The 72,089-nt window shown below is 44.6% G+C and overlaps 11 non-coding genes across 11 annotated transcripts; all 11 read right to left on the bottom strand.

Annotated features, from left to right (window-relative positions):
• Window positions 1-28,367: 28,367 nt before the first annotated feature.
• LOC144808161 (U7 small nuclear RNA) lies at window positions 28,368-28,422 on the bottom strand. The gene has a single exon (XR_013606687.1). It is a non-coding gene; the product is annotated as a U7 small nuclear RNA (small nuclear RNA).
• A 2,968-nt stretch (window positions 28,423-31,390) lies between these two features.
• Window positions 31,391-31,445, bottom strand: LOC144808160 (U7 small nuclear RNA). The gene has a single exon (XR_013606686.1). It is a non-coding gene; the product is annotated as a U7 small nuclear RNA (small nuclear RNA).
• Window positions 31,446-37,700: 6,255 nt separating this feature from the next.
• Window positions 37,701-37,757, bottom strand: LOC144808165 (U7 small nuclear RNA). The gene has a single exon (XR_013606691.1). It is a non-coding gene; the product is annotated as a U7 small nuclear RNA (small nuclear RNA).
• Window positions 37,758-40,733: 2,976 nt separating this feature from the next.
• Window positions 40,734-40,788, bottom strand: LOC144808159 (U7 small nuclear RNA). Its single transcript, XR_013606685.1, has one exon. It is a non-coding gene; the product is annotated as a U7 small nuclear RNA (small nuclear RNA).
• Window positions 40,789-44,240: 3,452 nt separating this feature from the next.
• On the bottom strand, window positions 44,241-44,295 carry LOC144808143 (U7 small nuclear RNA). The gene has a single exon (XR_013606671.1). It is a non-coding gene; the product is annotated as a U7 small nuclear RNA (small nuclear RNA).
• Window positions 44,296-47,265: 2,970 nt separating this feature from the next.
• LOC144808171 (U7 small nuclear RNA) lies at window positions 47,266-47,320 on the bottom strand. Its single transcript, XR_013606697.1, has one exon. It is a non-coding gene; the product is annotated as a U7 small nuclear RNA (small nuclear RNA).
• Window positions 47,321-50,290: 2,970 nt separating this feature from the next.
• On the bottom strand, window positions 50,291-50,345 carry LOC144808170 (U7 small nuclear RNA). The gene has a single exon (XR_013606696.1). It is a non-coding gene; the product is annotated as a U7 small nuclear RNA (small nuclear RNA).
• A 2,970-nt stretch (window positions 50,346-53,315) lies between these two features.
• LOC144808157 (U7 small nuclear RNA) lies at window positions 53,316-53,370 on the bottom strand. The gene has a single exon (XR_013606683.1). It is a non-coding gene; the product is annotated as a U7 small nuclear RNA (small nuclear RNA).
• A 7,943-nt stretch (window positions 53,371-61,313) lies between these two features.
• On the bottom strand, window positions 61,314-61,368 carry LOC144808133 (U7 small nuclear RNA). Its single transcript, XR_013606661.1, has one exon. It is a non-coding gene; the product is annotated as a U7 small nuclear RNA (small nuclear RNA).
• A 2,970-nt stretch (window positions 61,369-64,338) lies between these two features.
• Window positions 64,339-64,393, bottom strand: LOC144808156 (U7 small nuclear RNA). Its single transcript, XR_013606682.1, has one exon. It is a non-coding gene; the product is annotated as a U7 small nuclear RNA (small nuclear RNA).
• A 5,409-nt stretch (window positions 64,394-69,802) lies between these two features.
• Window positions 69,803-69,857, bottom strand: LOC144808155 (U7 small nuclear RNA). Its single transcript, XR_013606681.1, has one exon. It is a non-coding gene; the product is annotated as a U7 small nuclear RNA (small nuclear RNA).
• Window positions 69,858-72,089: the final 2,232 nt, after the last annotated feature.

Raw genomic sequence — 72,089 nt, 5'->3', positions numbered from 1 at the left:
CGTCTATGACTGTCCTTCCGACGATCCTTAAACGTGTTCAGGATGAACATGGACCTGAGGCAGCTGTTGAGTTGGGTATGCGCCTATGTGGCTCCTTTGATGTGGTTTCCGATCTCATACTTGCGAATGTCAAGCGAGATGAGGTGAACTTTCAGGTGTCCAATGCTTTGCAAGCGGTTCCCGATGTCGACAAACCCCGACAGTTAGCAAGAATTATTGTGGCTGCTTATAAGACCGTGGGCCGCAATAGCGTGGGTCTCAAGCCATTTTCTACTAAAGAGAAAAAACAACCCCAAGGGCAGAAGTCTGAAACTGACGAACAGCCCAAGACCAAAAAACAAAATTGGCCAAATAAACAAAAACAGGGTAAACAACAGCAACAGAAACAGGAGTCTCGTCCTGCATCTCCATTGCCTGCGCCCACAGAACGTATTTATGACTTGCGCGATCGCGTGACGATAAAATCACCTGATCGTTTTCAGGTTTCTGATCAACGCTCTCTCGTTCTTTTCAGGACTCATCGGCCTCATCGACCGGTGATGGAGGTGGCGGCAGAGATCGGGGTGGCCAGCAAGGACGTGACCAGCCCCGTCCGAAAGACGGTAAAGGCAAGCAGGACGATTCTACCCCGAAAATACCCCCGTTTCAGAAAAATAAAGTCGCCGCTTTAACAGCGAGATATGCCACAGATAGTGTGAACGCAGCTTCGGAATCAGACATGGGCTCTGACCTTGCTGGACAGCGCGGCGGAGATTACCATAGTGGGAGAGGCCCTGCGTCCTCTACTGAAGGTCACAGCGACTGACCGTTATGTTGTTGTGGAGACAGCTGACACTAGAGTAGCTCCCCTGATAGACTTTATGAAATAGTCCTGTTTATTGAAGGTGACATACAACGTACCATAAAAGGGGGTTTTTGGGAAAATCTTATGACTACCTATGACATTTTGTTAGCGGAGGCTGACTGGCCCCCACCTTTTATGCTCGCGGCTCCGAGAGGGGAGGAGGCAATCCTCCCTAGTTTCATGCACACTGTCTCGAAGGAGCATGCGCTGAATTTTGCAGAAGAGTGGGCTAAAACCCTTGCGCCAGCTCTGTACCGTACACACTGTGGTTGGGATACATTTTTCCCACACCACGAGATTCCTTTACGGTCTATGCCACAGCCTCAACCTCAATATCCCATTAGACGCGAAGCTAAGGCTTCCGTTGCGGAAATCCTTGAACAATTGGAATATCAAGGAGTAATTGAAACATGTGTGTCACCGATGAATAACCCTCTTTTTACTGTGACCAAGCCTGACAGATCGTATCGTTTGGTATTGGATTACCGGCATTTAAACTCGCATTGCCGTACCTGTGCAGTACAGAATACTCACGGCTCTGCCTTAGTGGATAGTCTTGTGCGTAAGCAGTTTAAAACCAGGCTTGATATATCCAACGTTTATTATGGCCACCATTTGGATGGTCTAAGTTCCCAATGGACCAGTTTTACGTGCGGCGGCGAACAAAAACAGTTCAAATGTTTACCAATGGGCTATAAGAATAGTCCAGGCGTATTTGCTGCCCGCATTGTCTCTCTCTTGGAGAGAGTAGACCCGGATGCGTGTTCGTATGTGGATGACCTTTATCTCACAGACGACGAACTTTGGGCGCATCTGTGTCGCGTTGACCGCATAATTTGTAGCTTTGCAGACTTCGGCTACAAATTCAACTTTGCAAAGTCTCACATTGCAGAGTACACAGTGTTGTTCCTGGGCTACGAGCTCAACAATGAAGGACGAGGATTGACTCCTCACTTCTTGGAGAAATGTGCACAGCTGCACGCTCCGACAACTCTGAAAAAATTACAGTCTTTGCTGGGATTTTTGAATTTCGGGCAAACATACATTCCTGAATATGCCCAGCGTATCAAGCCTGTGTATGCTTTGATACAACCTACTTTTACCAAATCGTGCTGGCTGCCAGAACACTCAGCTATTCTGCAATCTTTGCAGGCTGATCTGCTCGAATCTAAATTTTTACTGACTCGTGATAACCACACCAACCTGGTGATAAGAATCATCCCTGGGGCGGTGGGTATCACTTACCTTACTTTTAACGAGGGAGACACAGTACCTATTGCCTACAAGTTACACTTGTACACTTTGGCTGAAATGCGATTTTCCACTGTGGAGAAAGTTTTGACATCGGTGCAGATGGCGATTCTTAAGGAACTTGCTCTGTCACAGGGAAAACGCATGTTGGTTGTTACCCTGTTTCCTGCATTAGAAGCAGTTACGAAAGCCAGTGTACCTACTTCTAAAGCTTTGCACCCTCGGTGGATACAATGGGCAGCATCATTGACATCTCCGGATGTCACCTTTATTTTTGATGCCTCCTTACAGTCGCAGTAGTTTTTGCAATATGAATTCGTTCATCCTGCTCCTTTAGCTATGCGGCCTTTGGAGGATTTTCATTGCATCAAATACACTGATGGTTCAGCGCAAGTTGCGCAAGGGTCTAAACACGCATACCTTTCTGCTTGCGCCATTTTTGTGGTAGGTGCCATGGTGAACAATGAGTTCAAGTCCAGAGTCGTGCACACGCAGACTCTAGGGGACTGCACCGCACAATTGGCAGAGCTTCGTGCTCTGATGCTTGCATTGGAGTACGCTGATCCTAGTGTGACGACTCTTATTGTGAGTGATTCTTACTATTGTGTCCAGTCTTACAATGAGAACTTGTTCTTTTGGATTCAGAATGATTTTCGTGATTCCAAGGGTAGCACAATAAAACATGAAATGATCTGGGTCCGAGTGGCTGTTTGTAATTCATACTCTTGGTCATCAGCGCGTGGGAGTTCACACTGTTGGCAATTCGTTTGCCGATGAGGCAGCAAAATCAGCAGTATCGACATATTTAGTTGCATCAGTTACACGGTCCAAAAGTAAGATTGATGATGATATCTTGGCAGCTGTTGCTGCGACTGAGAAGGGAGGTAAATATCCTAAGGGGTTCGCTTCGAAGTATTCATACCACTTAAGTCCCGATAAGGTTCCTTATGTGAAAATACCTGACGTTGGGGAAAGATTGTTGAAAAACACGTGCAGCTCTCGATTACCAACTATATCGAGAGCAACAACCTACTTCATGACACACAGTCGGGGTTTCGTGCTAATTACAGTACAGAGACAGCCCTTCTGGAGGTCACTGAAGCTATCAGGGAGACGCTCGATCTTGGAGGTAAGGCTGTACTAGTCATGCTGGATCTGTCGGCGGCTTTCGACACCGTCCCGCATGACGGTCTCCTTTTAAGACTCCAGGAGATCGGGTTTCGCGGGACGGTGCTGGACTGGTTTAGATCTTTCTTATCTGACCGCCGACAGGTGATCTGGGCACCACCGTTCTCCGCTGAAATGCCGTCGCTAGGGGTGGGGGTTCCTCAAGGATCCATTCTGAGCCCCATCCTTTTTAATATCTACATGGCCCCTCTGGCGGCGGTGGCGGAGGCTTATGGTGCCCAGGTCATATCCTACGCTGATGACACCCAGCTCCTGTTTACTTGCAGGAAGGGAGAGGCATTTGATGGGGCTAGAATCAGGGACTGCCTTGACTCCGTTTTTTCATGGTTTCAACAACACAGCCTTAAATGCAACTCAGACAAGTCTGAGTTGCTTTTTTTTGGCTGTGCTCCGGATCCATGTTGGAAATCTTGGTGGCCTCGAGACATGTTTCCTCCAGACGCGGTGTCAACGCAGGCCAAAAATCTGGGTGTGATCTGTGACGTTGATCTGTCATTTAGATCCCAGATCAATGTATTATCAGGGAAATGTTTTAGCATCCTGCGGATGCTTAGGAAATTTTTGCCGCTGCTGTCACTGCAATATAAGAAAATTGTGGTGCAGGCATTAGTTGGATCACGTTTCGACTATGCTAATGCACTCTATGCGGGCCTGCCGAAGTATTTGGTGGCAAGATTGCAGATAGTCCAAAATTCTGCTGCAAGGGCAATTTTTGGCCTTCCACGCAGAGCTAGAGCCTCTGGCTTACTTAAAGAGTTACATTGGCTACCGATTTGCAAAAGAGTCATTTTTAAAACTTTGACTCTGGCATTTAAAGCCCTGCATTCTGTAGGCCCTTTGTACATTAGGAAGAGACTGGCCTTTTATGTCCCAAAGAGGGTGTTGCGTTCAGCTTCATCTGCCACGATTGTGGTCCCTTCCTTTAAACGCGCTCGGATGGGTGGTCGTTCCTTCCGCTATCTAGCGGCCCTCCATTGGAATGGGCTTCCGATTTCTTTGCGGAAAGCCAACAGTCTCCTGATGTTTAGAAAAGACCTAAAGACGTGGCTCTTTTCTGCGTGATCATCACGACTTTCTGAGTTGCGGGCTGGATTGACTGGTCTCTGATCTCTTTGCTAAAGCGCCGGGACACCCGTTTGGGTAGCCGTGCGCTATAAAAGAGTGGGTACATAACAAGAGTGGGTACATAACATAAGATTGATTCCCAACGCGAATCGCAGACATACATTGCTCTCAGCTGCCCATGAAGGAGGTGCGTCTGCGCATGCAGGCGTTTCAGCCTCTGTGGCTCAGTTACAACAGCGTTTTTGGTGGCCGGGACTGTACAAACAGACCCGTGATTATGTCCTTCAATGTGACATTTGCCAGCTGAATAAGCCTTCAACTGCTGCGCGTCCGCCCCAGACGCAGTTGTTCATTTCTAACAAACCACTTGGGTGTGTTTATTTAGATCTCTGCGGTCCTTCTTCTTCTGATACTGCGTATACGTTTATCTTAGTAGCAGTTGATTCATGCACACGCTTTGTGTGGGTATGGCCTCACCGCAGCGCTGATTCACATGTCATAAGGGATTTGCGTGTCTTTGTAGGGATTTTTGCCTGTGGTACCTTCCAATCGGATCAGGGTCCTGCTTTCGCCTCTAAGGCGTATACGGATGCCATGGCTTCGTTAGGGGTCCAAGTCAAGTTTTCGTCTCCATACAGACCTGAGGGCAATAGTGTTGTGGAACAAATGAACCGTGACTTAAAGCAATCATTGACAGCTCGAGTTATAGGCACTGGCAGGAACTGGCTGGCCCACCTCAATGGCGTGCAGCGTGCGCTTAATAATCTCCCTAGAAGGTCTCTGGGTGGGCGGACCCCATGCGAAATGCTCTTTGGTATCAAGATGTATGTACCGGACGTTCACGGTCTTGACTCGGCGGCTGTTGCTGCCTCCTCTCGACGTAGATGAACATTGCAATGTTTTACAGACTCTACAAGAGACGAGAAATAGTCTTGCAAAGGAACATTTGCCCTCCACCTCGGATGATGCGTTGCAGATCCCGGTTGTTGGCTGGCTACCCCAAGTTGGAGAATTGGTTCAGGAGAAGATCGAAAATAAGAAAGAATGTATTCCCTCTTATCAAGCTCCAGTTCCAGTGCTTGGTGTGAAGGGCACAAGAACAGTCATTTTACCACCACTTCCAGGTCGTAAGGAAAACAGGTATATCTCCATTGACAATGTCAAGATACACAGAGTGGCCGATTCTTCTTAGTATGACACCGGCAGTCTCATGTCCTTCGATTGTGAGAAATTCGGTGTTGGCCACGGCTTCGAATCCTGAGCCTGAGGTTGCCCTCGAGAGGCCTGCAATTTCTAGTCCTTTATTGAGTACATTGCCTGGTACTCAACTTGATGAAACTGACTACACTTACCCTACTGACTTATCAATGCCTGATTTACAAACTCGCTTGGCCACAGAATCCAGATTTTCATTTGACACTGTTTCACACACATCAAGAGAGCCTTCACGGATTACTGTTTATGCAGGATTATTTATAAAAAAAAAATGTAATCCCCCCTTGCGCATATATTTGGCTGGTGCTTTTTTCGATTTACCTTTTTATGTCAATTGGTTTTGTGTTTTATTTTTTCCGTATCGCCAATGGACACTATGTCGAAGAGAGAACATGCATTCGACATCTCAATGGAACATTGGCACCCATTCCTCCTCGCATACTGCACACAGATTGAAGAGAGACTTGGCTTTTGTTAACATCACTGCTTGGCCTGTCCAGGATGGGATTGTATGGGATGCTGTTAAATTTCAAATCCATGGCCCCACTGAAGGTATAAATGTCCCTAATGTACTTAGAGTTAACATGGGGGATGTAGTTAAACAAAACATACGTTCTGATGATTGGGATGTTCAGGCCGTAGAAGCGTTGTTTTCTGATTTGAAATATTATGCTGCCTTCGATGCTGAGGATTTGTATTTAGAATCTGCAAATTACTGTGATTTATTTTGTTACCAACATTTTGGCAATCACTACCTACATAAAACTAATACCAGGAGGAGCACTGTAAATTATACACAATGGGAACATTGTCCGGCTCCTATACAAGGCAGTTCTGTTTCGTTTTTGAAAAAGTACACTTATTTTACTGATTTTAATCAGTCCAATCCCAAAGCATTTTATTTTAAAATGACTGAAAAGTCCATGTCCAAAGTTAGACTTATCGATACAAAATTATTGTACTCGAAGTCCTTTCTAGACCAGCTAGCTGTTGGAGGCTACGAGTTCTGGAAGGAAATGGTTGACCTTAAATCTGTTTGGGGTTCTAAAAGTTGGCAGGTACAAGGCACTTAGGCTTTGCAGCGTGCATGTCTCATCATGAATCATATGTTGTTTTTAAATTCTACAATTTCGCAAACAACATGCTTTGGATTGGCTACCTCTAAAAAATGTAATGCACCTTCTTTCCCTGATTTAGAAGAATATTCAGGTTGGGGTAATACTACTAAATTTTTGATCAGAGAGTTGCAAACTCTGTAGGTGAATTCTTCCTTTAACATATCCAGTTTGGATCCCAATGGCTGGTTGCTCTGGCACAGAAGTGCTGACTCGTGCCAACATCGTTTTCTGGGTTTGGCTGAAGGCTTTACACAGGTCAGGGTCGATCCCCGTTTTGAGATTGACCATTCTGTAACTACCTATTCAGTAGGCAAATGATGTCAGAATTGGCCCAAACATTCTACCTTGGCTTCAGTTAAACTGCATTTATCTAAGCTGACTGACGATGTGGATCTGAATGATTTCATAAAAGGCCCAGCTAAAGGTAGATCTAAAAGATGGATATATGCTGTTTATAACGAATTCTGGAAGACAACCCAGATTGTGGCAGCTACCTGCCTTAGGGCTATAGATCAGGCTAATTTAGAAAAAGTGCTTGCAGTGGTAGATAATAGCATTAACACGCGTTCTTCCCGCATTTACACATTCGATAAAATCGGGGCATATTATCAAGGGGGTTTATCTCCGCTTTTTTGCCTTTAAAAGCCAAGAAAACGGAGATAAAATGATCTCCCTATTACCTAGCTGTCGCTACCACCAGTTAGCGACAGCTTGTAGGAGATAGCGACCATCTTGGGCCCCACTTTGCATGTCAGAGAAATTTATCACTAATGACATGCAAAGTGGGCGTGCCAAGATGTTAGCGACTGGAAAAAGTCGCTAACATCGCTATCTCCTATTACCAACTTTTGGAGATATTCGCGCCCTGAGCAGTTCTTAGCCATGTTATCCAATGGGAGGTGGATAACATGGCTAAGAGCATTAGCTCGGTAATGCCTGAATATCGCTGACTTTTCAGCGATATTCATGCATTGCGGCCGATTTTTATCGCATTTGCGATAAACCTTGGTAATACCAAGGTTTATCTGCGATAAAAATCGCCGCAGGTCGGCGATACATTTTTGTCTCTAACCAAGCAATAGCGATAATTATCGCTATTGCTTGGTAATATGCCCCATTGTGTCATCTGTTGTTGATATTGTGCAAGATGAAGGGGCATATTACCAACAACTAGCGATAATTTTTGTCTCTAACTTGTTTAGAGACAAAAATTATCGCCGCACATCGGCGATTTTTATCGCAGATAAACCTTGCTATTAGCAAGGTTTATCGCAAATGCGATAAAAAACGGCCGCAATGCATGAATATCGCTGAAAAGTCAGCGATATTCAGGCATTATCGAGCAAATGCTCTTAGCCATGTTATCCACCTCCCATTGGATAACATGGTGAAGAACTGCTCAGGGCAGGTGTTAGCTTTTGGAGATATTCGCGCTTAGCGCGAATATCTCCAAAAGTTGGTAATAGGAGATAGCGATGTTAGCGACTGTTTCCAGTCGCTAACATCTTGGCACGCCCACTTTGCATGTCATTAGTGATAAATATCACTGACATGCAAAGCGGGGCCCAAGATGGTCGCTATCTCCTATTAGCTGTCACTAACTGGTGTTAGCGACAGCTTGGTAATAGGGAGATAATTTTATCTCCACTTTCTTGGCTTTTAAAGCCAAAAAAGCGGAGATAAACCCCTTGATAATATACCCCGTAATGTCAGTATTATACCATCAATCAATCAATCAAAGCATTTGTATAGCGTGCTACTCACCCGGAGGGTCTCAAGGCGCTTGGGGGGGGTCCACTACTGCTCGAACAGCCAGGTCTTGAGTTGCTTCCTGAAGGAGAGGTGGTCTTGGGTCAGGCGGAGGTGGATGGGGAGGGATTTCCACGTCTTGGCCGCCAGGTAGGAGAAGGATCTTCCTCCCGTTTTGGCTCTTCGGATGCGGGGGACGGCGGCGAGGGCGTGGTTGGTCGATCGAAGCTGGCGGGTAGGAGTGTAAAAGGTCAGGTGGTCGTTGAGGTATCTGGGGCCTAGGTTGTGTAGAGATTTGTGTGCGTGGGTGAGGAGTCGGAACGTGATTCTCTTGCTGACGGGAGCCAGAGTAGGTCTCTTAGGTGTCCGGCGATGTGGCTCTGTCAGGGGATGTCCAGGATGAGTCTTGCTGAGGCGTTCTTGATCCGCTGAAGTCTCTTCTGGAGCTTGGCGGTGGATCCGGCGTAGAGGGCGTTGCCGTAGTCCAGTCGGCTGGTGACGAGGGCCTGGGTGACCATCTTCCTGGTCTCGGTGGGGAACCACCGGAAGATCTTACGTAGCATGCGCAAGATGTTGAAGCAGGACGAGGAGACGGCGTTGACTTGTCTGGTCATGGAGAGGGAGGAGTCCAGGATGAAGCCCAGGTTGCGTGCGTGGTCTGTCGGTTTGGGTGCGCTGCCCAGGGCGGGGGGCCACCAGGAGTCGTCCCAGGCGGAGGGCGAGGAGCCCAGGATGAGAACTTCCGTCTTGTCTGAGTTCAGTTTCAGGCGGCTGGTCATCATCCATTCGGCTACGTCTGTCATCCCTTCGTGTAGGTTGGCTCTGGCGGTGGCTGGGTCATTGGTGAGGGAGAGGATTAGCTGAGTGTCGTCGGCGTAGGAGATGATGTTGAGGTTGTGTTGGCGTGCGATGGCTGCGAGGGGGCTCATGTAGATTTTGAAGAGGATGGGGCTGAGCGATGATCCCTGTGGTACGCCGCAGATGACTTCGGTGGCTTCTGATCTGAACGGTGGAAGGTGGACTCTCTGAGTCCTTCCGGCGAGGAAGGAGATGATCCACTCCAGTGCCTTCTCCTGGATTCCGACGTTGCTAAGGCGCTGCACTAGGGTGCGATGGCAGACAGTGTCGAATGCCGCGGAGAGGTCCAGGAGGATGAGGGCCGCAGTCTCCCCGTTGTCGAGCAGGGCTCGGATGTCATCGGTGGCTGCGATGAGGGCGGTCTTGGTGCTGTGGTTGGCCCGGAATCCAGACTGCGAGAGGTCGAGGGATCCATTCGTTTGGAGGAAGGCGGCCAGCTGCTTGTTGACGGTCTTCTCGATGACTTTGGCCGGAAACGGGAGGAGCGAGATGGGGCGGTAGTTTTTGAGTTTGGTGGGGTCCGCTGATGGTTTCTTCAGTAGAGCGCTGAGTTCGGCGTGCTTCCAGCTCTCCGGGAAGGTGGCGGTGTCGAAGGAGGTGTTGATGATGTCCCGCAGGTGGGGAGCGATGACAGCGTCCGCCTTGTTGAAGACGTGGTGAGGGCAGGGGTCGGTTGGAGATCCGCAGTGGATGGAGTTCATCGTACGGATGGTGTCGTTGGTGGTGATCGGGGACCAGGCGCGGATGCAGGTGGTGGAGGACGTTGGTGCGGTCGTGGGGAGCGTTGGTTGCATGCTGAAGCTGTTGTGTATGTCTGCGATCATGTTGTGGAAGTAGGAGGCGAGGGAGTTGCAGAGGTCTTGTGATGGGGTGATGTTGATGTTTCCGGCATTGGGGTTGGAGAGCTCTTTAAAGATGTTGAAGAGTTCCTTGCTGTTGTGTGCGTTGTTGTCCAGTCGTTCCTTGGATGTAGTTTTCTTGGTGGCGTGGATCAGTTGATGGTGTTTTCGAGTGGCGAGCTTGAGGGTGGTCATGTTGTCTGGTGTTGGGTCTCTGCGCCAGGCTCTTTCGAGGGCTCAGTAGTTCTTCTTGGAGCTCTTGAGTTCGTCGGTGAACCATGGTGCTTTCTTACTGCCGGGTCTGCTAGGCGGGGTCCTCAGTGGTGCAAGGTCGTCTGCGCAGGTGCTGATCCACTTCGTGAGATTGTCGGCGGCCTGGCTGGGGTTCGCTGAGCTGGTGGGAGGGTGCTGGCTCAGGGATGCGGCGAGCTGGTCGGAGTGATCTTGTTCCAGCTCCTGCGTGGAACCTGTTGCTGGTGATGGTGGATCGTGGTTCTTCTGAAGCTGTTGTGGATGCAGCTGTGGTCCGTCCAGTGGAGTCCGGTGGCGTGGCTGAAGACGATGTCCTTGCTGGATGAGAAGATGGGGTCGAGTGTGTGTCCGGCGTAGTGGGTGGGAGTGGTCACCAGCTGCTTGAGACCGAGGTTGGCGAGGTTGTCCAGCAGGGTGGTGGTGTTGCGGTCGTTGTTGTTCTCCAGGTGGAAGTTGAGGTCCCCGAGGAGGATGTAGTCAGTGGAGGGGAGTGCGTGCGGGCAGATGAAGTCGGCGATGTCTTCGCTGAATTGTGTGCGTGGTCCCGGGGGTCTGTAGATGAGGGTGCCTCTGAGGGTGGTCTTGGGGTCGGTGTGGATCTGGAAGTGCAGGTGTTCGGCGGTTGTGAGGGTGTCGTCGGTGTTGGTCGTGATGCGGATGGTGTTCCTGTGGACGATGGCGATGCCTCCTCCGGTCTGATTGCCGCGGTCCCTCTGGGTGATCTTGTATCCGACCGGGATGGCGATGGCGATGTCGGGCGCTGAGGAGGCGTTCATCCAGGTTTCCGTGAGGAAGGCGACGTCTGGAGATGTGGTGTCGAGGAGGTTCCAGAGTTCGACGGCGTGTCTGTGGACGGAGCGAGTGTTGAGCAGGATGCACTTCAGGTGGTTGCTGCTGGTGCTCGGCCTGGTGGGTGATCGTGTAGTGCAGGTCCGGATGCAGGTGAACTTGCAGGAGTGGCAGCAGAAGGGTCCGTGGGTGCGTCTCGGGGTGGCTCTGTAGCATCCCGGGATCCGACCGGTGTTGAGTGCGTTGAGTTCAGTGGAGTCGTAGGTCCGGCGGGCGGGCTGGCGTCTGCGGGGGCCAGGGGTCCGGGTGCTGGGCACGGTCCTGGCGTGGACGGGCGCAGACGGGCATACCTTTGGCACGCCTTCGGCGCACAATTGGCGCGCCCGCTCGCCATTTATGGCGAAGTGCGAGGGAGGGAGGAGCAGCTGGGAGGCGGGAGCGGGGAGGGCACAGAAAGAAAAGGGGGCGTGTCTGAACTCTCGGCGGCGGGAAGCGGGGAGCGGGGCGGGGGGCACAGGGGGCAACAACGGGAGAATACAGCACAGGGGGGCACACAGAAAGGCCAAAAAGTGTCAAAAATACCTAAATAGGCAACGAGGCAGCAGGAAAAGAACTCGGCACATACAGACTGCAGGGGACCACGCCGAGCGACGGCAGGGGGCGTGGTCAGCAGGCAGCAGGCAGGCTCAGTGAGGCAGGCGGGGAGCACACGCTACAGCTGGTGGACGTGCGGCGCGGGGGTGTCCTAAGGCTAGGTCACACTCACCTGCGCCGCACGGTCGCCATTTATGGCCATGTGCGAGGGAGGGAGGAGCAGCTGGGAGGCGGGAGCGGGGAGGGCACAGAAATAAAAGGGGGCGTGTCTGAACTCTCGGCGGCGGGAAGCGGGGGGCGGGGCGGGGGGCGGGGCGGGGGGCACAGGGGGCAACAACGGGAGAATACAGCACAGGGGGGCACACAGAAAGGCGAAAAAGGGGCAAAAATACCTAAATAGGCAACGAGGCAGCAGGAAAAGAACTCGGCACACACAGACTGCAGGGGACCACGCCGAGCGACGGCAGGGGGCATGGTCAGCAGGCACCAGGCAGGCTCAGTGAGGCAGGCGGGGAGCACACGCTACAGCTGGTGGCCGTGCGGCGCGGGGGTGTCCTAAGGCTAGGTCGTGATACGGATGGTGTTCTTGTGGATGATGGCGATGCCTCCTCCTGTCTGGTTGACGCGGTCCCTCCGGGTGATCTTGTACTGTCCGGGATCGCGATGGCGATGTCGGGCGCTGAGGAGGCGTTCATCCAGGTTTCCGCGAGGAAGGCGACGTCTGGGGATGTGGAGTCGAGGAGGTTCCAGAGTTCCACAGCGTGTCTGTGGACGGAGCGGGTGTTGAGCAGGATGCACTTCAGGTGGTTGCTGCTGGTGCTTGGCTTGGCGGGTGCGGTGCAGGTCCGGATGCAGGAGAACTTGCAGGATTGGCAGGTGAAGGGTCCGTGGGTGTGTCCAGGGGTGGCTCGGTGGCAGCCGGGGGTCAGGCCGTTGTTGAGTGCGTTGAGGGTGGCTGCGTCGTAGGTCCGGCGGGTGGGCTGGCCTCTGCGGGGGCCAGGGGTTCTGGCACTGGGCGCGGTCCAGGCGTGGACGGGCGCAGACGGGCTTACCTTTGGCGTGCAATCGGCACGCCCACTGCGCGTCAATGCTGCGCGTACGCATACACTCTGCCGTAAGGAGAGTGGGGGGGCGGGGCAAGGGAGGAGCAGCTGGGAGGCGGGAGCGGGGTGGTGAGTGGGGGGCGCGTGCGGAGATGCTGGATGGAGCGGGGGTTGGGCCGCGGGGGAGGGGCGGCAGGGAGCGGGGTGGGGCAGGGAACAACGAGGACAATGGGACAAAACTTACCGGACAACACAAAATAAACGAGAAAACGGCAGCAGAACAAACAGCTGACACGAGAAAACCAAGCAGGCACAGGGACAGACAGGGACAGGGGCCAAACCTAGACAGGGGCAGTCTTGACTCGGCAGCGGCGGCGGCAGCGGGAGGGGATCGGGCACACTCGGGGTGGCCATGCGGCAAGAGGAGCGACCGGACCGACCAGGTCAGGTCAGGTCACCATGGTCAAAATCAGTTGTGTTCTGTTATGCAGTTTGCTTGGACACTGCAGACGCTCAAGGCCGGTAAAGTGCCATGGCATTACATGAATACCTCTTCTCTATTTGCCCCGTTTAATTTGACTGATAAGCAACGTTTACTTTCAATGAAGGATGCATCTTTTTCCATGTTACACATTGAACGATTAGAGTCCTTACCATTTTCTGTGGCAGAGGCCACTACTGCAACGTGGCTTATCCACAGATTAATAACTCTACCGTTTGCTCTATTCGAGTTTAAAAATTGTATGAAGTATTTTGCCATTGGTAGATACAAGCCTCTTGGTAGCTCCTATCTCCATGAAGCCTGGTCGCTTCCTTTTACATATAGATGCCTTAGGGAGGGCAAGGAAGTTTATCTGAAAGGAGAAGAATGCACTGAAACACCGGATCACTCATTAATGTGTAGACATATCCAATTACACGGCTCCTATAATCAAGAAGAACCTAATTTAGCCTATGTTTTGAAAGGTACCCCCGTGCCTGCTATCGTTCCCACATTCACATTGCTGGAAAATGGGAGTTATTTACTATTGAACAATGAGGATTGCTGTGGGTTAATAAAAGGCATTGCTTATGTTGTTACCGTCAGTGAGCGTGTGGTTTGCTGTAAAAATGTGATGTATCCACCCACGCATGGGAAGCTGGATGTTTCCATCTGGCCGAGGATTCCGACCTTGAAAGCAGAGTTCAATACGATGAGTCGCATAAGAGCTCTATTGTCCCAAAAAGAAGTTGCCCTCACATCTGCTCGTGAAACATTTGTCCTTCACGTAGCTAACACCCGCACAGAGGTGCATGCTTTATTAAATGCATCCTTCACAATGGGGCTGGCGCACTTTTTTAAAGTAGTTAGCAGAGGTCTTGAGACTCCATTTCAAAATATATTTGGGGTCACTCCTGCTTTCTTCCATTACATTTTTTCCAGCCTATTTGGTGGATTTCCCGTTTTACTGGCGCTGGCTGCAGGCATTCTTTTGCTATTTTGTTTCATTCGAAATGGATGCACATCCTGTGTTCCAAGATGAGCTGTCGCGGCAGGCACTATTTCGCAACAGGATGCTTGAATACTATAGAGCGCTGCCGCTCCCAACCTTAAGTGCAGCTTATGGATTATCGTTTCGATTTTCCTATTTTATATGTGTCCAGCCTGTCTTTCATTGCCTGAGTTGCGATTTCGACTGGGCCCTGGATTTGTGTCTCTGCAATGTGATGTCTTCTGATGTGGATTATAATCAGCTCATGAGCCCCTTAGTTGCTCATGAATTGCTTTGTTCTGATGGAGATATTATGGCCTTTGCAGCGAGGCATGGAATACTGGGTCGTTGGAATGTATTCGCAGCGGCACAAGAATTCTTGATGCACAGCTTTATCGAGAACCCACCGAGTTGTCCTCTGATGGTGCTAGAGGCTCCAGTAATTGAAGAGCATGTGTGTTCTTTCCTGCTATTGAATTGAATGGCTGAATTATTTTCGGATGAGAACAGTGACTTCCTTTTGGAAGCTGTTGCTGCTTATTTTGCATATTCAATGTTAGGCTGAGGTCTGTCAATACCTTTATTGACATTGAACATTTTTTGTTATTTTTATTTGGGACTGTGAAAATTTTTTTTTTTACGCCCCAGGCCTATTGACTTTGTTTAAGGCGAACACTAATCTATCATGATTATGAGATTTTGGGGGCATATTACCAACCAATAGAGATAATTTTTGTCTCTAACTTATTTAGAGACAAAAATTATCGCCGCAAATCGGTGATTTTTATCGCAGATAAACCTTGCTATTAGCAAGGTTTATCGCAAATGCGATAAAAAACGGCCGCAATGCATGAATATCGCTGAAAAGTCAGCGATATTCATGCATTATCGAGCAAATGCTCTTAGCCATGTTATCCACCTCCCATTGGATAACATGGCTAAGAACTGCTCCTGGGCAAGTGTTAGCTTTTGGAGATATTCGCGCTTAGCGCGAATATCTCCAAAAGTTGGTAATAGGAGATAGCGATGTTAGCGACTGTTTTCAGTCGCTAACATCTTGGCACGCCCACTTTGCATGTCATTAGTGATAAATATCACTGACATGCAAAGCGGGGCCCAAGATGGTCACTATCTCCTATTAGCTGTCGCTAACTGGTGTTAGCGACAGCTTGGTAATAGGGAGATAATTTTATCTCCGCTTTCTTGGCTTTTAAAGCCAAAAAAGCGGAGATAAAGCCCCTTGATAATATGCCCCTTGGTTTTTTGGGTGACAATTTTTTTTATTTTTTCACTTACTCAAATTTAAAGTAACTATCGTTCTTGAGCTCTGCATTTCAAAAATGTGCCCCTTATCTTATCTTATCCGTGCTCTGATCAAGGGAGGTTGTCATATAGATATGCTTTGCCTACACACTGTGTTAAGTTAGCATGAGCTTATTAGGAGTTTAAACGCCGTTTTACCTTTCTGCTGCTTCTACACACGGCACATACTTGTTATTTTAGCTTTGACCTTTGCAGAATGTTTTGCTTCACGCGAGAATAATATGTTGTTGCTCTGATGTCAGCTTTGCTTGGTGAGCTGTGTCTGTACAGTGAGTCCCGAGGCCTTCAAGGATATCTCAACACAGTGGTTGTTGTGTGGTATGATCTTTGCACGTTCTAGACATAACATACATGCAGCTGCGGCCAAATCCGGCTTTAGGCGCGTTTTATATTGCACTGAACAGAGCATACTTAAACACTTGATGATGCTTTGCATGCAGAGAGCTGGTGGAAGATGATGTAATCCCTTACCACTAGGATCAGAGGTATGGGGCCGCCCTGCTAACACCCAAAGAGACCTTCTTAGATATAATATAATATACTAGCAAGTGAGGGTGAGATTTAGGTGTCTTTTAGCCATCTTTCCTCTAGCATTTTAACATGCTTTCTCCCTTTGTATTCTATGGACTAGTATATATGCTGATTACTTTGGGGCATATTATCAAGGGGCTTTATCTCCGCTTTTTTGGCTTTAAAAGCCAAGAAAGCGGAGATAAAATTATCTCCCTATTACCAAGCTGTCGCTAACACCAGTTAGCGACAGCTAATAGGAGATAGTGACCATCTTGGGCCCCGCTTTGCATGTCAGTGATATTTATCACTAATGACATGCAAAGTGGGCGTGCCAAGATGTTAGCGACTGAAAACAGTCGCTAACATCGCTATCTCCTATTACCAACTTTTGGAGATATTCACGCTAAGCGCGAATATCTCCAAAAGCTAACACTTGCCCTGAGCAGTTCTTAGCCATGTTATCCAATGGGAGGTGGATACATGGCTAAGAGCATTTGCTCGATAATGCATGAATATCGCTGACTTTTCAGCGATATTCATGCATTGCGGCCGTTTTTTATCGCATTTGCGATAAACCTTGCTAATAGCAAGGTTTATCTGCGATAAAAATCGCCGATTTGCGGCGATAATTTTTGTCTCTAAATAAGTTAGAGACAAAAATTATCTCTATTGGTTGGTAATATGCCCCTTTGTTTCTTATAATATGTTTGCTTGTATTAGCTAAGATACTGCGCTTGAGAACACTGCATTAGAAAATAAACATTTCAAATGTGCACGCGTCCTCATTTACTCCTTGTTCTGGATTGATATGATTGTATAACGAAAGAGTGTTCATGTGTTCCACGTTACCTGAGGTGTTCTAAGTCCATGTTCTGGTTTGTCTAAACATTGGGAGGGTGTAAGAACCAATGAGACACTGTTGCTAGTCTGGTAGGGGATTTTGGGTACTAAGGTGAGTTTTGGCACACCCTAACTCACTGAGGTTCCAAGTCTCTATGCACAGTTCTGTGTGAGAACAGAGGGGCATATTACCAAGCAATAGCGATAATTATCGCTAAGCTTGGTTAGCGGCTATAATTATATCGCCGCGCTCCAATGATTTTTACCGCTGAGATACCTTGATATTATCAAGGTTTATCTCAAAAGCGGTAAAAATCATGCGAAATGCATGAATATTGCTGAAAAATCAGCGATATTCATGCATTATCGTGATAATGCTCTTAGCCATGTTACCCACCTTCTATTGGATAACATGGCTCAGAACTGCTCTGGGCAGGCGTTAGCTTTTGGAGATAATCGCGCTTAGCGCGATTATTTCCAAAAGTAGGTAATAGGAGATAGCGATTTTAGCGACTGTTTCCAGTCGCTAACATCTTGGCACGCCCACTTTGCATGTCATTAGCGATAATTATCGCTGACATGCAAAGTGGGCCCCAAGATGATCGCTATCTCCTAATAGCTATTGCTAACTGGTGTTAGCGACAGCTAGGTAATCCATACTAATATAACAAAGAGTCAGCCTAAACCTTTGAGGCGGGTAATCTCAGGAACCACAGCAGCAATCACAACACCCAATACAGCGTTGGAAAGGGCAGTTGCAGCAGAAGGACATAGGCTACGCAGGCGCCCACTATATACATTCAAAAGGTAAAAGAACCGTGCCAACAAAGTAGTCCCTTGTGGGCGTGTCTGCGTTGTGCAGTGGGCGTGTGCTGGGGGCATGACAAACGCTGGGGGCGTGTGGTACGTTCCGCCTTTCGGGCTGGACTGTTCCCATGAGGCACACGGTCAAGGCTGATTTGCATATGGCCATGTCTGAACTGGGGTGGTGTGGAGTGCAAAAAAAGATGGATTTAGGCCCAGATCTCTGTACTGGGGTGAATGTATGACATTGTTCTGCATTCTGTCCATCAACTGTTGTTTTTGCATTTGTCACCCCGAGTGGGATGGGTATGCTCAGACGTGAGTCCCATGCTCTCCAGACCACTGGAGTCAAGCTATTCTGGCTGAAGACTGCTGATAGCCAGAAACTGGTCCTAGGATGGTTGATTCTGGTCCAAGAAAGACATGGCTTGGCAGTTCGTGCTGGACTGTTCCCATGAGGCACAGGGTCAAGGCTGATTTATATAGGGCCATGTCTGAACTGGGGTGGTGTGGAATGCAAAAAAATGATGGATTTAGGCCCAGATCTCTGTACTGGGGTGAATGTATGACATTGATCTGCGTTCTGTCCATGTCTCATATCGTGTGTGTGCTGTGCGCGGGATTACGGGAAAAAAAAGCAATCGTTGTGCCAAATATTTCATTGTGTTTTCTTCCCAGGTTCTGTACATTCCAGCTCCGGGTGTCCACCCTGCTCCCTTTAAATACCCCTGCATCCCATAATCATAACCCACCCTTACTCCTTAAAATACCCCAACACACTTAAACACTAACCCATCTTAACCCTATAAATATACCCTGTACCCCAAAACCCAAACCTATCCCTAAACCCTAAAAACACGCCTGTACCCCAAGACCCAAACCTAGCCCTGAACCCTATAAATACCCCTGTACCTCAAAACCCAAAGCTACCCCTGAACCCTAAAAATACCCCTGTACCCCAAAACCCAAACCTAGCCTTGAACCATAAAATACCCCTGTACCCCAAAACCCAAAACGAGCCCTGAACCCTAAAAATACCCCTGTACCCCAAAACCCAAACCTAGCCCTGAACCCTTAAAATACCTCTGTACCCCAAAACCCAAACCTACCCCTGAACCCTAAAAAAAACCTATACGCCAAAACCCAAACCTAGCCTTGAACCCTAAAAATACCCCTGTACCCCAAAACCCATACCTATCCCTAAACCCTAAAACTACCCCTGTACCCATAACCAAAACTATATCTGAACTCTTAAAATACCCAAACACCCCAAAACATATACCTTAGTACCCCCAAACATATACCCCTATACCCATACTTACCTTATCCAAACATTAAAAAAAATGCTTTTACCATTCATGCATTTACAACGAATTTCTTTGTAAATGTATTCGTGGTAAAAGCATATAAAATGTAATGCCATGCGTTATAATGGCATTGCGGAGTCATGGTACTTTTGTAATGAAAGTATGCGGAGTGATGGTATGCGGAAAGAAAGTTGCCGAATAATGGGTGTTTACCCTCCCCGGTAAGTACATTGGTGGCACGGCAGCCCACATCTCCAGCAACGTACTCATATCTTTTCACCACAGATTTGAAAAATGCACAGGTCTCTCTCATTGATGGCCAGCACCGACATACACTTTTAGGCACACCTCCCGCCACAAGTTCTAGAATTGCGAACTTTAGAGCTGGGGAGCTACGTTCGAATCTCGGCATCAGCTCAACATCCTGTGATTCCAGGCAAATCACTTTGTCTCTCCGTGCCTACCACAAATGAATGTGTTCTTCTGTAATGTAAATTGTGCCCATGCCATGTTGTCGAGTTCGCGCTATATAATATTTCAAGGAAAAATAAAGTAGGGCAACTCGAGTTCACACACTATTGAACGCGCACTCTTAAGTGCATCAGCAGTGCACTGTGAATCGGAGCGTTTCACAGGCCTGTCACAGATAAGAAATGCTATCAAAACGAAATCCTACAAAACAATATACTACTGGCTGGCAGCAATTCATACCCGGACAACGTCGGGATGGGCTGCTAGTAGTAGGATAAAATTATCGCCACTTTAGCTGGAAAAATTCCCGCTAAAGCGGCGGTAAGGCCCTTGGTAATATGCCCCAGAATCCCTGCGACAATACCTCTTAATGGTTTAGTGGAGGCAGGAGATGCAAGGTAGGGGCAGAGGAGAATTTTGAGGGGAACTTTAGGACAATGGGGTATATTATCAAGGGGTTTATCTCCGCTTTTTTGGCTTTAAAAGCCAAGAAAGCGGAGATAAAATTATCTCCCTATTACCAAGCTGTCGCTAACACCAGTTAGTGACAGCTAATAGGAGATAGCGACCATCTTGGGCCCCGCTTTGCATGTCAGTGATATTTATCACTAATGACATGCAAAGTGGGCGTGCCAAGATGTTAGCGACTGGAAACAGTCGCTAACATCGCTATCTTCTATTACCAACTTTTGGAGATATTCGCGCTAAGCGCGAATATCTCCAAAAGCTAACACCTGCCCTGAGCAGTTCTTCACCATGTTATCCAATGGGAGGTGGATAACATGGCTAAGAGCATTTGCTCGATAATGCATGAATATCGCTGACTTTTCAGCGATATTCATGCATTGCGGCCGTTTTTTATCGCATTTGCGATAAACCTTGCTAATAGCAAGGTTTATCTGCGATAAAAATCGCCGATGTGCGGCGATAATTTTTGTCTCTAAACAAGTTAGAGACAAAAATTATCGCTAGTTGTTGGTAATATACCCCAATGAGCTATAAAATGTGGCCAAGCTCTTCAAATTAACAGCCTAATTTATGAGGTTCTGGCACAGGGCAGCGCCGCAAACAATCTTAATGCGCTGCCCTGAGTCAAAAGAAAAGGACCGGCAGAAGCAGTAATCTATGAGATACGTACATTCTAATCCTTTTCCCCTCGCTGCCGCACAATGGGCTGCCATGAGCTAACGCAAGTACCCTTGCACTATGGTGCAAGGGTGCCTTCGTTGCAGGGATGATTGCTTTTGTGCAGGAAGAGACACCTTTCTGCACGAAAACAATTACGAGAGGCGTTTTTCCTCTATGTGTGCTGCAGAATGCAGCACACATAGAAAAAGGAAAAGCAAGAAGAAATGAAGATATTTCTCCTTTTTGCGCCTCACTTACACCTCCCCTAGAAGGTGTAGCCTTTTGACGAATTCCCAGGTTTATTAATTTTCGTAAGTCAATGCCATGGGTGTTACGTGGGAACACGCACCGTAATGCCCATGGCACGCCTAAAAAGGACCAGGTGCTCTAACTCGTGGTCAGTTAGGTAAGTACCCATGTCATTAGTGTCACTGTTATTTTAGCGAGTGCGCCCAGAGCCCACTACTTTACACTCTGCAAGTCTGTTTTGTTTAACTTTCAGCTTGTTGTAATCATGTATTTACATCTGGAGAGACAACTTCTCACAAAGCATAATATTTAGCAGCAAATCTAGAATGGAGGAACATTGACAAAAAAAATCCAGACATTCAAAATAAGGTAAAATTGTGCAATTTCGGCAAACAACGACGAGAATGGCTGTTTTAGTTTGTGTTCACAAAATCAACTGCCAACATCTACCATTCATTAACATAGTTAGCAATATCTACGAAACAAATATAAATGTTTACATCGCTTCTTAATGAAAAGATAATATTAACATTTAATTAATGCAATCTGACTATTCAGCAATCCGTTTTAGTTTAGATAAGAACAAAAGTACTTATCCAGATCTTTCGTTAACCATGAATAGGTGGCTCCTCTTTAAGAAGAACCTTCTTGACAAATGGTAAAGAGCTAAGGGGCATATTATCAAGGACAGGCGATACATTATTGCCGCTTTTATCGGCATGAAACTGCCGATAAAGCGGCGATAATGGCCTTGATATTATGCTGTATGAATTCCAATCGAAGCCCATGTTAGATGTGAACACATCTAACATGGGCTTCGATTGGAATACATAGAGCATATATAGGAAGTCTCGTAAAAGTGATACAGTGAAATCTACAAGATTTCACTGAGTCACTTTTAAGACGCCACTGCGTCAAAACCTTGCACCTGCTTGAAGCAGGTGTAAGGATTGATGCAGCATGATGGGAATAGGCATTCCTGACCACTGCTGGAGTTGTGTCGTGCTTACAACACAACTCCAAAAATGCATTGCCTTTTTGACAAAAGATGCGTCACACATCTGTCTATCCTTGCGCCATGGTGCACCGCTTTGTAAATGCGGCGCATCCATGGTGGTGCATCGTTATTTTTCTGTCACACAAATTAACTGGCGCATCTCTGCTTATATGCAGAGATGCACCAGTTCTTGTAAGTCTGCCCCCTAGTCTTTACATGGAGTAATGAGGAGAAATGCTTTATATCACCTCGTTTTTGCTGTTTCTATATGTACTGTTTTATGCAGCACATATAAAAACAACAAAACGCCATGCATGATTGTTGATGTGCAGAAAGGTATCCCTTTCTGCACATAAGCAATCATTCCCCCTGCGCAGTCACCTTTGTACTACGTTGCAAAGGTGCCTGCGTTTGGGCTAGGCAGCTGTAATTTGCGCCAGGACAGTGGGGAAACACAGGGCTGCAGAGTATTGTTGTAAACACGTTGGTATTGCGTTTCCAAAAGTGGCGGAGCGTGGCATTAACCCAAGAATGCTAACGCCGCTCTCAGTCACTTTCCATGTAAATATACTTCTTAATGTTTTAGTGGAGGCAGGAGATGCAAGGTAGGGGGAGAGGAGAATTTTGAGGGGTACTTTAGGACAATGAGCTATAAAATGTGGCCAAGCTTTTCAAATTAACAGCCTCATTTATGATGTTTGGGCACAGGGCAGCGCCGCAAACAATCTTAATGCGCTGCCCTGAGTCAAAAGAAAAGTACCGGCAGAAGCAGTAATCTATGAGATACGTACATTTCTATCCTTTTCCCCTCAATGCCGCACAATGGGCTGCTATGAACTAACGCAAGCACCCTTGCACCATAGTGCAAGGGTGCGTGCGTTGCAGGGATGATTGTTTTTGTGCAGAAAGTGACACTTTCCTGCACAAAAACAATTACGAGAGGCGGTTTTCCTCTATGTGTGCAGGAAAAGCGAGAAGAAATGAAGGTATTTCTCCTCTTTGCTCCTCACTTACACCTCCCCTAGGAGGTGTAGCCTTTTTTTTAAAATATATTTCTTTTTATTAACCATTAAACAATGAAACAAACATAAAAATTGCATTGGGAATACATCGGCATTATCACTGCAGTGCTAGGAGCAGAGGACGTCTCGCAAACAGAATAGTAAAAGCTTATAATCAAGGGGAATCCAGAGTGTCTGAATCAGTTCCCCTGGCTGGGGGAACACGAATATCTGCCCGGTACACATTCCACGGCCTCCAAATCTTTATCCACTTTTCAGGGCAGCCCCTCGCAACATACACAGTACGCTCTCTGAACATATACCAGTCCAAGTCCTGGGCCCTCCAATCTCACCTCACAGCCCAGGACATCTCGCAGAGTCTCATGTGTGGCGCGCCAATAAGTCTGAATTCTATCGCAGTGCCACAGTATGTGTAGAAACGTCGCAATCTCTCCACAGCCTCTCTTGCATTCCCCATTTGTACTCCATCCCATCCTCACCAGACCCGGACCAGTAACATAAGACCTATGTAGAATCTTCAATTGCACCAGACGCAACCTCATCTGTATCGCCACCACCTTAGGGGAAGACACAGCCTCAACCCAGTCCTCATCATCCAACTCTAATCCATCGGCTACCCACGCCTCCCTGATAGACCTCAGCGGGTCTTCCATGTGATTGATCAACTTTCGGTAAATCAATGAGTTGGTCTTTTCTGAAAGATGCCAATCCAATACATGACCTTCAAGGGGGGAGGCCTCGGGGAGGGTGTCTCCCGGTAACACATGAGAGAGGAGGGCATGTCTGACCTGCAAGTGGCGAAAGTGCTCATTGTTATGAAGGTGATGATTCTGCTGAAGCGCCTCGAAGGTCAGTACCTCCCCCCTCCCCCAGACATCCTTTATCTGACCGATTCCAATCAACTCCCACTTGTCGAAGCCCTTAGTGGTCCACAGATTGCCCAATTTGGCAGAGCTAAAGAGAGGGGTCGCGAGAGTCAATCTCCCTTCCCATCCCAGATTCCCATTAGCCGCATGCCAAACCCTTACTGCATGTGAGGTGGGACCCGCCAGAGAAAACCGCCCCGGCCGATTATACAGGGCCCGAAGGAAATCTCCCCCTGGGAACTGACTACGATCCATAGCATAGCCTGGGTCTCCCGGCAGGTCGTAGACTATCTGGTTAAAAGCTGCCAACTGGGAGGCGCAATAATATTTCCTCAGATCGGGAAGCCCAATACCCCCATCATACCAGGCCAAGATGAGTTTAGTGTAGGCAATGCGGGGTCTACCATCCCAGAGAAGCAGCCTCTGAAGCGCCTCAACCTCCTTAAAGTATTTGGCAGGTACAGGATCCATAGCATTTTGGAGAACGTATAAGAATCGCGGAAGAGCCAACATTTTAAAGAGTACCGCTCTGCCCAGAAGTGACAAAGGCAATGCCCTCCAACGATCAACATCAGCACGCAGGCTAACCAACCGCGGCAGCAAGTTCTCAACATATCTTGTCTTGGCGTCCAAAGCAATGTAGATTCCCAGATAAACAAAACCTTTAGTAGCAATTTGGAGAGGGCAGTTCTGCGGGACTATCGGCGGATCTCCCGACAGTACCAACAATACGGACTTAGCCCAATTAATAGCAAAGCCCGAGAACTCACCAAACACTCTGAGAATGTCAAGAAAAACATCGAGCGAGGACCTAGGTGAGGTGAGATAGAGAAGCTTATCATCAGCATAAAGAGAGATCTTATCTTCCCAATCAGGGGACCACCGCAGTCCACGCACCGTCCTGTCCCATCTAATCCAAGCCGCCAAAGGCTCCAGCGCCAAAGCAAACAGAAGGGGCGACAGTGGACATCCCTGTCGCGTCCCTCTCTCCAATTCAAAATCACCGGATTGACAATTATTCACAACTACGCGAGCCAAAGGGGCAGTATAAAGCAAACGCACCCATCCAATAAACTTGTGCCCGAAGCCCAGCTTCTCCAACACAGCGAATAGATACGACCATTCAATCCGGTCAAAGGCCATGGTGGCATCAAGAGACACCAACACGGCGGGTTGTAGCAAATCACGGGCCCTACCCAAAACGCCATGCAAACGTCGAAGATTAAGTGCAGTGTTACAGCGTGGCATAAAGCCCGATTGATCCGGGTGCACCAAGGCGGAAATCACCTTGACCAACCTGATCGCCAGTATTTTGGCCAAAATCTTGGGTTCCGCATTGAGCAAAGAGATAGGTCTATAGGAAGAGGGGGAGGTCCGGGGCTTACCTGGCTTGTGAATCACAACAATATTAGCAATACGCTGATCATAGGGGAGGATGCCAACCTCTTTACTTTTAACAAACATGGCTCTAAGATGCGGCGCAATTTTATGAACATTCAATTTATAGAGCTCAATAGGAATACAATTGGGGCCTGTCGCCTTCCCTGAGTTAATGCTCCGAATAGCTCCCCCAATTTCGTCATCCGTAATAACGGAATCCATATATTTCCGGTCATCATTGGACAACTTAGGCATAATAATATCTCTAATCATCTCAGCATGTTCAGTGCCGTTGTGTGTATCCGATGAAGCATAGACATTCTTATAATAACAACCAAAGGAGTCCGCAATAAACTGAGGATCTGTTAGAATCTCAGGACCCCCACTATCAAGCTCAGGGACTAACGGAGAAGCGCGATCTCCTCGCTCCAGCCACGCTATAAGCTTACCAGCCCTATCACCATGTTCATAGATCCTACTCTGGACCTCATTATGTTGCGTCACAGCCGACTCCCTAGACAGCCCGTGATATTCATCTTGTTTGAGGCGTAGCTGATGCCGATTCTCAGCAGTCGCATCACCAGCGACTTGTTTTTCCAAGCGGACAATCTCAGCCTCAGCCGCATTGATATCAGCTAAACGTCTCCTTTTCTTACCCGCGATGAGAGACAATGCCTCTCCTCGCAAGACCACTTTATAGGCCTCCCACAACATCTGGGCTGAATCCACAGTTCCCTGATTATGCTGAAAATAGCGTTCGGAAGCCTCACACAGTTCTTTCTTAATAACTGGGTCTCTAAGATGCCAGGCGTTGATGGGTGCAATTCTACCTACCATAGGCTGTCCCATCCCCACTCGAACCCAAACTGGGGAATGATCGGAGACACCCCTACCCAGATGACGCGCCTCCCTAATAGTGTCAGCCATAGCAGCGGGCAACAGGATATAATCGAGCCGTGACATGGAGCCATGTGCCGCCGAAAGATGTGTATAACTCCTCAGTCCAGGATTCAAAAGGCGCCAAACATCAACCAGACCCAAAGAGTCCTAGAACTCAGAGAGCCACTGACGCGCCGGAGGAAGCAATCTCGGTGGGACACGGTCTAAGCTGCCATCCAAAACAGTATTAAAGTCGCCGCCCAGGACCAGAAGAACAAGTGGGACGAGAGGAAAACATTAGCAAGATACTTAAAAGTGTCAGATTGGAGGGCTGGGGGAATATAAACAGAAAGAAAAGTAACAGCTTTACCCCCGATCCTCCCAGACACTCCCACATATCTGCCTCGCTGGTCCGACCACGTAGCCTGCACCTCAAACGGAAAAGCCTTCTTCACCAAGATTCCAACTCCCCTAGAGCCTGTTGTAAACCCTGCATGTGCGATTAATTTATAACCCCCTCTATGGAGGGCCATACAGCGGTTGCCCACAAGATGAGTCTCCTACAGGAGTACCACATCTGGCGAATGACGCCTGATAAACTGACTGACCATGCCCCTTTTAATTTTGGCCCCCAGACCATTCACGTTCCAACTCAGAATTGCGCACTTCAAGCCGCAATTTCACCAGGGCGCGGCAATACTATTCCCCCATCGAACGCGGTCCTCGGGTCACAGGATATATGGCAGGATAGATGAATGGAGGAACGGGTCTTACGGAGCTACACGATCACGCGGCCATCTTGGTCCCGTGCTAGGCTCCTCCCCCGAGGTGTAGCCTTTTGACGTATTCCCAGGTTTTTTAATTCTTGTAAGTCAATGCCATGGGTGTTACGTGGGAACACCCACCGTAATGCCCATGGCACGCCTCCCTATTGCAGGGTGAAGCAGCACAGCAACTTTTGCTGCGTTGCCTTAGTCCATATCTACAAGGCCATGATAAAAGCCATGTAGAGTGGCTTTACACGGCCTTGTAGATATGGCCCTGCAGTGTGCGCCGCCGGACCGTCACCGAAAGTGAATTTCCGGCAGCGCACAGGAGCTTGTAGATAAGCCCGAGTGTCTTGACCTTCAGTAGACACAGACATTTCAATATATAATGAAAAACGTGTCGTAGAATGCACCATCAATCCAATTTTTGAAAGATGTTCTGCTGGACATGTCATTTATCTGCCCCTCCCTAGCAGAATTGTCTTCAAAAACACAAATACAACACAGGTGTCACCAGTCAGGAGACCCTGTCAATACAAGCATCGGTAATGCATCTGTTTGGACTGTGTGATGAATTTAATGGTGTTTTTATCACTCATCGCTAAGGACAAAGGAAGGACCACCCTGACAAGTAACACGGGCGTGGAGAGGATGTGGTGCAGCGGCCAGAGCTGCTGACTCGAGAGCTGGTGATCCCTGTTTTCGTCTCGGCAGCGCAACATCCAGTGATTCTGGGCAAATCACTTTCTCCAGATGCTATATATATGTTCCAAGATGAAAAAACAGAAACGAGGGAAAACTTTCTGAAAAAAGAGTGTCACCAAAGCAGATGTTAACAGTATTTTCACCACGGAAACTGACATGAGACACAGACAAGGAAAAGGCCTTTGTAAATGCAGGAAAACATACTAAAACCAATAGATTGGAGGAAAAGTAAGTGGCAAGCACAGAAGCCAAAAAAGAGAGGCTCGGGATGAAAGGCCTTTTTTAAGTTTATATTATTAACAATAGATTTCACAAGCACTGCTGTGGAGGTGGAACTTAAAAAGGACCAGGTGCTCTAACTCGTGGTCAGTTAGGTAAGTACCCATGCCACTAGTGTCACTGTTACTTTAGCGAGTGGGCCCAGGGCCCACTACTTTACACTCAGCAAGTCTGTTTTGTTTAACTTTAAGCTTGTAGTAATCATTTATTTACGTCTGGAGAGACAACGTCTCACAAAGCATTCTATTTAGCAGCAAATCTAGAATGGAGGTTACATGGACTAAAAAAATCCAGGCTTTCAAAATAAGGTAAAATTGTGCAATTTCGGCAAACAACGACGAGAATGGCTGTTTTCAATTGCGTTTACAAAATCGACTGGCAACATCTATCATTTATTAACATAGTTAGCAATATCTACATAACAAATGTAAAAGTTAACCCCGCATCTTAATGAAAAAATAAAATTAACATTTAATTAATGCAATATCACTATTCAGCAATCCGTTTTAGTTTAGATAAGAACAAAAGTACTTATCCAGATCTTTCATTAACCATGAATAGATGGCTCCTCTTTAAGAAGAACCTTCTTGACAAATAATAAAGAGCTAAATTCTTACCATGTAAAGTTGTAATTTCACGCCCTAGGACTAAGTAACACCTACTTTTATTATGGTCATAATTTATATATTCACTTTGATTAAAATGGGAAGAAGTAAAAGATCTGAGGGTACTAACAGAAGTTAAAATTGACATGTTAACACAGAAATATAAAGAAAAGAAGTTGATGGCATTGCACAGAAAATATGCAAATATAAGTACTACGGCCACTCCCTGCTTGAGATCTGACGTCGACAAATCAAACACCACTCTGGCGTACATGCGCCAAGGTATAATGTATGCCGGGTGGGCGTTCGATCGTAAGGAAGTCTCGTAAAAGTGATACAGTGAAATCTACAAGATTTCACTGAGTCACTTTTACGACGCCACTGCGTCAAAACCTTGCACCTGCTTGAAGCAGGTTTAAGGATTGACGCAGCATGATGGAAATAGGCATTACTGACCATTGCTGGAGTTGTGTCGTGCTTACAACACGACTCCAACAATGCATTGTCTTTACGACAAAAGATGCGTCACACATCTGTCTATCCTTGCACCATGGTGCACCGTATTGTAAATGTGGTGCATCCATGGTGGCGCATGGTTTTTTTTCTGTCACGCAAATTAACTGGAGCATCTCTGCTAATATGCAGAGATGCGCCAGTTCTTGTAAGTCTGCCCCCTAGTCTTTACATGGAGTAATGAGGAGAAATGCTTTATATCACCTCGTTTTTGCTGTTTCTATATGTACTGTTTTATGCAGCACATATAAAAACAACAAAACACCATGCATGATTGTTTATGTGCAGAAAGGTATCCCTTTCTGCACATAAGCAATCATTCCCCCTGCGCAGTCACCTTTGCACTATGTTCCAAGGGTGCCTGCGTTGGGGCTAGGCAGCTGTAATTTGCACCAGGACAGGGGGAAACACAGGGATGCAGAGTATTCTTGTAAATACGTTGGTATTGCGTTTCCAAAAGTGGCGGAGCGTGGCATTAACCCAAGAATGCTAACGCCGCTCTCGGTCACTTTCCATGTAAATATACTTCTTAATGTTTTAGTGGAGGCAGGAGTTGCAAGGTAGGGGGAGTGGAGAATTTTGAGGGGAACTTTAGGACAATGAGCTATAAAATGTGGCCAAGCTTTTCAAATTAACAGCCTCATTTATGAGGTTTGGGCACAGGGCCGCGACACAAACAGTCTTAATGCGCTGCCTGAGTCAAAAGAAAAGGACCGGCAGAAGCAGTAATCTATGATATACGTACATTTCTATCCTTTTCCCCTCGCTGCCCCACAATGGACTGCTATGTACTAACGCAAGCACCCTTGCACCATAGTGCAAGGGTGCCTGCGTTGCAGGGATGATTGTTTTTGTGCAGGAAGAGACACCTTCTTGCACAAAGAAAATTATGAGAGGCTTTTTCCTCTATGTGTGCAGGGAAAGCGAGAAGAAATGAAGGTATTTCTCCTCTTTGCACCTCACTTACACCTCCCCTAGGAGCTGTAGCCTTTTGACGTATTCCCAGGTTTTTTAATTCTTGTAAGTCAATGCCATGGGTGTTATGTGGGAACACCCACCGTAATGCCCATGGCACGCCTCCCTATTGCAGGGTGAAGGAACACAGCAACTTTCGCTGCATTGCCTTAGTCCATATCTACAAGGCCATAATAAAAGCCACGTAGGGTGGCTTTACACGGCCTTGTAGATATCGCCCTGCAGTGTGCGCTGCCGGACCGTCACCGAAAGTGAAATTCCGGCAGCACACAGGAGCGTGTGAATAAGCCTCTGAGTGTCTTGACCTTCAATAGACACAGAAATTTCAATATATAATGAAAAAAGTGTCATAGAATGCACCATTAATCCAATTTTTGACAGATGTTCTGCTGGACATGTCATTTATCTGCCCCTCCCTAGCAGAATTGTCTTCAAAAACACAAATACAGCACAGGTGTCACCAGTCAGGAGACCCTGCCAATACAAGCATCGGTAATCCATCTGTTTGGACTGTGTGATGAATTTAATGCTGTTTTCTTCACTCATCGCTAGGGACAAAGGAAGGACCTCCCTGGCACTAACACGGGCGTGGAGAGGATGGGGTGCAGCGGCTAGAGCTGCTGACTCGAGAGCTGGTGATCCCTGTTTTCTTCTCGGCATCGCAACATCCAGTGATTCTGGGCAAATCACTTTCTCCAGATGCTATATATATTTTCCATGACGAAAAAACAGAAAAGAGGGAAAACTTTCTGAAAAAAGAGTGCCACCAAAGCAGATGTTAACAGTATTTTGACCACGGAAACTGATATGAGAAGCAGACAAAGAACAGGCCTTTTTAAATGCAGGAAAACATGCTAAAACCAATAGATTGGAGGAAAAGTAAGTGGCAAGCACAGAAGCCAAGAAAGAGAGGCTCGGGAGGAAAGGCCTTTTTTAAGTTTATATTATAAACAATAGATTTCACAAGCACAGCTGTGGAGGTGGAACCTAAAACGGACCAGGTGCTCTAACTCGTGGTCTGTTAGGTAAGTACCCATGTCACTAGTGTCACAGTTACTTTAGCGAGCGGGCGCAGGGCACACTACTTTACACTCTGCAAGTCTGTTTTGTTTAACTTTAAGCTTGTTGTAATCATTTATTTACGTCTGGAGAGACAACTTCTCACAAAGCATTCTATTTAGCAGCAAATCTAGAATGGAGGTTACATGGACTAAAAAGATCCAGGGTTTCAAAATAAGGTAAAATTGTGCAATTTCAGCAAACAACGACGAGAATGGCTGTTTTCGTTTGTGTTCACAAACTCAACTGGCAACTTCAACCATTCATTAGCATAGTTAGCAATATTTACAAAACAAATGTAAACGTTTACCCCGTTTCTTAATGAAAAGATAATATTAACATTTAATTAATGCAACATGACTATTCATCAATCCATTTTAGTTTAGATAAGAACAAAAGTATTTATCCAGATCTTTCGTTAACCATGAATAGATGGCTCCTCTTTAAGAAGAACCTTCTTGACAAATAGTAAAGAGCTAAATTCTTAACATGTAAAGCTGTAATTTCACTCCCTAGGACTAAGTAACACCTACTTTTATTATGGTCATAATTTATATATTCACTTTGATTAAAATGGGAAGGAGTAAAAGATCTGAGGGTACTAACAGAAGTTAAAATTGACAATTTAACACAGAAATATCAAGAAAACAAGTTGATGGAATTGCACAGAAAATATGCAAATATAAGTACTACGTCCACTCCCTGCTTGAGATCTGTCGTCGACAAATCAAACACCACTCTGGCGTACATGCGCCAAGGTATAATGTATGCCGGGTGGGCGTTCCTTCGTAAGGAAGTCTCGTAACAGTGATACAGTAAAATCTACAAGATTTCACTGAGTCACTTTTACGACGCCACTGCGTCAAAACCTTGCACCTGCTTGAAGCAGGTTTAAGGATTGACGCAGCATGATGGGAATAGGCATTACTGACCATTGCTGGAGTTGTGTCGTGCTTACAACACGACTCCAACAATGCATTGTCTTTACGACAAAAGATGCGTCACACATCTGTCTATCCTTGCACCATGGTGCACCGTATTGTAAATGTGGTGCATCCATGGTGGCGCATGGTTTTTTTTCTGTCACGCAAATTAACTGGAGCATCTCTGCTAATATGCAGAGATGCGCCAGTTCTTGTAAGTCTGCCCCCTAGTCTTTACATGGAGTAATGAGGAGAAATGCTTTATATCACCTTGTTTTTGCTGTTTCTATATGTACTGTTTTATGCAGCACATATAAAAACAGCAAACCGCCATGCATGATTGTTTATGTGCAGAAAGGTATCCCTTTCTGTACATAAGCAATCATTCCCCTTGCGCAGTCACCTTTGCACTATGTTCCAAGGGTGCTTGCGTTGGGGCTAGGCAGCTGTAATTTGCGCCAGGACAGTGGGGAAACACAGGCCTGCAGAGTATTGTTGTAAATACGTTGGTATTGCGTTTCCAAAAGTGGCGGAGCGTGGCATTAACCCAAGAATGCTAACGCCGCTCTCCGTCACTTTCCATGTAAATATACTTCTTAATGTTTTAGTGGAGGTGGGAGATGCAAGGTAGGGGGAGTGAAGAATTTTGAGGGGAACTTTAGGACAATGAGCTATGAAATGTGGCCAATCTTTTCAAATTAACAGCCTCATTTATGAGGTTTTGGCGCAGGGCAGCGCTGCAAACAATCTTAATACGCTGCCCTGAGTCAAAAGAAAAGGACCGGCAGAAGCAGTAATCTATGAGATACGTACATTTCTATCCTCTTCCCCTCACTGCCGCACAATGGGCTGCTATGAACTAACGCAAGCACCCTTGCACCATAGTGCAAGGGTGCCTGAGTTGCAGGGATGATTGTTTTTGTGCAGGAAGAGACACCTTGCACAAAAACAATTACGAAAGGCTTTTTTCCTCTATGTGCGCAGGAAAAGTGAGAAGAAATTAAGGTATTTCTCCTCTTTGCGCCTCACTTACACCTCCCCTAGGAGGTGTAGCCTTTTGACGTATTCCCAGGGTTATTAATTCTCCTAAGTCAATGACATGGGTGTTACGTGGGAACACCGGGCCCGATTCACAGAATGAACTTAAGACTCAATCCTAAACTTACTACTATTTTGGTATTCACAGAATGCACTTACTACTTTTGGTATTCACAGAAGTTAGGATTTTGTCTTAAGTCTGTCTTAAGTCTGTCTTAGGACAAACTTAAGACAAAATCCTAACTTCTGTGAATACCAAAAGTAGTAAGTTCATGCTGTGAATGCCAAAATAGTAGTAAGTCTAGGATTGAGTCTTAAGTTCATTCTGTGAATCGGGCCCACCCACAGTAATGCCCATGGCACGCCTCCCTATTGCAGGGTGAAGCAACACAGCAACTTTCGCTGCGTTGCCTTAGTCCATATCTACAAGGCCATGATAAAAGCCACGTAGGGTGGCTTTACACGGCCTTGTAGATATGGCCCTGCAGTGTGCGCCGCCGGACTGTCACCGAAAGTGAATTTCCGGCAGCACACAGAAGCTTGTGAATAAGCCCCTGAGTGTCTTGACCTTTAGTAGACACAGAAATTTCAATATATAATGAAAAACGTGTCGTAGAATGCACCATTAATCCAATTTTTGATAGATGTTCTGCTGGACATGTCATTTATCTGCCCCTCCCTAGCAGAATTGTCTTCAAAAACACAAACACAGCACAGGTGTCACCAGTCAGGAGACCCTGCCAATACAAGCATCGGTAATCCATCTGTTTGGACTGTGTGATGAATTTAATGCTGTTTTCTTCACTCATCGCTAGGGACAAAGGAAGGACCTCCCTGGCACTAACACGGGCGTGGAGAGGATGTGGTGCAGCGGCTAGAGCTGCTGATTTGAGAGCTGGTGATCCCTGTTTTCGTCTCGGCATTGCAACATCCAGTGATTCTGGGCAAATCACTTTCTCCAGATGCTATATATATTTTCCAAGACGAAAAAACAGAAAAGAGGGAAAACTTTCTGAAAAAAGAGTGCCACCAAAGCAGATGATAACAGTATTTTGACCAGGGAAACTGATATGAGAAGCAGACAAAGAACAGGCCTTTTTAAATGCAGGAAAACATGCTATAACCAATAGATTGGATGAAAAGTAAGTGGCAAGCACAGAAGCCAAGAAAGAGAGGCTCGGGAGGAAAGGCCTTTTTTAAGTTTATAATATAAACAATAGATTTCACAAGCACAGCTGTGAAGGTGGAACCTAAAAAGGACCAGGTGCTCTAACTCGTGGTCTGTTAGGTAAGTACCCATGTCACTAGTGTCACTGTTACTTTAGCGAGCGGGCGCAGGGCCCACTACTTTACACTCTGCAAGTCTGTTTTGTTTAACTTTAAGCTTGTTGTAATCATTTATTTACGTCTGGAGAGACAACTTCTCACAAAGCATTCCATTTAGCAACAAATCTAGAATGGAGGTTACATGGACTAAAAAGATCCAGGCTTTCAAAATAAGGTAAAATTGTGCAATTTCAGCAAACAACAACGAGAATGGCTGTTTTCGTTTGTGTTTACAAAATCAACTGGCAACATCTACCATTCATTAACATAGTTAGCAATATCTACAAAACAATTGTAAATGTTTACCCCACTTCTTAATGAAAAGATAATATTAACATTTAATTAATGCAATATGACTATTCAGCAATCCATTTTAGTTTAGATAAGAACAAAAGTCTTTATCCAGATCTTTCGTTAACCATGAATAGATGGTTCCTCTTTAAGAAGAACCTTCTTGACAAATAGTAAAAAAAAAACGAAATTCTTGACATGTAAAGTTGTAATTTCACTCCCTATGACTAAGTAACACCTAATTTTATTATGGTCATAATTTATATATTCACTTTGTTTAAAATGGGACGGAGTAAAAGATCTGAGGGTACTAACAGAAGTTAAAATTGACAATTTAACAGAGAAATATAAAGAAAACAAGTTGATGGCATTGCACAGAAAATATGCAAATATAAGTACTACGGCCACTCCCTGCTTGAGACCTGTCCTCGACAAATCAAACACCACTCTGGCGTACATGCGCCAAGGTATAATGTATGCCGGGTGGGTGTTCCGTCGTAAGGAAGTCTCGTAACAGTGATACAGTCAAATCTACAAGATTTCACTGAGTCACTTTTATGACGCCACTGCGTCAAAACTTTGCACCTGCTTGAAGCAGGTGTAAGGATTGACGCAGCATGATGGGAATAGGCATTCCTGAGCATTGCTGGAGTTGTGTCGTGCTTACAACACCACTCCAACAAAGCATTGCCTTTACGACAAAAGATGCGTCACACATTTGTCTATCCTTGTGCCATGGTGCACCACATTGTAAATGCGGCGCATCCATGGTGGCGCATGGTTATTTTTCTGTCACGCAAATTAACTGGCGCATCTCTGCTAATATGCAGAGTTGCGCCAGTTCTTGTAAGTCTGCCCCCTAGTCTTTACATGGAGTAATGAGGAGAAATGCTTTATATCACCTTGTTTTTGCTGTTTCTATATGTACTGTTTTATGCAGCCCATATAAAAACAACAAAACGCCATGCATGATTGTTTATGTGCAGAAAGGTATCCCTTTCTGTACATAAGCAATCATTCCCCCTGCGCAGTCACCTTTGCACTATGTTCCAAGGGTGCTTGCGTTGGGCCTAGGCAGCTGTAATTTGCGCCAGGACAGTGGGGAAACACAGGCCTGCAGAGTATTGTTGTAAATACGTTGGTATTGCGTTTCCAAAAGTAGTGGAGCGTGGCATTAACCCAAGAATGCTAACACCGCCCTCTGTCACTTTCCATGTAAATATACTTCTTAATGTTTTAGTGGAGGCAGGAGATGCAAGGTAGGGGGAGTGAAGAATTTTGAGGGGAACTTTAGGACAATGAGCTATAAAATGTGGCCAAGCTTTTCAAATTAACAGCCTCATTTATGAGGTTTTGGCGCAGGGCAGCGCTGCAAACAATCTTAATGCGCTGCCCTGAGTCAAAAGAAAAGGACCGGCAGAAGCAGTAATCTATGATATACGTACATTTCTATCCTTTTCCCCTCACTGCCGCACAATGGGCTGCTATGAACTAACGCAAGCACCCTTGCACCATAGTGCAAGGGTGCCTGCGTTGCAGGGATGATTGTGTTTGTGCAGGAAGAGACACCTTGCACAAAAACAATTACGAAAGGCTTTTTTCCTCTATGTGCGCAGGAAAAGCGAGAATAAATTAAGGTATTTCTCCTCTTTGCGCCTCACTTACACCTCCCCTAGGAGGTGTAGCCTTTTGACGTATTCCCAGGGTTATTAATTCTCCTAAGTCAATGACATGGGTGTTACGTGGGAACACCCACAGTAATGCCCATGGCATGCCTCCCTATTGCAGGGTGAAGCAACACAGCAACTTTCGCTGCGTTGCCTTAGTCCATCTCTACAAGGCCATGATAAAAGCCACGTAGGGTGGCTTTACACGGCCTTGTAGATATGGCCCTGCAGTGTGCGCCGCCGGACTGTCACCGAAAGTGAATTTCCGGCAGCACACAGGAGCTTGTGAATAAGCCCCTGAGTGTCTTGACCTTCAGTAGACACAGAAATTTCAATATATAATGAAAAACGTGTCGTAGAATGCACCATTAATCCAATTTTTGACAGATGTTCTGCAGGACATGTCATTTATCTGCCCCTCCCTAGCAGAATTGTCTTCAAAAACACAAATACAGCACAGGTGTCACCAGTCAGGAGACCCTGCCAATACAAGCATCGGTAATCCATCTGTTTGGACTGTGTGATGAATTTAATGCTGTTTTCTTCACTCATCGCTAGGGACAAAGGAAGGACCTCCCTGGTACTAACACGGGCGTGGAGAGGATGTGGTGCAGTGGCTAGAGCTGCTGACTCGAGAGCTGGTGATGCCTGTTTTCATCTCGGCATCGCAACATCCAGTGATTCTGGGCAAATCACTTTCTCCAGATGCTATATATATTTTCCCAGACGAAAAAACAGAAAAGAGGGAAAACTTTCTGAAAAAAGAGTGCCACCAAAGCAGATGTTGACAGTATTTTGACCACGGAAACTGATATGAGAAGCAGACAAAGAACAGGCCTTTTTAAATGCAGGAAAACATGATAAAACCAATAGATTGGAGGAAAAGTAAGTGGCAAGCACAGAAGCCAAGAAAGAGAGGCTCGGGAGGAAAGGCCTTTTTTAAGTTTATAATATAAACAATAGATTTCACAAGCACAGCTGTGAAGGTGGAACCTAAAAAGGACCAGGTGCTCTAACTCGTGGTCTGTTAGGTAAGTACCCATGTCACTAGTGTCACTGTTACTTTAGCGAGTGGGCGCAGGGCCCACTACTTTACACTCTGCAAGTCTGTTTTGTTTAACTTTAAGCTTGTTGTAATCATTTATTTACGTCTGGAGAGACAACTACTCACAAAGCATTCTATTTAGCAGCAAATCTAGAATGGAGGTAACATGGACTAAAAAGATCCAGTCTTTCAAAATAAGGTAAAATTGTGCAATTTCAGCAAACCGCGACGAGAATGGCTGTTTTCGTTTGTGTTTACAAAATCAACTGGCAACATCTACCATTCATTAACATAGCTAGCAATATCTACAAAGCAAATGTAAACGTTTACCCCGCTTCTTAATGAAAAGATAATATTAACATTTAATTAATGCAATGTGACTATACAGCAATCCATTTTAGTTTAGATAAGAACAAAAGTATTTATCCAGATCTTTCGTTAACCATGAATAGATGGCTCCTCTTTAAGAAGAACCTTCTTGACAAATAGTAAAAAAAAAAAAAAACTAAATTCTAGACATGTAAAGTTGTAATTTCACTCCCTAGGACTAAGTAACACCTACTTTTATTATGGTCATAATTTATATATTCACTTTGTTTAAAATGGGACGGAGTAAAAGATCTGAGGGTACTAACAGAAGTTAAAATTGACAATTTAACACAGAAATATAAAGAAAACAAGTTGATGGCATTGCACAGAAAATATGCAAATATTAGTACTACGGCCACTCCCTGCTTGAGACCTGTCCTCGACAAATCAAACACCACTCTGGTGTACATGCGCCAAGGTATAATGTATGCCGGGTGGGTGTTCCGTCGTAAGGAAGTCTCGTAACAGTGATACAGTAAAATCTACAAGATTTCACGGAGTCACTTTTATGACGCCACTGCGTCAAAACCTTGCACCTGCTTGAAGCAGGTGTAAGGATTGACGCAGCATGATGGGAATAGGCATTCCTGAGCATTGCTGGAGTTGTGTCGTGCTTACAACACGACTCCAACAAAGCATTGCCTTTACGACAAAAGATGCGTCACACATTTGTCTATCCTTGCGCCATGGTGCACCGCATTGTAAATGCGGCGCATCCATGGTGGCGCATGGTTATTTTTCTGTCACGCAAATTAACTGGCGCATCTCTGCTAATATGCAGAGATGCGCCAGTTCTTGTAAGTCTGCCCCCTAGTCTTTACATGGAGTAATGAGGAGAAATGCTTTATATCACCTCGTTTTTGCTGTTTCTATATGTACTGTTTTATGCAGCACATATAAAAACAACAAAACGCCATGCATGATTGTTTATGTGCAGAAAGGTATCCCTTTCTGTACATAAGCAATCATTCCCCCTGCGCAGTCACCTTTGCACTATGTTCCAAGGGTGCTTGCGTTGGGCCTAGGCAGCTGTAATTTGCGCCAAGACAGTGGGGAAACACAGGCCTGCAGAGTATTGTTGTAAATACGTTGGTATTGCGTTTCCAAAAGTGGCGGAGCGTGGCATTAACCCAAGAATGCTAACGCCGCTCTTCGTCACTTTCCATGTAAATATACTTCTTAATGTTTTAGTGGAGGCAGGAGATGCAAGGTAGGGGGAGTGAAGAATTTTGAGGGGAACTTTAGGACAATGAGCTATAAAATGTGGCCAAGCTTTTCAAATTAACAGCCTCATTTATGAGGTTTTGGCGCAGGGCAGCGCTGCAAACAATCTTAATGCGCTGCCCTGAGTCAAAAGAAAAGGACCGGCAGAAGCAGTAATCTATGAGATACGTACATTTCTATCCTTTTCCCCTCACTGCCGCACAATGGGCTGCTATGAACTAACGCAAGCACCCTTGCACCATAGTGCAAGGGTGCCTGCGTTGCAGGAATGATTGTTTTTGTGCAGGAAGGGACACCTTGCACAAAAACAATTACGAAAGGCTTTTTTCCTCTATGTGCGCAGGAAAAGCGAGAAGAAATTAAGGTATTTCTCCTCTTTGCGCCTCACTTACACCTCCCCTGGGAGGTGTAGCCTTTTGACGTATTCCCAGGGTTATTAATTCTCCTAAGTCAATGCCATGGGTGTTACGTGGGAACACCCACAGTAATGCCCATGGCACGCCTCCCTATTGCAGGGTGAAGCAACACAGCAACTTTCGCTGCGTTGCCTTAGTCCATATCTACAAGGCCATGATAAAAGCCACGTAGGGTGGCTTTACACGGCCTTGTAGATATGGCCCTGCAGTGTGCGCCGCCGGACTGTCACCGAAAGTGAATTTCCGGCAGCACACAGGAGCTTGTGAATAAGCCCTTGAGTGTCTTGACCTTCAGTAGACACAGAAATTTCAATATATAATGAAAAACGTGTCGTAGAATGCACCATTAATCCAATTTTTGACAGATGTTCTGCAGGACATGTCATTTATCTGCCCCTCCCTAGCAGAATTGTCTTCAAAAACACAAATACAGCACAGGTGTCACCAGTCAGGAGACCCTGTCAATACAAGCATCGGTAATCCATCTGTTTGGACTGTGTGATGAATTTAATGCTGTTTTCTTCACTCATCGCTAGGGACAAAGGAAGGACCTCCCTGGCACTAACATGGGCGTGGAGAGGATGTGGTGCAGCGGCTAGAGCTGCTGACTCGAGAGCTGGTGATCCCTGTTTTCTTCTCGGCATCACAACATCCAGTGATTCTGGGCAAATCACTTTCTCCAGATGCTATATATATTTTCCCAGACGAAAAAACAGAAAAGAGGGAAAACTTTCTGAAAAAAGAGTGCCACCAAAGCAGATGTTAACAGTATTTTGATCACGGAAACTGATATGAGAAGCAGACAAAGAACAGGCCTTTTTAAATGCAGGAAAACATGCTAAAACCAATAGATTGGAGGAAAAGTAAGTGGCAAGCACAGAAGCCAAGAAAGAGAGGCTCGGGAGGAAAGGCCTTTTTTAAGTTTATAATATAAACAATAGATTTCACAAGCACAGCTGTGAAGGTGGAACCTAAAAATGACCAGGTGCTTTAACTCGTGGTCTGTTAGGTAAGTACCCATGTCACTAGTGTCACTGTTACTTTAGCGAGTGGGCGCTGGGCCCACTACTTTACACTCTGCAAGTCTGTTTTGTTTAACTTTAAGCTTGTTGTAATCATTTATTTACGTCTGGAGAGACAACTTCTCACAAAGCATTCTATTTAGCAGCAAATCTAGAATGGAGGTTACATGGAATAAAAAGATCCAGGCTTTCAAAATAAGGTAAAATTGTGCACTTTCAGCAAACACCGACGAGAATGGCTGTTTTCGTTTGTGTTTACAAAATCAACTGGCAACATCTACCATTCATTAACATAGTTAGCAATATCTACAAAACAAATGTAAACGTTTACCCCGCTTCTTAATGAAAAGATAATACTAACATTTAATTAATGCAATATGACTATTCAGCTATCTGTTTTAGTTTAGATAAGAACAAAAGTATTTATCCAGATCTTTCGTTTAACCATGAATAGATGGCTCCTCTTTAAGAAGAACCTTCTTGACAAATAGTAAAGAGCTAAATTCTTAACATGTAAAGATGTAATTTCACTCCCTAGGACTAAGTAACACCTACTTTTATTAAGGTCATAATTTATATATTCCCTTTGATTAAAATGGGAAGGAGTAAAAGATCTGAGGGTACTAACAGAAGTTAAAATTGAAAATTTAACACAGAAATATAAAGAAAACAAGTTGATGGCATTGCACAGAAAATATGCAAATATAAGTACTACGGCCACTCCCTGCTTGAGATCTGTCGTCGACAAATCAAACACCACTCTGGCGTACATGCGCCAAGGTATAATGTATGCCGGGTGGGCGTTCCGTCGTAAGGAAGTCTCGTAACAGTGATACAGTAAAATCTACAAGATTTCACTGAGTCACTTTTACGACGCCACTGCGTCAAAACCTTGCACCTGCTTGAAGCAGGTGTAAGGATTGACGCAGCATGATGGGAATAGGCATTCCTGACCATTGCTGGAGTTGTGTCGTGCTTACAACACAACTCCAACAATGCATTGCATTTACGACAAAAGATGCGTCACACATCTGTCTATCCATGCGCCATGGTGCACCGCATTGTAAATGCGGCGCATCCATAGTGGCGCATGGTTATTTTTCTGTCACGCAAATTAACTGGCGCATCTCTGCTAATATGCAGAGATGCGCCAGTTCTTGTAAGTCTGCCCCCTAGTCTTTACATGGAGTAATGAGGAGAAATGCTTTATATCACCTCGTTTTTGCTGTTTCTATATGTACTGTTTTATGCAGCACATATAAAAACAACAAAACGCCATGCATGATTGTTTATGTGCAGAAAGGTATCCCTTTCTGTACATAAGCAATCATTCCCCCTGCGCAGTCACCTTTGCACTATGTTCCAAGGGTGCTTGCGTTGGGGCTAGGCAGCTGTAGTTTGCGCCAGGACAGTGGGGAAACACAGGCCTGCAGAGTATTGTTGTAAATACGTTGGTATTGAGTTTCCAAAAGTGGCGGAGCGTGGCATTAACCCAAGAATGCTAACGCCGTCTCCGTCACTTTCGATGTAAATATAGGGGCAGATTTATGATAACTTTTGCGCCACTGCTCCGCCACCCATGGTGCGCCGCATTTACAATGCGGCGCACCATGGGGCAAAAACGGCACAGATGCGTGACGCATCTGTGCCGTAAAGGCGGCGCATTGCTGGAGTTGCGTTGCAAGCGCGACGCAGATCCAGCAAGGCTCGGGGGTGCCCCATCTGTACAATGCTGCGTCAAGACCTACGCCTGCTTCAAGCAGGCGCAGGGTTTTGACGCAGCATTGGTCTGAAAGTGACTGAGTGAAATCTTATAGATTTCACTCAGCCACTTTTGCGAGGCGCACCTGCCCCGGAACGCCCACCCTGCGCCGGAACGCCCACAAGTGGAGCAGGGCTTTACAACGTGACGCATCTGCCTAGATGCGTCATGTTGTAAATGGGTCGTAGGGATGCGCCACGTTTACGCCGCGGTTGGGTGACGCAAACGTGGCGCATTCCCATCATAAATCTGCCCCATACTTCTTAATGTTTTAGTGGAGGCAGGAGATGCAAGGTAGGGGGAGTGAAGAATTTTGAGGGGAACTTTAGGACAATGAGCTATAAAATGTGGCCAAGCTTTTCAAATTAACAGCCTCATTAATGAGGTTTTGGCGCAGGGCAGCGCTGCAAACAATCTTAATGCGCTGCCCTGAGTCAAAAGAAAAGGACCGGCAGAAGCAGTAATCTATGATATACGTACATTTCTATCCTTTTCCCCTCACTGCCGCACAATGGGCTGCTATGAACTAACGCAAGCACCCTTGCACCATAGTGCAAGGGTGCCTGCGTTGCAGGGATGATTGTGTTTGTGCAGGAAGAGACACCTTGCACAAAAACAATTACGAAAGGCTTTTTTCCTCTATGTGCGCAGGAAAAGCGAGAATAAATTAAGGTATTTCTCCTCTTTGCGCCTCACTTACACCTCCCCTAGGAGGTGTAGCCTTTTGACGTATTCCCAGGGTTATTAATTCTCCTAAGTCAATGACATGGGTGTTACGTGGGAACACCCACAGTAATGCCCATGGCATGCCTCCCTATTGCAGGGTGAAGCAACACAGCAACTTTCGCTGCGTTGCCTTAGTCCATATCTACAAGGCCATGATAAAAGCCACGTAGGGTGGCTTTACAGGGCCTTGTAGATATGGCCCTGCAGTGTGTGCCGCCGGACTGTCACCGAAAGTGAATTTCCGGCAGCACACAGGAGCGTGTGAATAAGCCCCTGAGTGTCTTGACCTTCAGTAGACACAGAAATTTCAATATATAATGAAAAACGTGCCGTAGAATGCACCATTAATCCAATTTTTGACAGATGTTCTGCTGGACATGTCATTTATCTGCCCCTCCCTAGCAGAATTGTCTTCAAAAACACAAATACAGCACAGGTGTCACCCGTCTGGAGACCCTGCCAATACAAGCATCGGTAATCCATCTGTTTGGACTGTGTGATGAATTTAATGCTGTTTTCTTTACTCATCGCTAGGGACAAAGGAAGGACCTACCTGGCACTAACACGGGCGTGGAGAGGATGTGGTGCAGCGGCTAGAGCTGTTGACTCGAGAGCTGGTGATCCCTGTTTTCTTCTCGGCATCGCAACATCCAGTGATTCTGGGCAAATCACTTTCTCCAGATGCTATATATATTTTCCAAGACGAAAAAACAGAAAAGAGGGAAAACTTTCTGAAAAAAGAGGGCCACCAAAGCAGATGTTAACAGTATTTTGACCACGGAAACTGATATGAGAAGCAGACAAAGAACAGGCCTTTTTAAATGCAGGAAAACATGCTAAAACCAATAGATTGGAGGAAAAGTAAGTGGCAAGCACAGAAGCCAAGAAAGAGAGGCTCGGGAGGAAAGGCCTTTTTTAAGTTTATAATATAAACAATAGATTTCACAAGCACAGCTGTGAAGGTGGAACCTAACACGGACCAGGTGCTCTAACTCGTGGTCTGTTAGGTAAGTACCCATGTCACTAGTGTCACAGTTACTTTAGCGAGCGGGCGCAGGGCCCACTACTTTACACTCTGCAAGTCTGTTTTGTTTAACTTTAAGCTTGTTGTAATCATTTATTTACATCTGGAGAGACAACTTCTCACAAAGCATTCTATTTAGCAGCAAATCTAGAATGGAGGTTACATGGACTAAAAAGATCCAGGCTTTCAAAATAAGGTAAAATTGTGCAATTTCAGCAAACAACGACGAGAATGGCTGTTTTTGTTTGTGTTTACAAAATCAACTGGCAACATCTACCATTCATTAACATAGTTAGCAATATCTACATAACAAATGTAAATATGAACCCCGCTTCTTAATGTAAAGATGATATTAACATTTAATTAATGCAATATGACTATTCAGCAATCCTTTTTAGTTTAGAAAAGAACAAAAGTACTTATCCATATCTTTCATTAACCATGAATAGGTGGCTCCTCTTTAAGAAGAACCTTCTTGACAAATAGTAAAGAGCTAAAATCTTATCATGTAAAGTTGAAATTTCACGCCCTAGGAGTAAGTAACACCTACTTTTATTATGGTCATAATTTATATATTCACTTTGTTTAAAATGGGACGGAGTAAAAGATCTGAGGGTACTAACAGAAGTTAAAATTGACAATTTAACACAGAAATATAAAGAAAAGAAGTTGATGTCATTGCACAGAAAATATGCAAATATAAGTACTACGGCCACTCCCTGCTTGAGATCTGTCGTCGACAAATCAAACACCACTCTGGCATACATGCGCCAAGGTATAATGTATGCCGGGTGGGTGTTCCGTCGTAAGGAAGTCTCGTAACAGTGATACATTGAAATCTACAAGATTTCTCTGGGTCACTTTTACGACGCCACTGCGTCAAAACCTTGCACCTGCTTGAAGCAGGTGTAAGGATTGACGCAGCATGATGGGAATAGGCATTCCTGACCATTGCTGGAGTTGTGTCGTGCTTACAACACGACTCCAACAAAGCATTGCCTTTACGACAAAAGATGCGTCACACATTTGTCTATCCTTGCGCCATGGTGCACCGCATTGTAAATGCGGTGCATCCATGGTGGCGCATGGGTATTTTTCTGTCACGCAAATTAACTGGCGCATCTCTGCTAATATGCAGAGATGCGCCAGTTCTTGTAAGTCTGCCCCCTAGTCTTTACATGGAGTAATGAGGAGAAATGCTTTATATCACCTCGTTTTTGCTGTTTCTATATGTACTGTTTTATGCAGCACATATAAAAACAACAAAACGCCATGCATGATTGTTTATGTGCAGAAAGGTATCCCTTTCTGTACATAAGCAATCATTCCCCCTGCGCAGTCACCTTTGCACTATGTTCCAAGGGTGCTTGCGTTTGGGCCAGGCAGCTGTAATTTGCTCCAGGACAGTGGGGAAACACAGGCCTGCAGAGTATTGTTGTAAATACGTTGGTATTGCGTTTCCAAAAGAGGCGGAGCGTGGCATTAACCCAAGAATGCTAACGCCGCTCTCCGTCATTTTCCATGTAAATATACTTCTTAATGTTTTAGTGGAGGCAGGAGATGCAAGGTAGGGGGAGTGAAGAATTTTGAGGGGAACGTTAGGACAATGAGCTATAAAATGTGGCCAAGCTTTTCAAATTAACAGCCTCATTTATGAGGTTTTGGCACAGGGCAGCGCTGCAAACAATCTTAATGCGCTGCCCTGAGTCAAAAGAAAAGAACCGGCAGAAGCAGTAATCTATGAGATACGTACATTTCTATCCTTTTCCCCTCACTGCCGCACAATGGGCTGCTATGAACTAACGCAAGCACCCTTGCACCATAGTGCAAGGGTGCCTGCGTTGCAGGGATGATTGTTTTTGTGCAGGAAGAGACACCTTGCACAAAAACAATTACGAAATGCTTTTTTTCCTCTATGTGCGCAGTAAAAGCGAGAAGAAATTAAGGTATTTCTCCTCTTTGCGCCTCACTTACACCTCCCCTAGGAGGTGTAGCCTTTTGACGTATTCCCAGGGTTATTAATTCTCCTAAGTCAATGACATGGGTGTTACGTGGGAACACCCACAGTAATGCCCATGGCACGCCTCCCTATTGCAGGGTGAAGCAACACAGCAACTTTCACTGCATTGCCTTAGTCCATATCTACAAGGCCATGATAAAAGCCACGTAGGGTGGCTTTACACGGCCTTGTAGATATGGCCCTGCAGTGTGCGCCGCCGGACTGTCACCGAAAGTGAATTTCCGGCAGCACACAGGAGCTTGTGAATAAGCCCCTGAGTGTCTTGACCTTCAGTAGACACAGAAATTTCAATATATAATGAAAAACGTGTCGTAGAATGCACCATTAATCCACTTTTTGACAGATGTTCTGCTGGACATGTCATTTACCTGCCCCTCCCTAGCAGAATTGTCTTCAAAAAGACAAATACAGCACAGGTGTCACCAGTCAGGAGACCCTCCCAATACAAGCATCGGTAATCCATCTGTTTGGACTGTGTGATGAATTTAATGCTGTTTTCTTCACTCATCGCTAGGGACAAAGGAAGGACCTCCCTGGCACTAACACGGGCGTGGAGAGGATGTGGTGCAGCGGCTAGAGCTGCTGACTCGAGAGCTGGTGATCCCTGTTTTCGTCTCGGCATCGCAACATCCAGTGATTCTGGGCAAATCTTTTTCTCCAGATGCTATATATATATTCCAAGACGAAAAAACAGAAAAGAGGGAAAACTTTCTGAAAAAAGAGTGCCACCAAAGCAGATGTTGACAGTATTTTGACCACGGAAACTGATATGAGAAGCAGACAAAGAACAGGCCTTTTTAAGTGCAGGAAAACATGCTAAAACCAATAGATTGGGTGAAAAGTAAGTGGCAAGCACAGAAGCCAAGAAAGAGAGGCTCGGGAGGAAAGGCCTTTTTTAAGTTTATAATATAAACAATAGATTTCACAAGCACAGCTGTGAAGGTGGAACCTAAAAAGGACCAGGTGCTCTAACTCGTGGTCTGTTAGGTAAGTACCCATGTCACTAGTGTCACTGTTACTTTAGCGAGCTGGCGCAGGGCCCACTACTTTACACTCTGCAAGTCTGTTTTGTTTACCTTTAAGCTTGTTGTAATCATTTATTTACGTCTGGAGAGACAACTTCTCACAAAGCATTCTATTTAGCAACAAATCTAGAATGGAGGTTACATGGACTAAAAAGACCCACGCTTTCAAAATAAGGTAAAATTGTGCAATTTCAGCAAACAACAACGAGAATGGCTGTTTTCGTTTGTGTTTACAAAATCAACTGGCAACATCTACCATTCATTAAAATAGTTAACAATATCTACAAAACAAATGTAAACGTTTACCCTGCTTATTAATGAAAAGATAATATTAACATTTAATTAATGTAATATGATTATCCAGCAATCCATTTTAGTTTAGATAATAAACAAAAGTATTTATCCAGATCTTTCATTAACCATGAATAGGTGGCTCCTCTTTCAGAAGAACCTTCTTGACAAATAGTAAAGAGCTAATTTCTTAACATGTAAAGTTGTAATTTCACTCCCTAGGACTAAGTAACACCTACTTTTATTATGGTCATAATTTATATATTCACTTTCATTAAAATGGGAAGGAGTAAAAGATCTGAGGGTACTAACAGAAGTTAAAATTGACAATTTAACACAGAAATATAAAGAAAAGAAGTTGATGTCATTGCACAGAAAATATGCAAATATAAGTACTACGGCCACTCCCTGCTTGAGATTTGTCGTCGACAAATCAAACACCACTCTGGTGTACATGCGCCAAGGTATAATGTATACCGGGTGGGCATTCCGTCGTAAGGAAGTCTCGTAAAAGTGATACAGTGAAATCTACTAGATTTCACTGGGTCACTTTTACGATGCCACTGCGTCAAAACCTTGCACCTGCTTGAAGCAGGTGTAAGGATTGACGCAGCATGATGGGAATAGGCATTCCTGACCATTGCTGGAGTTGTGTCGTGCTTACAACATGACTCCAACAAAGCATTGCCTTTACGACAAAAGATGCGTCACACATTTGTCTATCCTTGCGCCATGGTGCACCGCATTGTAAATGCGGTGCATCCATGGTGGCGCATGGGTATTTTTCTGTCACGCAAATTAACTGGCGCATCTCTGCTAATATGCAGAGATGCGCCAGTTCTTGTAAGTCTGCCCCCTAGTCTTTACATGGAGTAATGAGGAGAAATGCTTTATATCACCTCGTTTTTGCTGTTTCTATATGTACTGTTTTATGCAGCACATATAAAAACAACAAAAGGCCATGCATGATTGTTTATGTGCAGAAAGGTATCCCTTTCTGTACATAAGCAATCATTCCCCCTGCGCAGTCACCTTTGCACTATGTTCCAAGGGTGCTTGCGTTTGGGCCAGGCAGCTGTAATTTGCGCCAGGACAGTCGGGAAACACATGCCTGCAGAGTATTGTTGTAAATACGTTGGTATTGTGTTTCCAAAAGAGGCGGAGCGTGGCATTAACCCAAGAATGCTAACGCCGCTCTCCGTCATTTTCATTGTAAATATACTTCTTAATGTTTTAGTGGAGGCAGGAGATGCAAGGTAGGGGGAGTGAAGAATTTTGAGGGGAACGTTAGGACAATGAGCTATAAAATGTGGCCAAGCTTTTCAAATTAACAGCCTCATTTATGAGGTTTTGGCACATGGCAGCACTGCAAACAATCTTAATGCGCTGCCCTGAGTCAAAAGAAAAGAACCGGCAGAAGCAGTAATCTATGAGATACGTACATTTCTATCCTTTTCCCCTCACTGCCGCACAATGGGCTGCTATGAACTAACGCAAGCACCCTTGCACCATAGTGCAAGGGTGCCTGCGTTGCAGGGATGATTGTTTTTGTGCAGGAAGAGACACCTTGCACAAAAACAATTACGAAATGCTTTTTTTCCTCTATGTGCGCAGGAAAAGCGAGAAGAAATTAAGGTATTTCTCCTCTTTGCGCCTCACTTACACCTCCCCTAGGAGGTGTAGCCTTTTGACGTATTCCCAGGGTTATTAATTCTCCTAAGTCAATGACATGGGTGTTACGTGGGAACACCCACAGTAATGCCCATGGCACGCCTCCCTATTGCAGGGTGAAGCAACACAGCAACTTTCGCTGCATTGCCTTAGTCCATATCTACAAGGCCATGATAAAAGCCACATAGGGTGGCTTTACACGGCCTTGTAGATATGGCCCTGCAGTGTGCGCCGCCGGACTGCCACCGAAAGTGAATTTCCGGCAGCACACAGGAGCTTGTGAATAAGCCCCTGAGTGTCTTGACCTTCAGTAGACACAGAAATTTCAATATATAAAGAAAAACGTGTCGTAGAATGCACCATTAATCCACTTTTTGACAGATGTTCTGCTGGACATGTCATTTACCTGCCCCTCCCTAGCAGAATTGTCTTCAAAAAGACAAATACAGCACAGGTGTCACCAGTCAGGAGACCCTCCCAATACAAGCATCGGTAATCCATCTGTTTGGACTGTGTGATGAATTTAATGCTGTTTTCTTCACTCATCGCTAGGGACAAAGGAAGGACCTCCCTGGCACTAACACGGGCGTGGAGAGGATGTGGTGCAGCGGCTAGAGCTGCTGACTCGAGAGCTGGTGATCCCTGTTTTCGTCTCGGCATCGCAACATCCAGTGATTCTGGGCAAATCTTTTTCTCCAGATGCTATATATATTTTCCAAGACGAAAAAACAGAAAAGAGGGAAAACTTTCTGAAAAAAGAGTGCCACCAAAGCAGATGTTGACAGTATTTTGACCACGGAAACTGATATGAGAAGCAGACAAAGAACAGGCCTTTTTAAGTGCAGGAAAACATGCTAAAACCAATAGATTGGGTGAAAAGTAAGTGGCAAGCACAGAAGCCAAGAAAGAGAGGCTCGGGAGGAAAGGCCTTTTTTAAGTTTATAATATAAACAATAGATTTCACAAGCACAGCTGTGAAGGTGGAACCTAAAAAGGACCAGGTGCTCTAACTCGTGGTCTGTTAGGTAAGTACCCATGTCACTAGTGTCACTGTTACTTTAGCGAGCTGGCGCAGGGCCCACTACTTTACACTCTGCAAGTCTGTTTTGTTTAACTTTAAGCTTGTTGTAATCATTTATTTACGTCTGGAGAGACAACTTCTCACAAAGCATTCTATTTAGCAACAAATCTAGAATGGAGGTTACATGGACTAAAAAGACCCACGCTTTCAAAATAAGGTAAAATTGTGCAATTTCAGCAAACAACAACGAGAATGGCTGTTTTCGTTTGTGTTTACAAAATCAACTGGCAACATCTACCATTCATTAAAATAGTTAGCAATATCTACAAAACAAATGTAAACGTTTACCCTGCTTCTTAATGAAAAGATAATATTAACATTTAATTAATGTAATATGATTATCCAGCAATCCATTTTAGTTTAGATAATAAACAAAAGTATTTATCCAGATCTTTCATTAACCATGAATAGGTGGCTCCTCTTTCAGAAGAACCTTCTTGACAAATAGTAAAGAGCTAATTTCTTAACATGTAAAGTTGTAATTTCACTCCCTAGGACTAAGTAACACCTACTTTTATTATGGTCATAATTTATATATTCACTTTCATTAAAATGGGAAGGAGTAAAAGATCTGAGGGTACTAACAGAAGTTAAAATTGACAATTTAACACAGAAATATAAAGAAAAGAAGTTGATGTCATTGCACAGAAAATATGCAAATATAAGTACTACGGCCACTCCCTGCTTGAGATTTGTCGTCGACAAATCAAACACCACTCTGGTGTACATGCGCCAAGGTATAATGTATACCGGGTGGGCATTCCGTCGTAAGGAAGTCTCGTAAAAGTGATACAGTGAAATCTACTAGATTTCACTGGGTCACTTTTACGATGCCACTGCGTCAAAACCTTGCACCTGCTTGAAGCAGGTGTAAGGATTGACGCAGCATGATGGGAATAGGCATTCCTGACCATTGCTGGAGTTGTGTCGTGCTTACAACATGACTCCAACAAAGCATTGCCTTTACGACAAAAGATGCGTCACACATTTGTCTATCCTTGCGCCATGGTGCACCGCATTGTAAATGCGGTGCATCCATGGTGGCGCATGGGTATTTTTCTGTCACGCAAATTAACTGGCGCATCTCTGCTAATATGCAGAGATGCGCCAGTTCTTGTAAGTCTGCCCCCTAGTCTTTACATGGAGTAATGAGGAGAAATGCTTTATATCACCTCGTTTTTGCTGTTTCTATATGTACTGTTTTATGCAGCACATATAAAAACAACAAAAGGCCATGCATGATTGTTTATGTGCAGAAAGGTATCCCTTTCTGTACATAAGCAATCATTCCCCCTGCGCAGTCACCTTTGCACTATGTTCCAAGGGTGCTTGCGTTTGGGCCAGGCAGCTGTAATTTGCGCCAGGACAGTCGGGAAACACATGCCTGCAGAGTATTGTTGTAAATACGTTGGTATTGTGTTTCCAAAAGAGGCGGAGCGTGGCATTAACCCAAGAATGCTAACGCCGCTCTCCGTCATTTTCCATGTAAATATACTTCTTAATGTTTTAGTGGAGGCAGGAGATGCAAGGTAGGGGGAGTGAAGAATTTTGAGGGGAACGTTAGGACAATGAGCTATAAAATGTGGCCAAGCTTTTCAAATTAACAGCCTCATTTATGAGGTTTTGGCACATGGCAGCACTGCAAACAATCTTAATGCGCTGCCCTGAGTCAAAAGAAAAGAACCGGCAGAAGCAGTAATCTATGAGATACGTACATTTCTATCCTTTTCCCCTCACTGCCGCACAATGGGCTGCTATGAACTAACGCAAGCACCCTTGCACCATAGTGCAAGGGTGCCTGCGTTGCAGGGATGATTGTTTTTGTGCAGGAAGAGACACCTTGCACAAAAACAATTACGAAATGCTTTTTTTCCTCTATGTGCGCAGGAAAAGCGAGAAGAAATTAAGGTATTTCTCCTCTTTGCGCCTCACTTACACCTCCCCTAGGAGGTGTAGCCTTTTGACGTATTCCCAGGGTTATTAATTCTCCTAAGTCAATGACATGGGTGTTACGTGGGAACACCCACAGTAATGCCCATGGCACGCCTCCCTATTGCAGGGTGAAGCAACACAGCAACTTTCGCTGCATTGCCTTAGTCCATATCTACAAGGCCATGATAAAAGCCACATAGGGTGGCTTTACACGGCCTTGTAGATATGGCCCTGCAGTGTGCGCCGCCGGACTGCCACCGAAAGTGAATTTCCGGCAGCACACAGGAGCTTGTGAATAAGCCCCTGAGTGTCTTGACCTTCAGTAGACACAGAAATTTCAATATATAAAGAAAAACGTGTCGTAGAATGCACCATTAATCCACTTTTTGACAGATGTTCTGCTGGACATGTCATTTACCTGCCCCTCCCTAGCAGAATTGTCTTCAAAAAGACAAATACAGCACAGGTGTCACCAGTCAGGAGACCCTCCCAATACAAGCATCGGTAATCCATCTGTTTGGACTGTGTGATGAATTTAATGCTGTTTTCTTCACTCATCGCTAGGGACAAAGGAAGGACCTCCCTGGCACTAACACGGGCGTGGAGAGGATGTGGTGCAGCGGCTAGAGCTGCTGACTCGAGAGCTGGTGATCCCTGTTTTCGTCTCGGCATCGCAACATCCAGTGATTCTGGGCAAATCTTTTTCTCCAGATGCTATATATATTTTCCAAGACGGAAAAACAGAAAAGAGGGAAAACTTTCTGAAAAAAGAGTGCCACCAAAGCAGATGTTAACAGTTTTTTGACCACGGAAACTGATATGAGAAGCAGACAAAGAACAGGCATTTTTAAATGCAGGAAAACATGCTAAAACCAATAGATTGGATGAAAAGTAAGTGGCAAGCACAGAAGCCAAGAAAGAGAGGCTCGGGAGCAAAGGCCTTTTTTAAGTTTATAATATAAACAATAGATTTCACAAGCACAGCTGTGAAGGTGGAACCTAAAAAGGACCAGGTGCTCTAACTCGTGGTCTGTTAGGTAAGTACCCATGTCACTAGTGTCACTGTTACTTTAGCGAGCGGGCGCAGGGCCCACTACTTTACACTCTGCAAGTCTGTTTTGTTTAACTTTAAGCTTGTTGTAATCATTTATTTACGTCTGGAGAGACAACTTCTCACAAAGCATTCTATTTAGCAACAAATCTAGAATGGAGGTTACATGGACCAAAAAGATCCAGGCTTTCAAAATAAGGTAAAATTGTGCAATTTCAGCAAACAACAACGAGAATGGCTGTTTTTGTTTGTGTTTACAAAATCAACTGGCAAATTCTACCATTCATTAACATAGTTAGCAATATCTACAAAACAAATGTAAACGTTTACCCTGCTTCTTAATGAAAAGATAATATTAACATTTAATTAAGGTAATATGACTATCCAGCAATCCATTTTAGTTTAGATAATAAACAAAAGTATTTATCCAGATCTTTCATTAACCATGAATAGGTGGCTCCTCTTTAAGAAGAACCTTCTTGACAAATAGTAAAGAGCTAAATTCTTAACATGTAAAGTTGTAATTTCACTCCCTAGGACTAAGTAACACCTACTTTTATTATGGTCATAATTTATATATTCACTTTCATTAAAATGGGAAGGAGTAAAAGATCTGAGGGTACTGACAGAAGTTAAAATTGACAATTTAACACAGAAATATAAAGAAAAGAAGTTGATGTCATTGCACAGAAAATATGCAAATATAAGTACTACGGCCACTCCCTGCTTGAGATCTGTCGTCGACAAATCAAACACCACTCTGGTGTACATGCGCCAAGGTATAATGTATACCGGGTGGGCGTTCCGTCGTAAGGAAGTCTCGTAAAAGTGATACAGTGAAATCTACTAGATTTCACTGGGTCACTTTTACGATGCCACTGCGTCAAAACCTGCAAACACAACAATGATGGACAGAATGTGGATCAATGTCACACATTCACCCCAGTCCAAAGATCTGGGCCCAAATCCATCGTTTTTCCACTCCACACCACCCTGGGTTAGACAATGGCGATATGCAAATCAGCGCTGAACCTGTTCCCCATGGGAACAGTCCAGTCCGAACTACAAAAGCCATGTCCTTCCCAGAACGGAAACAAGCATCCGAGGACCGGCCCGGTTTCGAGGTAACACCTCTCTTCAGCCCGGCTAGCTTGATTCCAGTGGTGTGGAGTGCCTGGGACTCACGTCTGAGCATCCCCAGTACACTTAGAGCGGTAACTGCAAACACAACAATGATAGACAGAATGTGGATCAATGTCACACATTCACCCCAGTCCAAAGATCTGGGCCCAAATCCATCGTTTTTCCACTCCACACCACCCTGGGTTAGACAATGGCGATATGCAAATCAGCGCTTAACCTGTTCCCCATGGGAACAGTCCAGTCCGAACTACAAAAGCCATGTCCTTCCCAGAACGGAAACAAGCATCCGAGAACCTGCCCGGTTTAGAGGTAACACCTCTCTTCAGCCCGGCTAGCTTGATTCCAGTGGTGTGGAGTGCCTGGGACTCACGTCTGAGCATCCCCAGTACACTTAGAGCGGTAACTGCAAACACAACGATCAATGTCACACATTCACCCCAGTCCAAAGATCTGGGCCCAAATCCATCGTTTTTCCACTCCACACCACCCCGGGTTAGACAATGGCGATATGCAAATCAGCGCTGAACCTGTTCCCCATAGGAACAGTCCAGTCCGAACTACAAAAGCCATGTCCTTCCCAGAACGGAAACAAGCATCCGAGGACCGGCCCAGTTTCGAGGTAATACCTCTCTTCAGCCCGGCTAGCTTGAATCCAGTGGTGTGGAGTGCCTGGGACTCACGTCTGAGCATCCCCAGTACACTTAGAGTGGTAACTGCAAACACAACAATGATGGACAGAATGTGGATCAATGTCACACATTCACCCCAGTCCAAAGATCTGGGCCCAAATCCATCGTTTTTCCACTCCACACCACCCTGGGTTAGACAATGGCAATATGCAAATCAGCGCTGAACCTGTTCCCCATGGGAACAGTCCAGTCCGAACTACAAAAGCCATGTCCTTCCCAGAACGGAAACAAGCATCCGAGGACCGGCCCGGTTTCGAGGTAACACCTCTCTTCAGCCCGGCTAGCTTGATTCCAGAGCGGTAACTGCAAACACAACAATGATGGACAGAATGTGGATGAATGTGTGACATTGATCCACATTCTGTCCATCACTGTTGTGTTTGCAATTACCGCTCTAAGTGTACTGGGGATGCTCAGACGTGAGTCCCAGGCACTCCACACCACTGGATTCAAGCTAGCCGGGCTGATGAGAGGTGTTACCTCGAAACCGGGCCGGTCCTCGGATGCTTGTTTCCGTTCTGGGAAGGACATGGTTTTTGTAGTTTGGACTGGACTGTTCCCATGGGGCACAGGGTCAGCGCTGATTTGCATATTGCCATTGTCTAACCCAGGGTGGTGAGGAGTGGAAAAACGATGGATTTGGGCCCAGATCTTTGGACTGGGGTGAATGTGTGACATTGATCCACATTCTGTCCATCACTGTTGTGTTTGCAATTACCGCTCTAAGTGTACTGGGGATGCTCAGACGTGAGTCCCAGGCACTCCACACCACTGGATTCAAGCTAGCCGGGCTGATGAGAGGTGTTACCTCAAAACCGGGCAGATCCTCGGATGCTTGTTTCTGTTCTGTGAAGGACATGGCTTTTGTAGTTCGGACTGGACTGTTCCCATGGGGCACAGGGCCAGCGCTGATTTGCATATTGCCATTGTCTAACCCAGGGTGGTGTGGAGTGGAAAAACAATGGATTTGGGCCCAGATCTTTGGACTGGGGTGAATGTGTGACATTGATCCACATTCTGTCCATCACTGTTGTGTTTGCAATTACTGTGTCAAAACCTTGCACCTGCTTGAAGCAGGTGTAAGGATTGACGCAGCATGATGGGAATAGGCATTCCTGACCATTGCTGGAGTTGTGTCGTGCTTACAACACGACTCCAACAAAGCATTGCCTTTACGACAAAAGATGCGTCACACATTTGTCTATCCTTGCGCCATGGTGCACCGCATTGTAAATGTGGCGCATGGGTATTTTTCTGTCACGCAAATTAACTGGCGCCTCTCTGCTAATATGCAGAGATGCGCCAGTTCTTGTAAGTCTGCCCCCTAGTCTTTACATGGAGTAATGAGGAGAAATGCTTTATATCACCTCGTTTTTGCTGTTTCTATACGTACTGTTTTATGCAGCACATATAAAAACAACAAAACGCCATGCATGATTGTTTATGTGCAGATAGGTATCCCTTTCTGTACATAAGCAATCATTCCCCCTGCGCAGTCACCTTTGCACTATGTTCCAAGGGTGCTTGCGTTTGGGCTAGGCAGCTGTAATTTGCGCCAGGACAGTGGGGAAACACAGGCCTGCAGAGTATTGTTGTAAATACGTTGGTATTGCGTTTCCAAAAGTGGCGGAGCGTGGCATTAACCCAAGAATGCTAACGCCGCTTTCCGTCACTTTCCATGTAAATATACTTCTTAATGTGAAGAATTTTGAGGGGAACTTTAGGACAATGAGCTATAAAATGTGGCCAAGCTTTTCAAATTAACAGCCTCATTTATGAGGTTTTGGCACAGGGCAGCGCTGCAAACAATCTTAATGCGCTGCCCTGAGTCAAAAGAAAAAGACCGGCAGAAGCAGTAATCTATGAGATACGTACATTTCTATCCTTTTCCCCTCACTGCCGCACAATGGGCTGCTATGAACTAACTCAAGTACCCTTGCACCATAGTGCAAGGGTGCCTGCGTTGCAGGGATGATTGTTTTTGTGCAGGAAGAGACACCTTGCACAAAAACAATTACGAAATGCTTTTTTTCCTCTATGTGCGCAGGAAAAGCGAGAAGAAATTACGGAATTTCTCCTCTTTGCGCCTCACTTACACCTCCCCTAGGAGGTGTAGCCTTTTGACGTATTCCCAGGGTTATTAATTCTCCTAAGTCAATGACATGGGTGTTACGTGGGAACACCCACAGTAATGCCCATGGCACGCCTCCCTATTGCAGGGTGAAGCAACACAGCAACTTTCGCTGCATTGCCTTAGTCCATATCTACAAGGCCATGATAAAAGCCACGTAGGGTGGCTTTACACGGCCTTGTAGATATGGCCCTGCAGTGTGCGCCGCCGGACTGTCACCGAAAGTGAATTTCCGGCAGCACACAGGAGCTTGTGAATAAGCCCCTGAGTGTCTTGACCTTCAGTAGACACAGAAATTTCAATATATAATGAAAAACGTGTCGTAGAATGCACCATTAATCCAATTTTTGACAGATGTTCTGCTGGACATGTCATTTACCTGCCCCTCCCTAGCAGAATTGTCTTCAAAAACACAAATACAGCACAGGTGTCACCAGTCAGGAGACCCTGCCAATACAAGCATCGATAATCCATCTGTTTGGACTGTGTGATGAATTTAATGCTGTTTTCTTCACTCATCGCTAGGGACAAAGGAAGGACCTCCCTAGCACTAACACGGGCGTGGAGAGGATGTGGTGCAGCGGCTAGAGCTGCTGACTCGAGAGCTGGTGATCCCTGTTTTCGTCTCGGCATCGCAACATCCAGTGATTCTGGGCAAATCACTTTCTCCAGATGCTATATATATTTTCCAAGACGAAAAAACAGAAAAGAGGGAAAACTTTCTGAAAAAAGAGTGCCACCAAAGCAGATGTTAACAGTATTTTGACCACGGAAACTGATATGAGAAGCAGACAAAGAACAGGCCTTTTTAAATGCAGGAAAACATGCTAAAACCAATAGATTGGATGAAAAGTAAGTGGCAAGCACAGAACCCAAGAAAGAGAGGCTCGGGAGGAAAGACCTTTTTTAAGTTTATAATATAAACAATAGATTTCACAAGCACAGCTGTGAAGGTGGAACCTAAAAAGGACCAGGTGCTCTAACTCGTGGTCTGTTAGGTAAGTACCCATGTCACTAGTGTCACTGTTACTTTAGCGAGCGGGTGCAGGGCCCACTACTTTACACTCTGCAAGTCTGTTTTGTTTAACTTTAAGCTTGTTGTAATCATTTATTTACGTCTGGAGAGACAACTTCTCACAAAGCATTCTATTTAGCAACAAATCTAGAATGGAGGTTACATGGACTAAAAAGATCCACGCTTTCAAAATAAGGTAAAATTGTGCAATTTCAGCAAACAATCACGAGAATGGCTGTTTTCGATTGTGTTTACAAAATCAACTGGCAACATCTACCATTCATTAACAAAGTAAGCAATATCTACAAAACAAATGTAAATGTTAACCCAGCTTCTTAACGAAAAGATGATATTAACATTTAATTAATGCAATATGACTATTCAGCAATCCATTTTAGTTAAGATAAGAACAAAAGTATTTATCCAGATCTTTGTTAACCATGAATAGATGACTTCTCTTTAAGAAGAACCTTCTTGACAAATAGTAAAAAGCTAAATTCTTAACATGTAAAGTTGTAATTTCACTCCCTAGGACTAAGTAACACCTACTTTTATTATGGTCATAATTTATATATTCACTTTGTTTAAAATGGGACGGAGTAAAAGATCTGAGGGTACTAACAAAAGTTAAAATTGACAATTTAACACAGAAATATAAAGAAAACAAGTTGATGGCATTGCACAGAAAATATGCAAATATAAGTACTACGGCCACGCCCTGCTTGAGACCTGTCCTCGACAAATCAAACACCACTCTGGCGTACATGCGCCAAGGTATAATGTATGCCGGGTGGGTGTTCCGTCGTAAGGAAGTCTCGTAACAGTGATACAGTAAAATCTACAAGATTTCACTGAGTCACTTTTATGACGCCACTGCGTCAAAACCTTGCACCTGCTTGAAGCAGGTGTAAGGATTGACGCAGCATGATGGGAATAGGCATTCCTCAGCATTGCTGGAGTTGTGTCGTGCTTACAACACAACTCCAACAATTCATTGCTTTTACGACAAAAGATGCGTCACACATCTGTCTATCCATGCGCCATGGTGCAACGCATTGTAAATGCGGTGCATCCATAGTGGCGCATGGTTATTTTTCTGTCACGCAAATTAACTGGCGCATCTCTGCTAATATGCAGAGATGCGCCAGTTCTTGTAAGTCTGCCCCCTAGTCTTTACATGGGGTAATGAGGAGAAATGCTTTATATCACCTCGCTTTTGCTGTTTTTATATGTACTGTTTTATGCAGCACATATAAAAACAACAAAACGCCATGCATGATTGTTTATGTGCAGAAAGGTATTCCTTTCTGTACATAAGCAATCATTCGCCCTGCGCAGTCACCTTTGCACTATGTTCCAAGGGTGCCTGCGTTGGGGCTAGGCAGCTGTAATTTGCACCAGGACAGTGGGGAAACACAGGCCTGCAGAGTATTGTTTTAAATACGTTGGTATTGCATTTCGGAAAGTGGCGGAGCGTGGCATTAACCCAAGAATGCTAACGCCGCTCTCCGTCACTTTCCATGTAAATATACTTCTTAATGTTTTAGTGGAGGTAGGAGATGCAAGGTAGGGGGAGTGAAGAATTTTGAGGGGAACTTTAGGACAATGAGCTATAAAATGTGGCCAAGCTTTTCAAATTAACAGCCTCATTTATGAGGTTTTGGCGCAGGGCAGCGCTGCAAACAATCTTAATGCGCTGCCCTGAGTCAAAAGAAAAGGACCGACATAAGCAGTAATCTATGAGATACGTACATTTCTATCCTTTTCCCCTCACTGCCGCACAATGGGCTCCTATGAACTAACGCAAGCACCCTTGCACCATAGTGCAAGGGTGCCTGCGTTGCAGGGATGATTGTTTTTGTGCAGGAAGAGACACCTTCTTGCACAAAAACAATTACGAGAGGCTTTTTTCCTCTATGTGCGCAGGAAAAGCGAGAAGAAATGAAGGTATTTCTCCTCTTTGCGCCTCACTTACACCTCCCCTAGGAGGTGTAGCCTTTTGACGTATTCTCAGGTTTATTAATTCTCCTAAGTCAATTACATGGGTGTTACGTGGGAACACCCACAGTAATGCCCATGGCACGCCTCCCTATTGCAGGGTGAAGCAACACAGCAACTTTCGCTGCGTTGCCTTAGTCCATATCTACAAGGCCATGATAAAAGCCATGTAGAGTGGCTTTACACGGCCTTGTAGATATGGCCCTGCAGTGTGCGCCGCGGGACTGTCACCGAAAGTGAATTTCCGGCAGTGCACAGGAGCTTGTAGATAAGCCCCTGAGTGTCTTGACCTTCAGTAGACACAGACATTTCAATATATAATGACAAACGTGTCGTAGAATGCACCATTAATCCAATTTTTGACAGATGTTCTGCTGGACATGTCATTTATCTGCCCCTCCCTAGCAGAATTGTCTTCAAAAACACAAATACAACACAGGTGTCACAAGTCAGGAGACCCTGCCATACAAGCATCGGTAATCCATCTGTTTGGACTGTGTGATGAATTTAATGCTGTTTTCTTCACTCATCGCTAGGGACAAAGGAAGGACCTCCCTGGCACTAGCACGGGCGTGGAGAGGATGTGGTGCAGCGGCCAGAGCTGCTGACTCGAGAGCTGGTGATCCCTGTTTTCGTCCCGGCATCGCAACAACCAGTGATTCTGGGCAAATCACTTTCTCCAGATGCTATATATATGTTCCAAGACGAAAAAACAGAAAAGAGGGAACATTTTCTGAAAAAAGAGTGCCACCAAAGCAGATGTTAACAGTATTTTGACCACGGAAACTGATATGAGAAGCAGACAAAGAACAGGCCTTTTTAAATGCAGGAAAACATGCTAAAACGAATAGATTGGAGGAAAAGTAAGTGGCAAGCACAGAAGCCAAGAAAGAGAGGCTCGGGAGGAAAGGCCTTTTTTAAGTTTATAATAAAAACAATAGATTTCACAAGCACAGCTGTGAAGGTGGAACCTAAAACGGACCAGGTGCTCTAACTCGTGGTCTGTTAGGAAAGTACCCATGTCACTAGTGTCACAGTTACTTTAGCGAGCGGGCGCAGGGCCCACTACCTTACACTCTGCAAGTCTGTTTTGTTTATCTTTAAGCTTGTTGTAATAATTTATTTACGTCTGGAGAGACAACTTCTCACAAAGCATTCTATTTAGCAGCAAATCTAGAATGGAGGTTACATGGCCTAAAAAGACCCAGACTTTCAAAATAAGGAAACATTGTACAATTTCAGCAAACAACGATGAGAATGGCTGCTTTCGTTTGTGTTTACAAAATCAACTGGCAACATCTACCATTCATTAACATAGTTAGCAATATCTACAAAACAAATGTAAACGTTTACCCAGCTTCTTAATGAAAAGATAATATTAACATTTAATTAATGCAATATGACTATCCAGCAATCCATTTAAGTTTAGATAAGAACAAAAGTATTTATCCAGATCTTTCATTAACCATGAATAGGTGGCTCCTCTTTAAGAAGAACCTTCTTGACAAATATTAAAGAGCTAAATTCTTAACGTGTAAAGTTGTAATTTCACTCCCTAGGACTAAGTAACACCTACTTTTATTATGGTCATAATTTATATATTCACTTTGATTAAAATGGGAAGGAGTAAAAGAGCAGAGGGTACTAACAGAAGTTAAAATTGACAATTTAACACAGAAATATAAAGAAAAGAAGTTGATGTCATTGCACAGAAAATATGCAAATATAAGTACTATGGCCACTCCCTGCTTGAGATCTGTCGTCGACAAATCGAACACCACTCTGGTGTACATGCGCCAAGGTATAATGTATGCCGGGTGGGCGTTCCGTCGTAAGGAAGTCTCGTAAAAGTGATACATTGAAATCTACAAGATTTCTCTGGGTCACTTTTACGACGCCACTGCGTCAAAACCTTGCACCTGCTTGAAGCAGGTGTAAGGATTGACGCAGCATGATGGGAATAGGCATTCCTGACCATTGCTGGAGTTGTGTCGTGCTTACAACACGACTCCAACAAAGCATTGCCTTTACGACAAAAGATGCGTCACACATTTGTCTATCCTTGCGCCATGGTGCACCGCATTCTAAATGCGGTGCATCCATGGTGGCGCATGGGTATTTTTCTGTCACGCGAATTAACTGGCGCATCTCTGCTAATATGCAGAGATGCACCAGTTCTTGTAAGTCTGCCCCCTAGTCTTTACATGGAGTAATGAGGAGAAATGCTTTATATCACCTCGTTTTTGCTGTTTCTATATGTACTGTTTTATGCAGCACATATAAAAACAACAAAACGCCATGCATGATTGTTTATGTGCAGAAAGGTATCCCTTTCTGTACATAAGCAATCATTCCCCCTGCGCAGTCATCTTTGCACTATGTTCCAAGGGTGCTTGCGTTTGGGCCAGGCAGCTGTAATTTGCTCCAGGACAGTGGGGAAACACAGGCCTGCAGAGTATTGTTGTAAATACGTTGGTATTGCGTTTCCAAAAGAGGCGGAGCGTGGCATTAACCCAAGAATGCTAACGCCGCTCTCCGTCATTTTCCATGTAAATATACTTCTTAATGTTTTAGTGGAGGCAGGAGATGCAAGGTAGGGGGAGTGAAGAATTTTGAGGGGAACGTTAGGACAATGAGCTATAAAATGTGGCCAAGCTTTTCAAATTAACAGTCTCATTTATGAGGTTTTGGCACAGGGCAGCGCTGCAAACAATCTTAATGCGCTGCCCTGAGTCAAAAGAAAAGAACCGGCAGAAGCAGTAATCTATGAGATACGTACATTTCTATCCTTTTCCCCTCACTGCCGCACAATGGGCTGCTATGAACTAACGCAAGCACCCTTGCACCATAGTGCAAGGGTGCCTGCGTTGCAGGGATGATTGTTTTTGTGCAGGAAGAGACACCTTGCACAAAAACAATTACGAAATGCTTTTTTTCCTCTATGTGCGCAGTAAAAGCGAGAAGAAATTAAGGTATTTCTCCTCTTTGCGCCTCACTTACACCTCCCCAAGGAGGTGTAGCCTTTTGACGTATTCCCAGGGTTATTAATTCTCCTAAGTCAATGACATGGGTGTTACGTGGGAACACCCACAGTAATGCCCATGGCACGCCTCCCTATTGCAGGGTGAAGCAACACAGCAACTTTCGCTGTATTGCCTTAGTCCATATCTACAAGGCCATGATAAAAGCCACGTAGGGTGGCTTTACACGGCCTTGTAGATATGGCCCTGCAGTGTGCGCCGCCGGACTGTCACCGAAAGTGAATTTCCGGCAGCACACAGGAGCTTGTGAATAAGCCCCTGAGTGTCTTGACCTTCAGTAGACACAGAAATTTCAATATATAATGAAAAACGTGTCGTAGAATGCACCATTAATCCACTTTTTGACAGATGTTCTGCTGGACATGTCATTTACCTGCCCCTCCCTAGCAGAATTGTCTTCAAAAAGACAAATACAGCACAGGTGTCACCAGTCAGGAGACCCTCCCAATACAAGCATCGGTAATCCATCTGTTTGGACTGTGTGATGAATTTAATGCTGTTTTCTTCACTCATCGCTAGGGACAAAGGAAGGACCTCCCTGGCACTAACACGGGCGTGGAGAGGATGTGGTGCAGCGGCTAGAGCTGCTGACTCGAGAGCTGGTGATCCCTGTTTTCGTCTCGGCATCGCAACATCCAGTGATTCTGGGCAAATCTTTTTCTCCAGATGCTATATATATTTTCCAAGACGAAAAAACAGAAAAGAGGGAAAACTTTCTGAAAAAAGAGTGCCACCAAAGCAGATGTTGACAGTATTTTGACCACGGAAACTGATATGAGAAGCAGACAAAGAACAGGCCTTTTTAAATGCAGGAAAACATGCTAAAACCAATAGATTGGGTGAAAAGTAAGTGGCAAGCACAGAAGCCAAGAAAGAGAGGCTCGGGAGGAAAGGCCTTTTTTAAGTTTATAATATAAACACTAGATTTCACAAGCACAGCTGTGAAGGTGGAACCTAAAAAGGACCAGGTGCTCTAACTCGTGGTCTGTTAGGTAAGTACCCATGTCACTAGTGTCACTGTTACTTTAGCGAGCTGGCGCAGGGCCCACTACTTTACACTCTGCAAGTCTGTTTTGTTTAACTTTAAGCTTGTTGTAATCATTTATTTACGTCTGGAGAGACAACTTCTCACAAAGCATTCTATTTAGCAACAAATCTAGAATGGAGGTTACATGGACTAAAAAGACCCACGCTTTCAAAATAAGGTAAAATTGTGCAATTTCAGCAAACAACAACAAGAATGGCTGTTTTCGTTTGTGTTTACAAAATCAACTGGCAACATCTACCATTCATTAAAATAGTTACCAATATCTACAAAACAAATGTAAACGTTTACCCTGATTCTTAATGAAAATATAATATTAACATTTAATTAATGTAATATGATTATCCAGCAATCCATTTTAGTTTAGATAATAAACAAAAGTATTTATCCAGATCTTTCATTAACCATGAATAGGTGGCTCCTCTTTAAGAAGAACCTTCTTGACAAATAGTAAAGAGCTAAATTCTTAACATGTAAAGTTGTAATTTCACTCCCTAGGACTAAGTAACACCTACTTTTATTATGGTCATAATTTATATATTCACTTTCATTAAAATGGGAAGGAGTAAAAGATCTGAGGGTACTCACAGAAGTTAAAATTGACAATTTAACACAGAAATATAAAGAAAAGAAGTTGATGTCATTGCACAGAAAATATGCAAATATAAGTACTACGGCCACTCCCTGCTTGAGATCTGTCGTCGACAAATCAAACACCACTCTGGTGTACATGCGCCAAGGTATAATGTATACCGGGTGGGCATTCCGTCGTAAGGAAGTCTCGTAAAAGTGATACAGTGAAATCTACTAGATTTCACTGGGTCACTTTTATGATGCCACTGCGTCAAAACCTTGCACCTGCTTGAAGCAGGTGTAAGGATTGACGCAGCATGATGGGAATAGGCATTCCTGACCATTGCTGGAGTTGTGTCGTGCTTACAACACGACTCCAACAAAGCATTGCCTTTACGACAAAAGATGCGTCACACATTTGTCTATCCTTGCGCCATGGTGCACCGCATTGTAAATGCGGTGCATCCATGGTGGCGCATGGGTATTTTTCTGTCACGCAAATTAACTGGCGCATCTCTGCTAATATGCAGAGATGCGCCAGTTCTTGTAAGTCTGCCCCCTAGTCTTTACATGGAGTAATGAGGAGAAATGCTTTATATCACCTCGTTTTTGCTGTTTCTATATGTACTGTTTTATGCAGCACATATAAAAACAACAAAACGCCATGCATGATTGTTTATGTGCAGAAAGGTATCCCTTTCTGTACATAAGCAATCATTCCCCCTGCGCAGTCACCTTTGCACTATGTTCCAAGGGTGCTTGCGTTTGGGCCAGGCAGCTGTAATTTGCGCCAGGACAGTCGGGAAACACAGGCCTGCAGAGTATTGTTGTAAATACGTTGGTATTGCGTTTCCAAAAGAGGCGGAGCGTGGCATTAACCCAAGAATGCTAACGCCGCTCTCCGTCATTTTCCATGTAAATATACTTCTTAATGTTTTAGTGGAGGCAGGAGATGCAAGGTAGGGGGAGTGAAGAATTTTGAGGGGAACGTTAGGACAATGAGCTATAAAATGTGGCCAAGCTTTTCAAATTAACAGCCTCATTTGGTGTGTATCACTTACAACGCAACTTTTACGTCGTAATGCTGTTACAACGCAGCTATTACAACGCAGGATCCATTACAACGCATGGCATTACAACGCATGGCATTACATCGCAGATGCTATTACAACGCATACCATTACATCGTAAGTATTGGTAAGTATATAATTTATTTTAATTTTATTTAATATTATATAAATGATTTAATTAATATTAATTATAAATAAAAATAAATAAAAATATTTATTTATGTTTTTAAATATTATAAATTAAATTTATTATTTTAAGTAATTTTTTAAATAAATATGAGTATAGGAGTATATGTATAGGTGTACTGAGGTTTTAGGGCAGGGTTTGGGTTTTGGGGTACAGGGGTGTTTTTAGGTTTCAGGTTTGGGTTTTGGGGTACAGGGGTGTTTTTAGGTTTCAGGGCAGGGTTTGGGTTTTGGGGTACAGGGGTGTTTTTAGGTTTCAGGGCAGGGTTTGGGTTTTGGGGTACAGGGGTGTTTTTAGGTTTCAGGGCAGGGTTTGGGTTTTGGGGTACAGGGGTGTTTTTAAGTTAAATAAAATTAATTATATTATATTAATTACATTTCTTAATTAAAATAATTAAATTAAATACATTATTTTAAATAATTTATTTTAATTACAATCAAAAAAATATTTAAATTAAATTAATTTAATTATATTAATTAAATAAAATTAATTACATTTTTTATTAAAATTAATTTAAATAAATAATTACTATTATTTTAATTAAAATAATTAAATTAAATTAAAATAATTACTTTTTTTTTAAAAAGGTATACTTACCTATACTTACGATGTAATGCCATGCGTTGTAATAGCATCTGCGATGTAATGCCATGCGTTGTAATGCCATGCGTTGTAATGGATCCTGCGTTGTAAAAATTGCGATGTAACGGTCTGCGTTGTAAAATAACGCGTTGTAACATCATAGATACCAAATGAGGCTGTTGGTGTGTATCACTTACAACGCAACTTTTATGTCGTAATGCTGTTACAACGCAGCTATTACAACGCAGGATCCATTACAACGCATGGCATTACAACGCATGGCATTACATCGCAGATGCTATTACAACGCATACCATTACATCGTAAGTATTGGTAAGTATATAATTTATTTTAATTTTATTTAATATTATATAAATGATTTAATTAATATTAATTATAAATAAAAATAAATAAAAATATTTATTTATGTTTTTAAATATTATAAATTAAATTTATTATTTTAAGTAATTTTTTAAATAAATATGAGTATAGGAGTATATGTATAGGTGTACTGAGGTTTTAGGGCAGGGTTTGGGTTTTGGGGTACAGGGGTGTTTTTAGGTTTCAGGTTTGGGTTTTGGGGTACAGGGGTGTTTTTAGGTTTCAGGGTAGGGTTTGGGTTTTGGGGTACAGGGGTGTTTTTAGGTTTCAGGGTAGGGTTTGGGTTTTGGGGTACAGGGGTGTTTTTAGGTTTCAGGGTAGGGTTTGGGTTTTGGGGTACAGGGGTGTTTTTAGGTTTCAGGGTAGAGTTTGGGTTTTGGGGTACAGGGGTGTTTTTAGGTTTCAGGGCAGGGTTTGGGTTTTGGGGTACAGGGGTGTTTTTAGGTTTCAGGGCAGGGTTTGGGTTTTGGGGTACAGGGGTGTTTTTAGGTTTCAGGGCAGGGTTTGGGTTTTGGGGTACAGGGGTGTTTTTAGGTTTCAGGGCAGGGTTTGGGTTTTGGGGTACAGGGGTGTTTTTAGGTTTCAGGGCAGGGTTTGGGTTTTGGGGTACAGGGGTGTTTTTAGGTTTCAGGGCAGGGTTTGGGTTTTGGGGTACAGGGTGTTTTTAGGTTTCAGGGCAGGGTTTGGGTTTTGGGGTACAGGGGTGTTTTTAGGTTTCAGGGCAGGGTTTGGGTTTTGGGGTACAGGGGTGTTTTTAGGTTTCAGGGCAGGGTTTGGGTTTTGGGGTACAGGGGTGTTTTTAGGTTTCAGGGCAGGGTTTGGGTTTTGGGGTACAGGGGTGTTTTTAAGTTAAATAAAATTAATTATATTATATTAATTACATTTCTTAATTAAAATAATTAAATTAAATACATTATTTTAAATAATTTATTTTAATTACAATCAAAAAAATATTTAAATTAAATTAATTTAATTATATTAATTAAATAAAATTAATTACATTTTTTATTAAAATTAATTTAAATAAATAATTACTATTATTTTAATTAAAATAATTTAATTAAATTAAAATAATTACTTTTTTTTTAAAAAGGTATACTTACCTATACTTACGATGTAATGCCATGCGTTGTAATAGCATCTGCGATGTAATGCCATGCGTTGTAATGCCATGCGTTGTAATGGATCCTGCGTTGTAAAAATTGCGATGTAACGGTCTGCGTTGTAAAATAACGCGTTGTAACATCATAGATCCGCCTCATTTATGAGGTTTTGGCACATGGCAGCGCTGCAAACAATCTTAATGCGCTGCCCTGAGTCAAAAGAAAAGAACCGGCAGAAGCAGTAATCTATGAGATACGTACATTTCTATCCTTTTCCCCTCACTGCCGCACAATGGGCTGCTATGAACTAACGCAAGCACCCTTGCACCATAGTGCAAGGGTGCCTGCGTTGCAGGGATGATTGTTTTTGTGCAGGAAGAGACACCTTGCACAAAAACAATTACGAAATGCTTTTTTTCCTCTATGTGCGCAGGAAAAGCGAGAAGAAATTAAGGTATTTCTCCTCTTTGCGCCTCACTTACACCTCCCCTAGGAGGTGTAGCCTTTTGACGTATTCCCAGGGTTATTAATTCTCCTAAGTCAATGACATGGGTGTTACGTGGGAACACCCACAGTAATGCCCATGGCACGCCTCCCTATTGCAGGGTGAAGCAACACAGCAACTTTCGCTGCATTGCCTTAGTCCATATCTACAAGGCCATGATAAAAGCCACATAGGGTGGCTTTACACGGCCTTGTAGATATGGCCCTGCAGTGTGCGCCGCCGGACTGCCACCGAAAGTGAATTTCCGGCAGCACACAGGAGCTTGTGAATAAGCCCCTGAGTGTCTTGACCTTCAGTAGACACAGAAATTTCAATATATAAAGAAAAACGTGTCGTAGAATGCACCATTAATCCACTTTTTGACAGATGTTCTGCTGGACATGTCATTTACCTGCCCCTCCCTAGCAGAATTGTCTTCAAAAAGACAAATACAGCACAGGTGTCACCAGTCAGGAGACCCTCCCAATACAAGCATCGGTAATCCATCTGTTTGGACTGTGTGATGAATTTAATGCTGTTTTCTTCACTCATCGCTAGGGACAAAGGAAGGACCTCCCTGGCACTAACACGGGCGTGGAGAGGATGTGGTGCAGCGGCTAGAGCTGCTGACTCGAGAGCTGGTGATCCCTGTTTTCGTCTCGGCATCGCAACATCCAGTGATTCTGGGCAAATCTTTTTCTCCAGATGCTATATATATTTTCCAAGACGAAAAAACAGAAAAGAGGGAAAACTTTCTGAAAAAAGAGTGCCACCAAAGCAGATGTTAACAGTATTTTGACCACGGAAACTGATATGAGAAGCAGACAAAGAACAGGCCTTTTTAAATGCAGGAAAACATGCTAAAACCAATAGATTGGATGAAAAGTAAGTGGCAAGCACAGAAGCCAAGAAAGAGAGGCTCGGGAGCAAAGGCCTTTTTTAAGTTTATAATATAAACAATAGATTTCACAAGCACAGCTGTGAAGGTGGAACCTAAAAAGGACCAGGTGCTCTAACTCGTGGTCTGTTAGGTAAGTACCCATGTCACTAGTGTCACTGTTACTTTAGCGAGCGGGCGCAGGGCCCACTACTTTACACTCTGCAAGTCTGTTTTGTTTAACTTTAAGCTTGTTGTAATCATTTATTTACGTCTGGAGAGACAACTTCTCACAAAGCATTCTATTTAGCAACAAATCTAGAATGGAGGTTACATGGACCAAAAAGATCCACGCTTTCAAAATAAGGTAAAATTGTGCAATTTCAGCAAACAACAACGAGAATGGCTGTTTTTGTTTGTCTTTACAAAATCAACTGGCAAATTCTACCATTCATTAACATAGTTAGCAATATCTACAAAACAAATGTAAACGTTTACCCTGCTTCTTAATGAAAAGATAATATTAACATTTAATTAATGTAATATGACTATCCAGCAATCCATTTTAGTTTAGATAATAAACAAAAGTATTTATCCAGATCTTTCATTAACCATGAATAGGTGGCTCCTCTTTAAGAAGAACCTTCTTGACAAATAGTAAAGAGCTAAATTCTTAACATGTAAAGTTGTAATTTCACTCCCTAGGACTAAGTAACACCTACTTTTATTATGGTCATAATTTATATATTCACTTTCATTAAAATGGGAAGGAGTAAAAGATCTGAGGGTACTCACAGAAGTTAAAATTGACAATTTAACACAGAAATATAAAGAAAAGAAGTTGATGTCATTGCACAGAAAATATGCAAATATAAGTACTACGGCCACTCCCTGCTTGAGATCTGTCGTCGACAAATCAAACACCACTCTGGTGTACATGCGCCAAGGTATAATGTATACCGGGTGGGCATTCCGTCGTAAGGAAGTCTCGTAAAAGTGATACAGTGAAATCTACTAGATTTCACTGGGTCACTTTTATGATGCCACTGCGTCAAAACCTTGCACCTGCTTGAAGCAGGTGTAAGGATTGACGCAGCATGATGGGAATAGGCATTCCTGACCATTGCTGGAGTTGTGTCGTGCTTACAACACGACTCCAACAAAGCATTGCCTTTACGACAAAAGATGCGTCACACATTTGTCTATCCTTGCGCCATGGTGCACCGCATTGTAAATGCGGTGCATCCATGGTGGCGCATGGGTATTTTTCTGTCACGCAAATTAACTGGCGCATCTCTGCTAATATGCAGAGATGCGCCAGTTCTTGTAAGTCTGCCCCCTAGTCTTTACATGGAGTAATGAGGAGAAATGCTTTATATCACCTCGTTTTTGCTGTTTCTATATGTACTGTTTTATGCAGCACATATAAAAACAACAAAACGCCATGCATGATTGTTTATGTGCAGAAAGGTATCCCTTTCTGTACATAAGCAATCATTCCCCCTGCGCAGTCACCTTTGCACTATGTTCCAAGGGTGCTTGCGTTTGGGCCAGGCAGCTGTAATTTGCGCCAGGACAGTCGGGAAACACAGGCCTGCAGAGTATTGTTGTAAATACGTTGGTATTGCGTTTCCAAAAGAGGCGGAGCGTGGCATTAACCCAAGAATGCTAACGCCGCTCTCCGTTATTTTCCATGTAAATATACTTCTTAATGTTTTAGTGGAGGCAGGAGATGCAAGGTAGGGGGAGTGAAGAATTTTGAGGGGAACGTTAGGACAATGAGCTATAAAATGTGGCCAAGCTTTTCAAATTAACAGCCTCATTTATGAGGTTTTGGCACATGGCAGCGCTGCAAACAATCTTAATGCGCTGCCCTGAGTCAAAAGAAAAGAACCGGCAGAAGCAGTAATCTATGAGATACGTACATTTCTATCCTTTTCCCCTCACTGCCGCACAATGGGCTGCTATGAACTAACGCAAGCACCCTTGCACCATAGTGCAAGGGTGCCTGCGTTGCAGGGATGATTGTTTTTGTGCAGGAAGAGACACCTTGCACAAAAACAATTACGAAATGCTTTTTTTCCTCTATGTGCGCAGGAAAAGCGAGAAGAAATTAAGGTATTTCTCCTCTTTGCGCCTCACTTACACCTCCCCTAGGAGGTGTAGCCTTTTGACGTATTCCCAGGGTTATTAATTCTTCTAAGTCAATGACATGGGTGTTACGTGGGAACACCCACAGTAATGCCCATGGCACGCCTCCCTATTGCAGGGTGAAGCAACACAGCAACTTTCGCTGCATTGCCTTAGTCCATATCTACAAGGCCATGATAAAAGCCACATAGGGTGGCTTTACACGGCCTTGTAGATATGGCCCTGCAGTGTGCGCCGCCGGACTGCCACAGAAAGTGAATTTCCGGCAGCACACAGGAGCTTGTGAATAAGCCCCTGAGTGTCTTGACCTTCAGTAGACACAGAAATTTCAATATATAAAGAAAAACGTGTCGTAGAATGCACCATTAATCCACTTTTTGACAGATGTTCTGCTGGACATGTCATTTACCTGCCCCTCCCTAGCAGAATTGTCTTCAAAAAGACAAATACAGCACAGGTGTCACCAGTCAGGAGACCCTCCCAATACAAGCATCGGTAATCCATCTGTTTGGACTGTGTGATGAATTTAATGCTGTTTTCTTCACTCATCGCTAGGGACAAAGGAAGGACCTCCCTGGCACTAACACGGGCGTGGAGAGGATGTGGTGCAGCGGCTAGAGCTGCTGACTCGAGAGCTGGTGATCCCTGTTTTCGTCTCGGCATCGCAACATCCAGTGATTCTGGGCAAATCTTTTTCTCCAGATGCTATATATATTTTCCAAGACGAAAAAACAGAAAAGAGGGAAAACTTTCTGA

The sequence above is a fragment of the Lissotriton helveticus genome, chromosome 1_2 (genome assembly GCF_964261635.1).
Source record: "Lissotriton helveticus chromosome 1_2, aLisHel1.1, whole genome shotgun sequence".
Taxonomy (NCBI): Eukaryota; Metazoa; Chordata; class Amphibia; order Caudata; family Salamandridae; genus Lissotriton; species Lissotriton helveticus.
Note: the sequence above shows the minus strand (reverse complement) of the source record. Positions and strands in the feature narration are given on the sequence as shown.